General features: G+C 46.8%; 4 protein-coding genes across 14 annotated transcripts in view; all 4 read left to right on the forward strand.

Annotated features, from left to right (window-relative positions):
* The first annotated feature begins 910 nt into the window (after positions 1-910).
* Positions 911-5,433, forward strand: LOC116958756 (uncharacterized). 4 transcript variants are annotated; one of them, XM_076057452.1, is made up of 3 exons: positions 913-1,075; positions 1,437-1,499; positions 2,725-5,433. In XM_076057452.1, exon 3 carries the CDS (start codon positions 2,753-2,755, stop codon positions 3,743-3,745), a length of 993 nt encoding a protein of 330 aa, XP_075913567.1. In that variant the 5' UTR covers positions 913-1,075; positions 1,437-1,499; positions 2,725-2,752; the 3' UTR covers positions 3,746-5,433. The 4 variants fall into 4 exon arrangements, with proteins under 4 accessions (XP_075913568.1, XP_075913567.1, XP_075913565.1 ...); XM_076057450.1 differs by having other exon boundaries at positions 915-1,117; XM_076057451.1 differs by lacking the exon at positions 913-1,075 and adding an exon at positions 1,127-1,297.
* Positions 5,434-11,087: 5,654 nt separating this feature from the next.
* Positions 11,088-36,704, forward strand: LOC116958755 (uncharacterized). 3 transcript variants are annotated; one of them, XM_076057438.1, is made up of 4 exons: positions 11,088-11,233; positions 11,537-11,600; positions 15,614-16,560; positions 33,693-36,704. In XM_076057438.1, the coding sequence occupies exons 3-4, from the start codon at positions 15,642-15,644 to the stop codon at positions 34,772-34,774; spliced, it is 2,001 nt and encodes a 666-aa protein (XP_075913553.1). In that variant the 5' UTR covers positions 11,088-11,233; positions 11,537-11,600; positions 15,614-15,641; the 3' UTR covers positions 34,775-36,704. The 3 variants fall into 3 exon arrangements, with proteins under 3 accessions (XP_075913553.1, XP_075913552.1, XP_075913551.1); XM_076057436.1 differs by lacking the exons at positions 11,088-11,233; positions 33,693-36,704 and adding an exon at positions 11,260-11,366 and having other exon boundaries at positions 15,614-17,533; XM_076057437.1 differs by lacking the exons at positions 11,537-11,600; positions 33,693-36,704 and having other exon boundaries at positions 11,090-11,233; positions 15,614-17,533.
* Positions 36,705-48,310: 11,606 nt separating this feature from the next.
* On the forward strand, positions 48,311-54,285 carry LOC142907733 (uncharacterized). Of its 4 annotated transcripts, none has more exons than XM_076057408.1 (3): positions 48,311-48,416; positions 50,645-50,707; positions 51,566-54,285. In XM_076057408.1, the coding sequence occupies exon 3, from the start codon at positions 51,594-51,596 to the stop codon at positions 53,439-53,441; it is 1,848 nt and encodes a 615-aa protein (XP_075913523.1). In that variant the 5' UTR covers positions 48,311-48,416; positions 50,645-50,707; positions 51,566-51,593; the 3' UTR covers positions 53,442-54,285. The 4 variants fall into 4 exon arrangements, with proteins under 4 accessions (XP_075913523.1, XP_075913527.1, XP_075913525.1 ...); XM_076057410.1 differs by having other exon boundaries at positions 48,348-48,416; positions 50,685-50,707; XM_076057409.1 differs by lacking the exon at positions 48,311-48,416 and adding an exon at positions 48,441-48,490.
* A 3,155-nt stretch (positions 54,286-57,440) lies between these two features.
* Positions 57,441-61,537, forward strand: part of LOC142907736 (uncharacterized) — a 5,130-nt gene continuing 1,033 nt past the window's right edge. The window contains exons 1-3 of one of the 3 annotated variants that reach the window (XM_076057420.1): positions 57,441-57,571; positions 57,881-57,943; positions 58,950-61,537. The exon at positions 58,950-61,537 is cut by the window's right edge and continues 1,033 nt beyond it. In XM_076057420.1, coding sequence (XP_075913535.1) covers positions 58,978-60,498 — 1,521 coding nt within the window. In that variant the 5' untranslated portion in view covers positions 57,441-57,571; positions 57,881-57,943; positions 58,950-58,977 and the 3' untranslated portion in view covers positions 60,499-61,537. The other 2 variants (XM_076057421.1, XM_076057422.1) reach the window with 2 other exon arrangements.

The following is a 61,537-nucleotide window of genomic DNA, read 5'->3' on the forward strand; positions in this document are numbered from 1 at the left end:
GTCCGTGTGTGTCTTGGGCATCTCCTCAACTGCGGTTCTCAGTGAGTTCGCTGTGGTCATTTAATTCTAAGTTAAGCCACGGCGCCGCAGTGCCATTTGGCCTGGGCGGGGGGGGGGGGGCCTGCCAATTCCCTGACCCTGAGAAACCGTGGAGCACCCCTACGAGGGGGCCTCTCGGGTAAAAACTCAGGGCAGGTGCCCCCCCTCCCCATGAGGCCCTACTTGAGTGTGTGTGTGTTTATGTGGGGGCTTCGCTGTTGTGGCACCACACAGCGCCCGTTTAGCTCCCACAGCTACACGCCACTCAAACTTGCTCCCAACACACAAAGAATGTTGGGGCAAGTGCTGTTAATGGGCACCTAAGACAAAGATCCCCCGTATAGCCTTGACAGACTGTAGGGGCAAGTGCTGTTAGCGAGCACCTATTAAGGGTGGGACGGCACACGAGGGGGTGGGTGGCCAGCACCACGCCCGGCCGCCTTTGTCTCCATAGTGGCGATGTTTACACACCGCACCGGGTACTCGTTTGAGGCTGAGTCGACGTAGGGGAGGCTCAGGACCGGTTCAGAAAATCGTCACTGGCGGTGTTGGCCACGAGCGGGAATGGAACTCGGCTGGTCGGGTGCGGAGCGCAGCGCTCGGCACGTCACTGCCGCTCCCCTACTGTCAACAAACTTGAACTCTGACCCCGAGCTCTGACGTCACCGCCCAGCGTGACCTCATCGACGTCAAACGCCAGAGGGCGGTGGGCCTCGCTAGTGACGTCATGTCAGCCACCCCCGACCACCGCTCTCTTGAGCGTGACGTCACCTCCTTTGGGCCGCTGACGATTTCTGTTCCGGTGCCAATCCATATTTGGGCCCGGTGATTGGCGTCACATTAACATAATGTGTTCGTGAAAGCCGTCGCGAGTTTTTTGTGACAGGATCGGCACCCGCGCCCCATCCCTCCACGTATGGGCCGTGCTCATTAACATAATTTATTTAAGTTACAGAGCCGCTCATTGTGAGAGGAGAGTGTCTTTTACCCCAGAAGTTGCGTCATGTCACCGCCTGCTGCCGCATGACGTTATGAGGTATCAGGAAGTTTCCGCTCCGCGCGTGAACTGAAATCCGAGGTGAGAAATTCTCATCGCGATTGTGGTAGTGGTTGTGCTGGTGGTTGTTGTGGTGGTTGTTGTTGTTGTTTACAGAGGTAGAGCCTCGCTCTCTCTCGTAGGGATGTCAATTGAGCAGCAGCGAGCATGGAAGCGATGTCCAGGTTGAAGTTGGTTGGAACAACGTGGGGCCTATCCACGGTGGGGCCTTGCCTCCTGCCCTCGCCTGATCGCGTTTGCTTCAATTCTCTCGCTTAAGTTGAATTTGTCTTGACCCGGCTCGCCACTTTGAAACTTTGTTTTACTTTAAATATTCACACAGTTTTTATTTTTTTACCAGGCCCAGCCCGCTTGAGCTGCTATAACGCTCTTGTTTTCAGAAGCGACCTGCACACAACACAAGGTGAGGCTGGTCAACAGCGTGGTGGTGTTCACTCTAGACGCGTGGTGGTGTTCACTCTCTCCATGTGGAGTGGGGACAACCGGGGGATCCGGAGGGAAATCCACGCTACCACGGGGAGAGAGAGAGACGCAAACTCCAAATATACAGCAGGCGTCAGGGTTGGGATCGAACCCACGACTTCCTGTATGCCAGGAGAGGTTGTTAACATCTCACCACGGCGAGAGAGAGAGACACGCAGCCTCCGCGATGTTTATTGATCCTCAATGAATTACTTGCTGGAGTGACGAAGTATTAATAGTGAGCAGGTGAAGGTGGCCAGGCATGGGTCTGGACACACCACCACTTATTCTTAGTTTTTTCGGTAAAGTCACGTTGAAGAGAAACAACAAAATAACAAAAAATATATATAAAACAATAAAAAATTCTCACGACGTTTCGACCATAACTCAAACGGTCATCATCAGGTGTGTTGGTTTGCATGATGATGACCGTTTGAGTTATGGTCGAAACGTCGTGAGAATTTTTAATTGTTTTATATATATTTTGTTATTTTGTTGTTTCTCTTCAACGTGACTTTACCGAAAAAACTAAGAATATGAATTACTGCAGTCACGAAAGCTTTAAATCAAAATTTACACCACCACTTGTTTACCATGCCAGTGTGTGACAGTGTAAAATTTGTGTTTGCAGTATAGTCTATTAACTCTGTTGAACACAGAGGTTATATCAAAACAGTAGTTTACTTTTGTTTTCCTCTGGAACTCTTTGTAAGAATGGAAACAGGAAATTGACACAGCACACACATGCAGCTGAAGTCGGATCTGTTCATCCCAGCATTCAAGGACATCTGTGCCTGGCTTCACACCTCTAAGTTGCGATTGAACATTAATTTATGCATTTTTGCATAACACAAATAGTATTATTTTCAACACCTTTTGCTATGTCAGCTGAACTTAGCTTTTATAAATATTCCTTTTGTAGCCAGACAGCCGAAATTGTGTGCTCGGAGTTTTGAGTTAACATTCATTTTGAAGATACGAGGGCTTCCAGGCATGTTCATGACCATTCGCCCTCTCATTGTGTGCCATAACAGCCCGTGTGGTGAATTTGGGAATTATATGAATAAGTATAGACGTGTAAGACACGTGTGTCTGTGTATATGCATTCTTCTGTGCCTCGATACTGACGTGTAGATGGTGTGGATGTTGTTTTTTTCTGTCTGCAGCTGTCACTTCCTCTGCAGAATTTGTCTGATGGAGCAAAGGCACTCGGTGCGGCTCAGTGCAAAAAGGCAACAATGGGACCGGCGTGCATACAGCACGGATCGTCCTGGACATTTTACACGGCACCAGAGAACTCGCACAGGAGAGAAACCCAAGTGCAGTGTGTGTGGGAAGGCATTTTCACATTCATCTGCTTTTAAAAAACACCAGAGAACACACACGGGAGAGAAACCCTTCAAATGCACTCTGTGCGGGAAGGCGTTTTCAGATTCATATAATCTTGCAGCACACCAGAGAACTCACACAGGAGAGAAACCCTTCAAGTGCAGTGTGTGTGGGAAGGCATTTTCACATTCATCTACTCTTGTAACACACCAGAGAACACACACGGGAGAGAAACCCTTCAAGTGCAGTGTGTGTGGGAAGGCGTTTGCACGTTCATTTACTCTTGTAGCACACCAGAGAACACACACAGGAGAGAAACCCTACAAGTGCACTCTGTGCGGGAAGGCGTTTAAACATTCATCTTCTTTTAAAAAACACCAGAGAACACACACAGGAGAGAAACCATTCAGGTGCACTCTGTGTGGGCTGGCGTTTTCAAATTCATCAAATCTTCATGTACACCAGAGAACACAGAAGCATCAGAAGATCCACCAGGAGTGGAGTCTGAAATCAGCTCGTGAAAGTCAAAGTCCCGCAATGAGCCCATCCCTCATCAAACAAGAACCGGAAGAAAATCCCAGCTTGGACACTTTTAAATTTATCAAGGTGAAATATGAAGAGGTGAAGGTGAAATGTGAAGAAGTGATGGTGAAGAGCGAAGAAGTGAAGGTCAAACGTGAAGATGAAGATTCAACTCCAATATGGGACCTTCACATCTATGGAGGCAATGTGAAGCAGGAGGAGAAATCTCACTGTGAGGCAGAGCGAGGCAACTCCCAGCAGTTTGTAGAAGTGGAGGTGTGGGTGGACTTCGTCCGAGACAATACAAAGTCCAATGGAGACCCGGTAGATGTGTAAGCCAGAGACGATGTCGCTCCAATAGAAGCACCTTTGTCACAGGCCTTTAATGAAAAGAATGAAGTTGAACACTCAATTCCTAGGTTCAACCTGCAGGGTAAGAGCGGCCAGTCTTTGTGGACCTGTGGGTTGGGTAGATCTCGAACCAGGAGCGAGAGGCAATAATCTCCCTAGCATTCACTATGTTATAATAATTGCATTTACAGTGAGGGAAAAAGTATTTGATCCCCTGCTGATTTTGTACGTTTGCCCACTGACAAAGAAATTATCAGTCTATAATTTTAATAGAAGCTTTATTTGAACAGTGAGAGACAGAGTAACAACAAAAAAATCCAGAAAAAAGCATGTCAAAAATGTTATAAATTGATTTGCATTTTAATGAGGGAAATAAGTATTTGACCCCTCTGCAAAACATGACTTAGTACTTGGTGGCAAAACCCTTGTTGGCAATCACAGAGGCCAGACGTTTCTTGTAGTTGGCCACCAGGTTTCCACACATCTCAGGAGGGATTTTGTCCCACTCCTCTTTGCAGATCTTCTCCAAGTCATTAAGGTTTCGAGGCTGACGTTTGGCAACTCAAACCTTCAGCTCCCTCCACAGATTTTTCGATGGGATTAAGGTCTGGAGACTGGGTAGGCCACTCCAGGACCTTAATGTGCTTCTTCTTGAGCCACTGCTTTGTTGCCTTGGCCTTGGGTTTTGGGTCATTGTCATGCTGGAATACCCATCCACTACCCATTTTCAATGCCCTGGCTGAGGGAAGGAGGTTCTCACCCAAGATTTGACGGTACATGGTCCCATCCATCGTCCCTTTGATGCGGTGAAGTTGTCCTGTCCCCTTAGCATAAAAAAACACCCTCAAAGCATAATGTTTCTACCTCCATGTTTGACAGTGGGGATGGTGTTCTTGGGGTCATAGGCAGCATTCCTCCAAACACGGCGAGTTGAGTTGATGCCAAAGAGCTCCATTTTGGTCTCATCTGACCACAACACTTTCACCCAGTTCTCCTCTGAATCATTCAGATGTTCATTGGCAAACTTCATACGGGCATGTATGTGCTTTCTTGAGCAGGGGGACCTTGCGGGCGCTGCAGGATTTCAGTCCTTCACGGCGTAGTGTGTTACCAATTGTTTTCTTGGTGACTATGGTCCCAGCTGCCTTGAGTTCATTGACAAGATCTCCCGTGTAGTTCTGGGCTGATTCCTCACCGTTCTCATGATCATTGCAACTCCACGAGGTAAGATCTTGCATGGAGCCCCAGGCCGAGGGAGATTGACAGTTCTTTTGTGTTTCTTCCATTTGCGAATAATAGCCCATTCCAGCCTTGTGTAGGTCTACAATCTTGTCTCTGACATCCGTGGAGAGCTCTTTTCGTATTGGCTATGGTGGAGAGTTTGGAATCGTATTGATTGATTGCTTCTGTGGACAGGTGTCTTTTATACAGGTAACAAGCTGAGATTAGGAGCACTCCCTTTAAGAGTGTGCTCCTAATCTCAGCTCGTTACCTGTATAAAAGACACCTGGGAGCTAGAAATCTTTCTGATTGAGAGGGGGTCAAATACTTATTTCCCTCATTAAAATGCAAATCAATTTATAACATTTTTGGCATGCGTTTTTCTGGATTTTTTTGTTCTGTCTCTCACTGTTCAAATAAACCTACCATTAAAATATATGGTGCTTGCTTAATCGCCTCGGAAAATAGAGTTTTGTATCGTATCTCGTCTCGTCTCAAACACTCGAAGAGCACCCACAAGTAGCAGCTGCTCCTGTGTGGCACAAGGTGGTGGCCCTGCACCGGCCTGCATGTGGACAAGAGCCTGTCAGTAAGGGGCGATGGTTGATGTGGCATCCCAGTTGTGTAGTTTGTAGGTAATGTTTAGAATTTGCTACATTTTTATCCAGACGCCAGCATGCAATGGCCTTACTCGTTTTGAATGACAACAGTATGTTGTACATACACTGTTAAGCAGACGATTGTATTTTTAAAAATAGCTTCTTGCTAATACGATAAAACCTGATGCAGCATATTTCAGTGCAGTAATTCAATTTTGTTAAAATAACTCAATAATTTAGAATTAATACTTGTCTGATTGTGTACGTAAATGTAACATTTTGTCTATAACGGTCAAACATTTAAACAAATGTTTGGACAAAGTGTGTGTTTTGGAAGTAACCTGTACGGATAACTCGGGTGAGACCCGTTGTTCTTGTGATACAGGTCAAAGGATATTTTGTGTTTTCAGGAAGCGTCTGCCTCTGTAGCAACTCACTGTCTTGGAAATAAGGAGCACACTCGGATCATGCATCAGTTACAAGGCATACCACTTAAAAGTTATGTTTAGGAGAAACATTCTTTACAACACGAATTATAATTTTGTATTACGTGTTGACGTAGATTTTGTCTAACTAGTACTATAAATGCTCCTTGCTAATTAACGTCTGGATGTTCAAAACTATCGGTTGAAGCAAGCCCGGCTGCTCTTGAGACGCTGTACACCAGGGGTCGGGAACCTTTTTGACTAAGAGAGCCATGAAAGCAAAAAATTTGGAAATTTATTTCAGTGAGAGCCATATAATATATTTTAAAAGTGAATTCAACTAAATGTCAGTATAATAAGCCTCTGAATTTATTCTTTTAAATAATGTTGTTATAACACTCACCATTAATGCGACTTCTGGTGCTGCATGGATTTGCTGATGTCTATGTAGTCGGTTTGTTACTTGGTGAGGTTAAGCTTCATGCAAGCGTTGAGGCTTTCATCCGTTAAACGTGATCGTAGGTTGGACTTGATGTTTTTAAGATGTGAGAATGACTGCTCACATGCATACGTAGATCCAAACATGGTCAATACAGCAATACTCACACGCTGCAATGTGTGGTATGTGACAGGCAGCGCGTTCCAAGTTTTGAGAATCAGCTGGTCTTCGGGTTGGAGTTTTTTCATTTCTGTCCACATGTGCTTGCTCGCCAACTCCGCTTTCTGTCGTGTGATTCTTTCCAAATCTTCATTCAGTGACTTGAACTTATTCACCCACATGTCTGAGGCCTTCAGGTCAGCCACTTCTGCTTCAAAATCTCTGACGGAGATACCAGGGATGTAATTCAGGTCGGCTGTGTTCAGTGAACACTCGTTTGGATGGGTGATGAACTTAAAAAGACGAGTGTGCTCACGAAATTCTCCAAAGCGTGCTTTGAAGGACTGTAGGAGACTGGATGTGCAGCCAGCTAGCTGGTGGAGATCAAGGTTTTGAATGGGCTCACTTGCTGTGCATGCATCTTTAAATTGGCTCAGTTTTTCAAAATGTAGTAAACGACCTGTTTCAAGATCCGTGATGAAAAGCTCCAGCTTGTTTTCAAAAGCAAATACAGCTTGTTGAAGGGATAACACTGTATTTCCAATGCCTTGCATTTTCACGTTGAGCTGGTTCAGATGTTCAGTCAGATCTACGAGATAGTAAAACTTGAGGAGCCACTCGGTGTCGGCTAGCTCAGGATGCCCGACGCCTTTCATTTCAAGGAAAGTCCGGATTTCGTTCAGGCAAGCCGCAAAACGGCTAAGCACCTTCCCTCTTGACAACCAACGCACATTGCTGTGCAAAAGCAGACCAGGATAGTTATTTACAACTTCATCCAGCAGTGTTTTAAACTGGCGATCATTTAAGGCTCAGGCAACAATAAAGTTGATCACACGAATGACCAGCGACATCACTTCGCCAAACTGCCTGTCACACATCTGAGCACAAAGTGCCTCCTGGTGTATAATGCAATGGAAACTTAGGATGGGTCTATTTTCATGTTCACGGAGAAGCGCCACAAATCCTTTGTTTTACCCCACCATACACGGAGCACCATCAGTACACACTGAGAGAAGTTTATCCATAGGTAGACTTTTTTCTTGAGCAAACTCCATGGAAGACTTGAATAAATCCTCACCTCTTGTGGACCCTTTTAATGGCAGAACAGCAAGACTTTCTTCGCGCAGTGTGTCACCAACAGCATATCTTGCAATCACGCTGAACTGCGACAAATGGCTCACGTCTGTTGACTCATCCAAAGCCAGAGAAAAGAACGGCGCTGCATTTATGTCCTTCACTTGCGTTTCCTCCACTTTGTTTGCCATCACGATGGTACGATCATGAACAGTTCTTGCCGACAGAGGCATGTCTTGTATCCGTTTGATTATCTTGTCTTTGTTCGGAAGATCATCAAAAAGTTCATTGGCTACATCCAGCATGAACGTTTTAGCATACTCGCCATCTGTGAATGGTTTTCCGTTCCTCACTATTGCTAAAGAACCAGCAAAGCTAGCCGAATTATAGTCACCTTGCCGGGTCTATACGCGGAGTTGCTGCTGGCTAGCTTGCACCCTGCTCAGAAGCTCTTGGCACGCTTTCTTTCTGCTGTCTCCCGCAGGGTATTTTGATGCAAAGGTAGCGTGGCGCGTGTCGAAGTGCCGCTTTACATTCGACCGTTTCAACGATGTAATTTTGTCATTGCAAATTAGACACACCGCAGAACCCGCTCTCTCCACAAAGGCGAATTCTTCGGTCCATTCGTCCTGAAATGTACGATACTCGTCGTCTTTTTTTCTTTTCGCCATCTTCTTCGTCGAAGGGTTAGCTTTGAGCTAATGACCGAGCAGACGCAGTCTCAGACTGATTCAAAAGGGGGCGTTTACCTGTTTTACCCAGCAACGGCAAACGTAGGCCAGTATCATCCAATTAAAATAATGGACAATTGCTCCTGCAGCCCTGAACAGGACATGCGCAGTGAAAAATCGATGAATGAATTAAAACAAGTGAGAATATTGTTTTATCTGCGAGCCATATGCAATCATCAAAAGAGCCACATCTGGCTCGCGAGCCATAGGTTCCCGACCCCTGCTGTACACCAATAAAGGTCCACAGGTGGCTTGCACTGAATCAGTGATGCACTCCCATAAGGCTGTGCTAGTTATAGTTTGTGTAAAACATTCCTTTATTTCATGGAGAGATCGATAAATGAAAGATGTCGTGTCTGCTGATCTGCTTCATAGCAAGGAGGTAATTTTAAGAGCACATTTGAAATTCATTTTTGGTCCAGATTTGTATTCGGTTACAAGGCACAGCACATCTAGTAGATACATTCTCCACAACAACACTAATAATTTTGCATGATGTCTTATATGTTGGCGAACTCGGCCAAGAAATGGTCCTTGCCGATTAACGTCTGGATGTTCACAACCATGGGTTGAAGCAAGCCGGGACCACCTGCGGCGCCCCTCACAACCATTTTCGGCCTTTGGGCCAGGAACGACGCATCCACGCAAGCTCCCGATGCTCCGTTTTGAAGTTTGAAAATGAAACAACTTTGTATTATTTTTTGAATTACATATTTGTATTAATTAAAAGCTTATCATTTTACATCTGGAAAACTTAATTGAAAACGACATTTCGTGTGAATTTTCTCTCGTCGTTAAGTAGATGGCCTTGCCGGGGGTTCGGTTCGATGCGGACTTTCACCTGTTTGGGATCGCGGGATTGAGTTGAGGCGACACAGCTGGCCGTGCGAGAAGACCGCCGTCTGCAGATCGATTCCAAAGTGATCGAACGTCTGTCCCTGCGCCTCCGTCATTAATGCAGGGTGCGTGTAGGTTTGCAGTGCCCCCTCCATGAAAACGACGGGAAGTGCAGCGTTCGTCACAAATGAAGTTGCGCGCTTATATAAAAAGAGTATATCCAGTGGGTTCATATTCTTAGTTTTTTCGGTAAAGTCACGTTGAAGAGAAACAACAAAATAATAAAATATATATAAAACAAAAAACATTCTCGCGACGTATCGACCATAACTCAAACGGTCATCTTATTATTTTGTTGTTTCTCTTCAACGTGACTTTACCGAAAAAACTAAGAATATGAATTACTGCAGTCACGAAAGCTTTAAATCAAAAGCCAGTGGGTTTTCAAAGTACCTTCGTCTTACAGAAATAAATTTCGTGCGTGCCCACCGCATTAAAACAATGCTCAGCTGAGCGGGGCGAGCCACGGGGTGGGGGCACCTTATCTTTGTCACGTGACGTAGCTCACGTGACTTCTGCCGTGACAATGTCTGGATTTTTTTCGCCTGAGGACGGCCGCTCGTGTTGCGAGTGAAACGTCGCGATTTATTATTTTAATTTTCTGTCTACGTGACTTTACCGAAAAAAACAAAGAGTCTGAAAGACGTCTTGTCTGCTGATCTTGTTCATAGCTGTGTACATCGATATCCCACATTGCTTGCACGTACACACCACACAATGAAATATATAGAAACTCGAACGACTTCCAGGGATGGGCAAAGATTGAGGAATGTCTTTCAATGAAGCGAGTTAAGTGTGTTCGATTCAACATCTCTCTTTCCGTCTGTGTCTCTGTTCGCCTATGTGTCTCTCTCTCTGCCTGTCTCTGTGTTCCTCTTGTCTGTGGCTGTCCGCCTGTCTGTGTGTGTCCGTCTATCAGCGTTTGTCCAAACGTAGTCAACGACTCTCAGCAGCACGCGCCCGTTCAGCTCCCACGGCTACACGCCACTCAAACTTGCCCCCAACACACAAAGACAAAGATCCCCCATATAGCCTGAACAGAATGTTGGGGCAAGTGCTGTTAGCCAGCACTTAACACAAAGACAAAGATCCCTGTATAGCCTGTACATAATGTTGGGGCAAGTGCTGTTAGCGAGCACTTAACACAAAGATCCCCGTATAGCCTGTACAGAATGTTGGGGCAAGTGCTGTTAATGGGCACCTAAGACAAAGACACCCCATATAGCCTTAACACACTGTAGGGGCAAGTGCTGTTAGCGAGCACCTATTAAGGGTGGGACGGCACACGAGGGGGTGGGTGGCCAGCACCACGCCCGGCCGCCTTTGTCTCCCTAGTGGCGATGTTTACACACCGCACCGGGTACTCGTTTGAGGCTGAGTCGACGTAGGGGAGGCTCAGGACCGGTTCAGAAAATCGTCACTGGCGGTGTTGGCCACGAGCGGGAATGGAACTCGGCTGGTCGGGTGCGGAGCGCAGCGCTCAGCACGTCACTGCCGCTCCCCTCTGTCAACAAACTTGCACTCTGACCCCGCTCTCTGACGTCACCGCTCAGCGTGACCTCATCGGCGTCAAACGCAAGGGGGAAGGGTGCCACGCTAGTGACGTCATGTCACCAAGGTATTCGCCCGACCACCGCGCTCTTGAGCATGACGTCACCTCCGCTCGGCAGCTGCCGAGATCTGTTCCAGTGCCAATCCTTATTTGGAAAAATATACGCCCGGTGACTGGCGGCTCATTAACATAATGCATTCGTGAAAGCCGTCTCGAGTTTTTTGCACCCCCCGCGCCCCACCCCTCCGACGTATGGGCTGGTGACATTAGCATAATTTATTTAAGTTACAGAGCTGCGCATTGTGGAAGGGGAGTGTCTTGTACCCCAGAAGTGACGTCAGGAAGCTGCCGCTCCGCCTGTGCACTGCAATCCGAGGTGAGAAATTCTCATCGCGGTTGTGGTGGTTGTTGTGGTGGTGGTTGTTTTTGTTGTTTACCGAGGTAGAGCCTCGCTCTCTCTCTCGTAGGGATGTCAATTGAGTAGCAGCGAGCATGGAAGCGATGTCCAGGTTGGAAGTTTACAACGCGGGGCCTATTCACGCGGGGCCTTGCCTCCTGCCCTCGCCTGATTGCGTTTGCTTCAATTCTCTTGCCGTAGTTTAATTTGTCTTGGCACGGATCACCACTTTAAAACTTTTATTTTAAATATTCACCCAGTTTTTTTTTCATTTCTTACCAGGTCACGCCCGCGTTGAGCTGCTATAACGCTCTTGTTTTCAGAAGCGATCTGCCCACCACACAAGGTGAGGCTTGTCAACAGCCTGGTGGTGTTGACTCTAGACGTGTGGTGGTGTTCACTCTAGACGTGTGGTGGTGTTCACTCTAGACGCGTGGTGGTGTTTACTCTAGACGCGTGGCGGTGTTCACTCTGGACGCGTGGCGGTGTTCACTCTGGACGCGTGGCGGTGTTCACTCTAGACGCGTGGCGGTGTTCACTCTAGACGTGTGGTGTTCACTCTAGACGCGTGGTGGTGTTCACTCTAGAAGCCTGGTGGTGTTCACTCTAGACGCGTGGTGGTGTTCACTCTAGACGCGTGGCGGTGTTTACTCTAGACGCGTGGTGGTGTTCACTCTAGACGCGTGGTGGTGTTCACTCTGGACGCGTGACGGTGTTCACTCTAGACGCGTGGCGGTGTTCACTCTAGACGCGTGGCGGTGTTCACTCTAGACGCGTGGTGGTGTTCACTCTAGACGCGTGGTGGTGTTCACTCTAGACGCGTGGTGGTGTTCACTCTAGACGCGTGGCGGTGTTTACTCTAGACGCGTGGCGGTGTTCACTCTAGACGCGTGGCGGTGTTTACTCTAGGCGCCTGGTGGTGTTCATTTCTAGATGCCTGGCGGTGTCACTCTCTACATGTGGAGGGGAAACCGGGGGATCGGGAAGGAAATCCACGCGACCACGGGGGGAGAGAGTGAGAGACACGCAGCCTCGGCTGTGTTGATTGATCCTCAATTAATTACTTGGTGGAGTGAGGAAGCATTAATACTGAGCAGGTGAAGGTGGTCAGGCGTGGGTCTGGACACACCACCACCTGTGAACCATGCCAGTGTGTGACAGTGGTGGAGCCAGCGGGGGTGTGGTGGCACGTGCCCCCCCCCAACGATCCGATCGAAATCCCTAATTTGGATCGGATCATTGGGGTTTATTAGTAACTAGCTTCGCCCAGGACTTGGATTCATGTCTTGAAATAATTTCATATTCCCTTATTTCACTGAAAACCCCTGAAAAAAGTTGATGCTTGCAAGAAAGAAAACAGCCGAAACAAATCAATTTACCTAAATCGAATGTTTTCCCTCAAGGAAATTCAACCTTAACCCACTTCTTCGTAAGGTGGATTTTGGCCACTCGGGAAGGGAATGACGTGGCGAGCTGAAAATAGTCGCGTTCACTTAGAAATTCCAGACGGCATAAGCTGTGCAAATTTCATGACGCCAGAGCTCATAGTTGGAGACGTTTTGCTGCTTTACACAAACAAACATGTAATGTTCTTCTTCATAATTAAGATAGCAGCTGTACCCGTTCTTCGCATGGATATGTATTGAAACTCCGAGAAGCCAATTGCTTCATCGGCCAGGAGCGAAGCGCCACCTAAAATCTCCCGGCACGCTGTTAACAGCTCTAAGTATTGCAGAGCGCTTAACTCAGGTGTGTTGCGGGTTGACGCCACAAATCTCATGGTCATTTCCCCCACCCCCCAAAAAATACAAAAGTATATTTCTATAATAATAGGGGTTTTCCCATATCCTTAGCTCTTTCGGTAAAGTCACGTTGAAGGGAAACAATAAAATAATAAAATATATATATCACAACAAGGATTCATGTCTGCATTAACCACAATACCTGCAGTCAAAATGCAAACAAAAAAATACTATGATAAAATATGCATTGTCCTTGAAACTGATTGGTCCATACCAAGGGTCGGCTTTCTTTTGAGCCTCGACCCAATTGGTGCTCGACCAGATGACACCAAAAGGCGTCCAGCTCAAAGACAATGCACTATCAAAGTAATGAGGGCTCGGGGTGAGCATCTACATCATTAGACCTCCTTTGCCAGTACCAAAATGTAATAGGGTTTTTCCCCTTTTTTCTGGCAACAAAACTGAAACCTTTTTACGAGGATTCATGTCTGCATTAACCACAATACCTGCAGTCAGGTTTCATTACTTTGATAGTGCATTGTCTTTGAGCTGTACGCCTTTTGGCGTCATCTGGTCAAGCACCAATTGGGTCTAGGCTCAAAAGAAAGCCGACCCTTGGTGTGGACCAATCAGTTTCAAGGACAATGCATATTTTATCATAGTATTTTTTTGTTGTTTGCATTTTGACTGCAGGTATTGTGGTTAATGCAGACATGAATCCTTGTAAAAAGGTTTCAGTTTTGTTGCCAGGAAAAAGGGGAAAACCCCTATTATTACATTTTGGTACTGGCAAAGGAGGTCTAATGATATATTTTTATACTTTTTTTACATTGTACAGTAAGGAACCTACCCACATGCCAAATTTCAAGTGTGTGGCACGTTGGGAAGTATGCTAAACATTTCGAACAGACACACGTATCCACACATTTCCCTTTTATATAAATAGATAAATCGGCATTTTGCGACCCCCACTGCCACCGTGTGGCATATTATTACGTGCCAGGGACTCTATGAGAGGACAACAGTCCGAGTCCATAATTGGCAATAAGTAATGCCAAAGCAGTTACAAGCGACTCACAGAATTGTGCGCAGTTGCGTATACAGTACATGACTTCCCTGATGGCAAACACCTTCAGCGAGCGTGATGCCTATCACACGTGTCAAATAAAAAGCAAGGGACAAGTCCTTACTAACAACTCCTTACAACTTTTATCATTTTTAATTGCTGGAGGGGTTGCCCCCTCTACCTGAAAATCCTGGCTCCGCCTATGAGTGTGTGACAGGGTCAAGTTTGTATTTGCAGTTAAGTCTATTAACTCTATAGTAATAGGTTTTACCCTTTTAACTGGCACAAAAACTGACACCTTTATTCAAGGCATCATGTTTGCAATAACCACAACACAAGCAGTCAAAATGCAAACAAAAGAGACAACTCTGATAATAATATGCATTGTCCTTGAAACTGATTGGTCCACACCCGAGACAGCTTTTCTTAGAGCCTAGTCTCCACTGGTGTTGGACCAGAAGACATAATATGCATTGTCCTTGAAACTGATTGGTCCACACCCGAGACAGCTTTTCTTAGAGCCTAGTCTCCACTGGTGTTGGACCAGAAGACGCCAAAAGGCGTACAACTCCAAAACAGCGCACTATCAGAGTATTGAGGGCTCGGGTTGAGCATTTACATTATGAGACCTCCTTTGCCAGTAACAAGATATAGTAATAGGTTTTACCCTTTTAACTGGCACAAAAACTGACACCTTTATTCAAGGCATCATGCTTGCAATAACCACAACACAAGCAGTCAAAATGCAAACAAAAGAGACAACTCTGATAATATGCACTGTCCTTGAATTTGATTGGTCCACACCCGAGACAGCTTTTCTTAGAGCCTAGTCAAATTCAAGGACCGTGCATATTATCAGAGTTGTCTCTTTTGTTTGCATTTTGACTGCTTGTGTTGTGGTTATTGCAAACATGATGCCTTGAATAAAGGTGTCAGTTTTTGTGCTAGTTAAAAATGGTAAAACCTATTACTATATCTTGTTACTGGCAAAGGAGGTCTCATAATCTATTAACTCTATTGAGCACGGAGGTTATATCAGTAGTTTATTTTTGTTTTCCTCTGGAACTCTTTGTAAGAATGGAGTCAGGAAGTTATTACAGCACACACATGCAGCTGAAGTCGGCACTGTTCATCCCAGCATTCAAGGACATCTGAGCCTGGCTTCACACCTCTAAGTTGTGATTGAACATTAATTTATTCATTTCTGCATAATACAAATAGTATTATTTTCAACACCCTTTGCTATGTCAGCTGAATTTAGCTTTCATGAATATCCTTTTGAAGCCAGACAGCCGAAATTGTGTGCTCGGAGTTTTGGGTTAACATTCATTTTTAAGATACTAGGGCTTCCAGGCATGTTCATGACCATTCGCCCTCTCATTGTGTGCCTTAACAGCCCGTGTGATGAATTTGGGACAATTTTTCACTATATCATGAATAAGTATATATAAGTATAGACGTGTAAGTCACGCGTTACTGTGTGTATGCATTCCTCTATGCCTCGATACTGACGTGTAGATGGTGTGGATATATATTTTTTTCTCTCTGCAGCTGTCACTTCCTCTGCAGAATTGATCTGATGGAGCTAAGGCACTCGGCGCAGCTCGATGCAAAAAGGCAACAATGCGACCGGTGTGCATACAGCACAGATCATCCTGGAAATTTGACACGGCACCAGAGAACTCACACAGGAGAGAAACCCTTCAAGTGCAGTGTGTGTGGGAAGGCATTTTCACATTCATCTCTTAAAAAACACCAGAAAACACACACAGGAGAGAAACCCTTCAAGTGCAATGTGTGTGGGAAGGCGTTTGCACGTTCATCTGCTCTTAAAACACACCAGAGAACTCACACAGGAGAGACACCCTTCAAGTGCAGTGTGTGTGGAAAGGCGTTTGCACGTTCATTTACTCTTGTAGAGCACCAGCGAATACACACAGGAGAGAAACCCTTCAAGTGCAGTGTGTGTGGGAAGGCGTTTGCACGTTCATCTGCTCTTGTAGAACACCAGAGAACACACACAGGAGAGAAACCCTTCAAGTGCAGTGTGTGTGGGAAGGTGTTTGCACTTTCACAACATCTTCAAAGACACCAGAGAACACACACGGGAGAGAAACCCTTCAGCTGCACTCTGTGCGGGAAGGCGTTTTCACTTTCACCAAATCTTAAAAAACACTGGAGAACACACACGGGAGAGAAACCCTTCAAGTGCAGTGTTTGTGGGAAGGCGTTTGCACAGGCATCTGCTCTTATAACACACCAGAGAATACACACGGGAGAGAAACCCTTCAAGTGCAGTGTGTGTGGGAAGGCGTTTGCACAGTCATCTGCTCTTATAACACACCAGAGAAGACACACGGGAGAGAAACCCTTCAAGTGCAGTGTGTGTGGGAAGGCGTTTGCACGGTCAGCACATCTTCAAAGACACCAGAGAACACACACGGGAGAGAAACCCTTCAAGTGCAGTGTGTGCAAGAAGGTGTTTGCACGGTCAACGCATCTTCAAAGGCACCAGAGAACACACAAGCATCAGAAGATCCACAAGGAGGGGAATCTGAAATCAGCATGTGAAAGTCAAAGTGCCGCAATGAGCCCATCCCTCGTCAAACAAGAACCGGAAGAAAATCCCAGCTTGGACACTTTTAAAGGTATCGAGGTGAAATATCAAGAGGCAAAGGTGAAATGTGAAGAAGTGATGGTAAAATATGAAGATGAAGATTCAACTCCAAAATCGGACCTTCACATTGATGGAGGCAACGTGAAGCAGGAGGAGAATTCTGAATGTGAGGCAGAGCGAGGCAACTCCCAGCAGTTTGTGGAAGTGGAGGTGTGGGTGGACTTCCTCCGAGACAATACAAAGTCAAATGGAGACCCGTTAGATGTGTAAGCCAGAGACGATGTCGCTCCAATAGAAGCACCTTTGTCACCGGCCTTTCATTAAAATAACGTGAAGTTGAACACTCAATTCCTAGGTGCAACCTGCAGGGTAAGAGCGGCCAGTCTTTGTGGACCTGTGGGTTGCGTAGATTTCTAACCAGGTGTGAGAGCCAATAATCTTCCAATCATTCACTATGTTATCATAAATGCATTTATATGGTGCTTGCTTAATCGCCTCGGAAATTCGGAGTTTTGTATCGTATCTTGTCTCAAACACTGGAAGAGCATCCCCAAGTAGCAGCTGCTCCTGTGTGCACAAGGTGGTGGCCCTGCACCGGCCTGCATGTGGACAAGAGCCTGTCAGTAGGGGGCGATTGTTGACGTGGCATCTCAGTTGTGAAGTTTGTAGGTAATGCTTAGATTTTGCTAAATTTTCACCCAGACACCAGCATACAATGGCCTACTCGTTTTGAATGGCGCAATAGTACACACGCTGTTAAGCAGACGGTGATATTTGTTTTAATAGCTTCTTGTTAATACGATGTAACCTGATGCAGCATATTTCAATGCAGTAATAAAATTTTGCTAAAATGAGTCAATAATTTAGAATGAATACTTGTCTGATTGTGTACGTACATGTAATATTTTGTGTCTAAGGGTCAAACAATGAATAAGTGATGTTCAGACAAAGTGTGTGTTTTGGAAGTAACTGGTGCCACAGCAACGGAGCAACTCCGCCGACACTGCCACCCCCTCGCACCCCTCCACGTAAACACACGCACTCACGGAGGGTCTCGTGGGGGGTCACCTGGTACCATGGGTTTTTACCCGAGTGGCCCCTCGCAGGGATGTCCCATGGTTTCACAGTTGCAGGAGATTGGCCGACCCCCCCCCCCCCCCCCCCCAGGCCAAATTGCATTGCGGCCCCCGTGAATTGGCTTAAAATTGTATGGGCACGACGAAGCTCACCGAGCTAACCACAATGAGACACGGCACGGGGAAGGGGCCAAGGGGGAGTAAATATTAGGCTGACAGCGCAGACGAGGGGGTGGGAGGGAAATTCCTGGACTGACTGCAGCTGTGTATTCCGCGGGACGGCCACCCCAATCAAACCGGTTGAGTCCGGGGTGGGGAGGACGGGTGCATAGACAATGGATCGAGGCGTAATTGGAAAGCTCCAGGTAGGGGCGGGGCATCGGTTTAAAATCGAAAGGTAGGCGCCCGATTGGCCACAGGATAACACCACGTGACCCTGGATCTTTGGATTCTGAGGGCATAAATGGGGCGGAAAAACGTTAAGCAGTTCTCCAGCCATTCAGCTGCCCTGTCCGACTCCCAGCCGCTTGCAGCATCTGAGGGACGCTGGCGAGTAATGCTACAACTCGACCCCAGGCAGAGACCTCTCGTACCCTCATCTCTCCGACTCCTACCGCGTCCGTGCGACACCGTGAGTACGTCTGCGAGGTAAGAAGAAGGGTGAGGGTACACCCAGGGATTGAATAGGGATAGGCTCGGCGCTGCTCGACGACTACTTCGGGCCGTACTGGGTTTACTATAGACGCGCCATTAATAAACTTCAGTTCAGAAGATCGGTGTAGTGTGATTTCTGTGTGTGTGGGGAGAGTGTCGGCGTGGTGTGTAATTCGAGCGTGTGTGTGTGTGTGTGAGGCGCGCGGATAGTAATTAACGGCTCCCGCGTTGGTGCAGCGGTGCCGCGCTATTAATAGGGCGAGGGAGGGTTGAGTTAAAACTGATTCACCGTCACTGTTTACGCGTGCTTGCGCTCGCGTGCGTGGCTGTGGGAGGAAAAGGCCAATCCACAGGAGGGGAGAGGGGCACGTGTATACTCATACGACTATTTTTAGCGCTAGCCGTGGTGGGCGATGTGCGCATATGCGTGCACGCAGCCACCTCCGCATTAGTGGTGGTGTACGTGGGGAGTGTGTGGGATAACTCCGGGTGGTGGTGAGCCAGCCACTTAGCCACGTCCCTAAGAGAGGGCGCCGGTGCGGGGAGGCCGATCACCCGATCGGCGGGGGCCCGGCGAGACGTGGAGGAGGAGTGGGGAGAGGAGGAGGTGAGCGTCAGCCCCCACATAATGGTGTCAGAAGTGGGACAACCCCCCACACCTCCAAGGGATATAGGCGCCCCACCCCAAGCAAAGCTAAGATACGTATTCACTGGACGAGGGATACCGTCATGGAAATCGTTTGCCCGGAACCTCATGTATGCGAAAGATATTAATGGCTGGACGGACGCGCAAGCGCTGCAGCAGCTAAATATTAATTTGGATGGGCAAGTAGCCGACTGTGGAAACGCTACCCGCAAGCGTGGAAGCGCATTGGGGAGAGGTAATGCACCGCCTCAGCCAACGCTTCTGTGCGCATAGCCATGAGGAGGCAATGGCAGCATTAAATGTGCGCCGCCGCCGCCAGCCCGGCGAGGACCTCCGCAACTACGCCGAGGACGCGCGCTCACTAACGCAGAGCGCACGCCCAGGGTACACTGAGGAAATCATTGAGGACCTTGCCGCCAAGAAGGTCCAGCGATATTTGGCTGGCACCTCGTGGTGGCAGCCACATGTAAGCTGCACACGCCTTCCATTTAATGCCCTTGTTGAGCATGCATGTGAGAGACTCGCTCATGAGCGCACGCAGTTCCAAGGGTTGGGACGGGAGCGTGCCATCGCGAGCCTTCTCGCAGAGGAGGAGCTCGCCAGGATGGTGAGGGGGGGGGGGCGGTGTTCACTCTAGACGCGTGGCGGTGTTCACTCTGGACGCGTGGCGGTGTTCACTCTGGACGCGTGGCGGTGTTCACTCTGCATGTGGAGTGGGGAAAACCGGGGGATCCGGAGGGAAATCCACGCAAACTCCAAATCTACAGCAGGCGTCAGGGTCGGTATCAAACCCACGACTTCCTGTATGCCAGGAGAGGTAGTTAACATCTCACCACGGGGAGAGAGAGAGAGAGACACGCAGCCTCGGCGATGTTGATTGATCCTCAATGAATTACTTAGTGGAGTAAGGAAGCATTAATACTAAGCAGGTGAAGGTGGCCAGGCATGGATCTGGACACACCACCACCTATTAATATTCTTGGTTCTTTCGGTAAAGTCACGCAGAAGGGAAATATTAAATAATAAAAATAAAAACAATACAATTTTTATTGTTTTATATATATTTTATTTTTCGATTTAAAGCTTTCGTGACTGCAATGATTCATCTTCTTTGGTTCTTTCGGTAAAGTCACGTAGAATGAGAATAAAATAATAAATTGATAAATATTATTGTTATTTTATTTTATCAATTTATTATTTTATTCTCATTCTACGTGACTTTACAGAAAGAACCAAAGAAGATATATTTTATTATTTTATTGTTTCCCTTCAACGTGACTTTACCGAAAGAACTAAGAATATGAATACAATTCTCACCACGTTTCGATTGCAACATCATCAGGTTTTCACACCTAATGATGATTGCTTGTGTGAGAATTTAATTGTTTTATTTTTATTATTTTATTATTTCCCTTCTACGTGACTTTACTGAAAGAACACGAATATGAATCCCTGCAGTCACAAAAGCTTTAAATCGAAATTTACACCACCACCTGTTTAACCATGCCAGTGTATGACAGTGTAAAGTTTGTGTTTGCAGTAAAGTCTATTAACTCTGTTGAACACGGAGGTTATCTCAAAACAATAGTTTTTTTTCTTCTGGAACTCTTTATAAGAATGGAAACATTCTACAAACACTCTACAAATCACACTTAACATTGACAGCAACAATGTATACATCGGATTGGGAACATGTAGACAATATGACTACCTCTTCGGCTGCCAATATGTCGACCAAATGTAGGGACAATTTGATTTCCAAATTCAATCACCTCTCCAACAAAAAATCGTATCCACACACCGAAAAGATAGACGTCAACAAAGTCGTAATTAATCGCAGTAACAGTTCCATTTCTGACGGTCTGAAATCCGTTTTTGCTTAAGGTCTAAACTTTGCTGTCACACCGAGACACATACCGGTTAATGATATCATTGCCCATGTCGACGTTGCACTCAAGGGCTTGAGTCACATCTCTGCAGACGTAGCAAGATCTGAAATCGCTGCAACCCTCAAAAACGCTAAGTTGCCACCTAGCAACATCAGCAAAGATGAACGCTTTGAATTTTCTCAATTAAAAAAGAGAGATGACAAACGACCGTTTGTGTTATGGTCGAAACGTCGTGAGACTTTTTATTGTTTTATATATTTTATTATTTTATTGTTTCCCTTCAACGTGACTTTACCGAAAGAGCTAAGAATATGAATAGAGATGATATTGTCGTCCTCTCAGCCGACAAGGGCAATGCCACTGTCATCATGGACAAAACAGAATATAACAACAAAATTCAAGAACTACTCAACGATGGCAGCTATACAAAAATAAAAAGAGATCCCACCAACAGCCTGGTTACCAAAACAAACAAAATCATCTCTGATTCAACAGCATTAATTGATGAGACCAAACAGTTCTCGTTGAAACCCTCTGCTGCCAGACCACCAAGATTATATGGCCTTCCAAAGATACACAAAGAAGATACACCCCTTCGTCCCATCGTCTCTACTATCAACTCCCCCACCTATAAACTGGCACGTTTTCTTGCTGATATACTGCGACCTTTCACTGGAAAAAATACCTCTGCGGTACTAAATTCTACTCAACTGGTATCGACAATCAAAGGCATATCCCTGTCCCCAGACGACCTGCTTGTCAGTTTTGATGTGGTGTCCTTGTTCACCAAAGTCCCGGTACCTAACACCATCACTATCATTGAAGACCTGGTTCATCAAGGACTGCATACTGATGTACCCCCCTGGTGAGACATTGCTTAACCAACAAATACTTCACCTGGAATGGAAAATTCTACAAACAAACTGAGGGCACCCCAATGGGCTCCCCCCTATCTCCGGTTGTAGCCAACGTATTCATGGAAAAAATTGAAACTGACGCCATCCAGACTGCCACTCTAAGCCCGACCTTATGGAAGAGGTACGTGGATGACACTTTTGTCATCTGGCCACATGGCCAGCCTGCTCTAGACCAATTCTGTGACCACATCAATTCCATACACCCAGCCATCAGATTTACCATGGAGGTCGAAAAATATGACAAACTACCCTTTTTGGATGTCTTAATTAAAAGGAGACATAATGGTTCAATAAGCCACTCTGTCTACAGGAAAGGTACCCATACAGATGCTTACTTGAAACCGGATTCCCACCACCATCCATCCCAGAAGAACTCCCTCATCAAGACTCTGTACCATAGAGCCCAATGCATTTCTGACCAGGAACACATTACCAGTGAACTCAAGCACGTACACCAGGCTCTCAGGGCTAATGGTTACTCCGACTACACAATCCGCAAAGCCATCACTCCAGTCATCAAGAAGGATCCTCTTGTGGAGCCACTCAAAACCATCACCTTACCCTACATTGCAGGGGTCACTAAAAAGATCTCCAAAATCCTGAATAAACACAAGATCCAGGTCCGATTCAACACAGTACATAAAATCCGTGATCTGGTTCCATCTGTAAAAGATGCTGTTCCAGACATACAGTACCCGGGCGTTTACAAACTAAAGTGCCTCTGTGGTAGTAGCTACATTGGAGAAACCAAACGACATATCTCGGACCGCATCTGCGAACATAAAGCAGACTAGAAACACGGTAGAACGAACTCCTCTGCCGTGGCAGATCACTGTTATAATTCAGTGGGCTCACATGACATTGACTTCTCCAAGACGGAGGCTCTTTTCAAACCAACCGGCTACCATGTGAGATTCGTTCATGAGGCCATTCACATATACAAGCACAGAGACAATTTCAAACGAGAAGATGGATTCTGGCTTAGTAACCATTGGAAAGATGTTTTAAACCATTTCGGTTCTTAATTGTATTTTACGATGACCTTCAGACCACAGCTCTTTCGCTGGCATTGACTCTTAATACCTCTCACACCACGGTTAATGGTATGGTTTACAACATGGAGTATAACAGCGCCTCGCAGCTGTCTCTCTCTCCCTCCTCTGTTCCGACCATGGATGAACTCGTCCGTCTGAACGGGGCTCGTAGCTATCCGTGTTGCTAAAGTTGAGGGTAAGAATCCACCCATTTTTTCGCCATATAGCATTGTGATATATAACGACTTATTGTTGGTAGCTTAGCTGATTGGAGAATATATAGATTTTATTGATAACATTGAGGTAGTTTATATTTTAGTTATTTTTTTATTGGTTTACTATATGGTATACATTATATAGTGTAGTGTATACCCAGTTACTGTTAATAGCTCAGCTTATTGAAGAATATATTGAGTACACTTATTATATTGATGTAATTCAGAGTATCAAATTTTTCAATGCACCTTTAAGATCAGCACGCTAAATCAAAATACAGATAATACTTTGCAGCGTCATCCGGAGCGAAACATTTTATTTTATTTTACGCCAATGAACCGCAGTGGCAGCTAGGGGTGTACAGCTCCTCAAGCAGTTCTGAGAGAAGATCTCATTTGTAGCGATTCAAGTTTCAGTTTATTGGCAATAGCATTCCAGACCCTGGGGGCATCAATAGCAAAGGCCCTTCCTCCAGTTTTTGTACGGCAATAGGGAATGTGAAGCTGGTAAATGAGTGAAGACCTGAGGTCAAATTTGTTCTATGAAACAGAGAGGAGATCCAGCAGGTAGTCTGCGGATTTTTTTGTAAGTGCATCGTTAAAAAATAAGATCTGGTGCACAAGCCGTCGAACATTAAGAGATGTTAAGTTTGACCCAATGTAGAGATCACAGTGGTGAGTCCTATATGGGCAGTTCAATGTAAATCTTAAGGCCGAGTGATAGATGTAATCAAGCTTCTTCAGGACAGTACTTGGGGCTGATTTATACACGATGTCACAGTAGTCAAGTAGAGGCAGTATGGTAGCTTTTATCAATTCCAAACGTAACATTGGGGGGAAGCAGTGCTTGTGTCGATACAGAAAACCAATTTTTATTTTTGTCTTTTTACCAATATAATCAACGTGATCTTCAAAATTCAGTTTTGAATCCAGGATGACCCCAAGATACTTATAGATCTTGACTTGCTCTATTTGATAATTATTTAAGGAATGTAATTGGGGAAAAATAAATTCCTGCTTTAGTCCTGATGAGAAGCATACCACCTTGGTTTTGGAGGTATTCAGGACTAGTTTATTCTGGACACGGACGCTGAGGGCAGCTGGTCTCCACACGACTCCAGAAGAAGAACTCTGATCTATTTTGGCTCTCTCTCTCCTCTTATCTTCGCAAAATTCCTTAGTCCCCTGGTGACATGACGTCACGTTTTTGAGCACTCTGGGCGTTGGGGGGGGGGCAATACGTCAACCCACCTCCCCCTCTCCCCCCCTTCCATTGTCCTTGCAGCAGCGTTCCTTATAGCTGACTCACCGGTTAACCTGGATGCCCGCTAGGCCGAATACACACCCGGGGCGCCCGCGGGGATTTCCCCCCACCCGCCCCACTGTTTACGCTGTCAGCAGCGGCGACTGCCTTGGGGACCCCCCCCACCCCCCGTGTCGTGTATGCTTCATCACGGCCGGCCTGTAAAACTCTATGCCCCATTTTGGGGGGGCCGCTATAGAATCCGGCCTGGGGGGGGGTCCGGCCAATCTTCGGGTCCGTGGAAACCGTGGAACATCCCTAAGGGGTCCTCGGGTAAAAACCCATCGTACCCGGGGGCCCCCCCTCTAGACCCTACGGAGGTGCATGTGAGTGTTTAGTGGGGGCGTGCGTGCGTTCGTGGGGGGGGGGGGGGGTGCGAGAAGGTAGCGCCGGCCGAGTTGCTCCGCTGCGGTGTCACCACACAAGTTTGAGTGGCGTGTAGTCGTGGGAGTTGAATGGGCACGTGCTGCTACTGACAGTCGTTGACTACAGTTGGACAGACGCTGGTTGGACAGACGCTGATAACAACAACCGCCATTCGCCACTAAGTGGCAGTGACGTCATCACGACGCTTGTGCCAGGCCATGTGCACCTTGAGGCCACGTGAAGTGTCTAACGCACACTGGCAGGTGGTCACGGGGCAGACCCAGGTTCCACGGGTCAACTGACTGAGATTACTGGCTGATGCACCACCTGTGCCCCCTACTGTGCCAATTTGCTGTGCTTTAGCCACCCGGCGCACCGTTCATTGTTGTGAGCGCCGCTCCTCCGCCCTCCGTTGTTGTTGGAGGGCGACTGCCTCCAACTTCCTAGTAGCAGGGTCCTTCACGAGCCTCCTCCACTGAGGCCGATCTTGACACCGCTGGTACCAGTCATCGGCAAGTCCACTCAACTCCACGTCCTCCTGTACCACATCACTCCATTTCTCTAGCCCGTGCCGCGCCCCGTTTAGCCCCCTCTATCTTGCCGAACAAAAGCTGTTTAGGCATGTGGTGGCTGGGCATGCTGGCTACATGACCCAGCCAACGACGCCTTGCCTGCTCAGATCTTTGAAGGATTTGTGAGCTCCTCACACAATCCAGCCTGGTTAAACCCAGGATGGATTGTAAGCCGGCCAGCCTAAATGTTTCCAACCGGCGAAGATGCTCCATTATAGGGGTCCACGTTTCGCAAGCGTAGAGAAAGGAGGGAATGACTGTGGCCGAGAAGACCTGAAGCTTCGTGCGGAGCGACAGACCAGGCAGCTTCCACAGTGTTATGCAACCAATGAAAAGATAATGCCGCTCGACTGATTCGGAGTGAGACCTCTGCTGTTAAACTGGAGCTGGTCATGAGCACACTGCCCAAGTATGGTAAACTCTCTAATCTCCCCACAACTGCCCCATCACAGATTGGGAGTTGTGGGGGTGGAGTGTCGATGGTACAAAATACCCTGGCAGGTGCTTAGTTTTGGTGGAGCTGATGGTAAGGCCCCACCTCTTAGTGGCACGCTCCAGTTTCAGCAGCAGCACCTCCAACTCCTCCTCTGAATGAGCAGCAATTACCAAATCATTGGCATATATAATGTGGTTGACTAATAGGGAGGCATCCCTTGACCGCACCCGGGCATCGATCAGCCTCCCATTATATCTGTACCAAATGGAAATTCCCCTGGTACAGCTATTGAAGGCTTCACGAACTACGTGGTCAAAAAAAGATGTTAAATAATGTGGGAGCCAGAGGACATCCCTATCGCACCCCAAGGTGTACAGGGAATGGCTCTGACTCCCGGCCACGTAGTTTTACCCGGGCCCGCTCACCATCATGAAGGTCATTAATGATCGTGAGCACAGGGTCAGGGACTCCGAAAGCACGAAGAACAATCCAGAGGCCAGGCGTAATGATGGAATCATAGGCCTTGACCAGGTCACTGAAGCAGAGATGTAGGTCTTGTTGGAATTCCCTACACCTCTGCTGTAGCAGATGGACAGAAAATATGGCATCTGTGCAGGACCGCCCTTTCCTGAAACCGCATTGGGGCTCCGCAAGCCTCTCCTCAGCGTGCCTAGCATGGTGATGTTGAATAATCCTTGCCAGGACCTTTCCCGGCACACTGAGGAGTGATATGCCCCTGTAGTTGTTACAGTCTGTGCGGTCTCCCTTCTTAAAGAGGGGGACCAACAGGGCATCCTTCCAGTCCTGTGGAACCTGTCCAGTGGTCCAGACTGTTGTTATGATGTCATGTAGGGCTTGGGAGCTCATCTCTGCCCGGTGCCTTTCCTGGTCTCAGACTCTGGATCACCTTCAGTACTTCTTCAATGGATGGTGCCTCAGCCAGCCACTCACAGGGGGTGACTTCCTCCTCCAATATTTGAGGCACTGCAGCCTCAGCAGGGTCATCCCCACTTTGTTCCATGATGTTTTCCAGCCTGAGGGATTCCCTCTCTCCCAGTACCTCACAGAAATGCTCAGCAAATCTGGAAACCTGTTCCTGGGGGTTGGAGATTATATCACCATTCTTTCTCCTAATGATGGTAATAGGTGTGGCGCTGCAGGTTACTTTTTGATGGAGTTAAATATGGATTTGTTATCGCGGGCAATTGAGGCAGACTCCATCTCCTCAGCAACCCGTGACCACCACCCATCCTTGCAGCGCCTCACGGCTCTCCGAACCTCCAAGCAAAGGCTGCGGTAAGCCTCCTCATTCTCTGACGTGGGATCTTGTAACCGATGAGAGTGGGCCTGTCGTTATTTCTCATCCATCCTGAACACCTCTGTCAGCCAGGGTCTCTGGGGAGGTCTGGACTGCGTTTCCCAAAGCAGCCAATGCAGCTGCATGAGTCACAGTCTTAAACCTTGCCCATTTACTCTCGACATCAGGAGAAGTGGGGGACGATGCCAACCCCAGCTGCAAGCGATGATGAAATTCTTGCTTGCAACTTCCATCAACTAGCTGCGACCAGGCCACCTTCGGTGGTGGGTGTATACCCAGGACCCCATTCCAACCTGAGTGGAAGAATGGCAGGCACATCTTACAGATGACTAGTCCATGGTCAGAGAGCAGATCAGCTCCACGGCCGGCTGCGTCAACCTGCTGGTAAACAGGTCGGGGTGCAGGCCGCGGTGTGAGTCTATGGGTCTCCGTGTGAGTCTATGAGGCTCTGTGTGAGTCTGTGTCTCTGTGTGAGTCTATAGGTCTATGTGTGAGTCTATGGGTCTCCGTATGAGTCTATGGGGCTCTGTGTGAGTATATGTGTCTCTGTGTGAGTCTACTGGTCTCTGTGTGTCTACGGGTCTCTGTGTGAGTCTACTACAGCAGCAGCTACAACTATAGCTCCCACTGCAACTACTACAGCAGCAACTACAGCAGCTACAGCAACAACGGGTGCAGCTGCAGCAGCTGCAACTACAGCAGCTGCTTCAACTACAGCGACTACTACAGCAGCTGCAGCAGCTGCTGCGACTACTACAGCAGCTGCAGCATCTGCAGCAGCTGCTGCAACTACTACAGCAGCAACTACAGCAGCTACAGCAACAACGGGTGCAGCTGCAGCAACTGCTGCGACTGCTGCGGCAGCTGCAGCGGCTGCTGCGACTACTACAGCAGCAGCTACAGCAGCTGCTGCAACTACAGCAACAACGGATGCAGCTACAGCAGCAGCTGCTACAACAGCAGCTGCAACTACTACAGCAGCTGCTACAACAGCAGCTGCTACAGCAGCAGCTGCTGCTGCAGAAGAAACAGTTACAGTTGCAGCAACGGATCCAGCTACAGCAGCTGCTACAGCAACTTCTACAGCAGCAGCTACAAGTATATATATTTTTTTCTTTTCCGCTTGTGTGTTAATCTGTGTTTACCTCGGATATTTTAGAGATGGCAATTCTCTTGCTGTGTATCCTACTGCTGTCCCTCCCGGCCATATCTAGTGCCACACTCAACTCTACAAACAGCTACCCTCATTACTTTGCGTCCATACTTGTTGCTCGATTTGCCGCTACACCTACAAATGAAGCAGCTCATAGACACTTCTACACTCCATCTTTGTATCATTTTAAACCCTATCTTTGTCCCATTACTTCACCAGCACTCCTTCCAAACTTCATTCTGCTCTTAAAAATAACACCATCTCCGAGCTGCTGCTATTCGTCCAAGGTTCGCCGCTCTTCATCCTTTCACAGAAAATACTTGTGCAAACTATTAATTCTACTTTTCTTATTTCTGGGTGGTATTGAGCTTCATCCTGGTCCAAATGAAAAGAGCTCGTATAATTCTGCAGATTTTTCTGGCAGAAAAGGTGTTGGTGTTCTACATGTCAACATCAGAGGGCTTGTGACTAAATTAAGTCAATGTGTACGGAGCGCGCATATATTTAAAACAGGTCCCTGCAGGGTGGGCTGGTAGGAACATTGGAATTTTTCACTTCGTTAAAGTATTGAAAGGGGACGGACACATTAATCTATTGCAGGCTGGTACACTCAGTTTACAACTTCGTTCCTACCAATATATATGAACGTTCTCCCACGCCGCGAGCGTATTGCGAAGAGATTAATTAATTCCAAACAGTTGCGAGCGGCGATTTAAACAAGATTACGTAATCCGCGCGGTTAGGACGCCTGAGTGAGGAGGGGGGCATCAGCCCCAACACTTGCTCCCAACACATACAAAGACAAAGATCCCCCTACAGCCTTAACAGACTGTAGGGGCAAGTGCTGTTAGCGAGCACCTATTGAGGGCGGGACGGCACACGAGGGGGTGGGTGGCCAGCACCACGCCCGGCCGCCTTTGTCTCCCTAGTGGCGATGTTTACACACCGCACTGGGTACTCGTTTGAGGCTGAGTCGACGTAGGGGAGGCTCAGGACCGGTTCAGAAAATCGTCACTGGCGGTGTTGGCCACGAGCGGGAATGGAACTCGGCTGGTCGGGTGCGGAGCGCAGCGCTCACCACGTTACTGCCGCTCCCCTTCTGTGAACAAACTTGCACTCTGACCCCGCTCTCTGACGTCACCGCTCAGCGTGACCTCATCGGCGTCAAACGCAAGGGGGAGGTGTGCCTCGCTAGTGACGTCATGTCACCACGGTATTCACCCCACCCCCGAAAACCGTGCTCATGAGCGTGATGTCACCTCTGCTTGGCCGCTGCCGATACGTTCCAGTGCCAATCCTTATTTGGGCAAAACTACGCCCGGTGACTGGCGGCTCATTAACATAATGTTTTCGTGAAAGACGTCGCGAGTTTTTTGCCACAGGTTCGGCACCCACGCCCCATCACTCCACGAGTGGGCCAGATTCATTAACATAATTTATTTAAGCTACGGAGCCAATCGTTCAGTGTTATAGTACCCGAAAATGACGTCATGTCACCTCATACCGCCGCGTGACGTCGCGACATAACAGGAAGTTTCCGTTCCGACCGTGCACTGAAATCCGAGGTGAGAAATTCTCATCGCGGTTGTGGTGGTGGTTGTGGTGGTGGTTGTTGTTGTTTACCGAGGTAGAGCCTCGCTCTCTCTCGCAGGGATGTCAGTTGAGTAGCAGCGTGCATGGAAGCGATGTCCAGGTTGGAAGTTTACAACGTGGGGCCTATCCACGCGAGGCCTTGCCTCCTGCCCTCGCCTGATCGCGTTTGCTTAAGTTATCTCGCTTAAGTTTAACTTGTCTTCACACGGCTCGCCACTTTGAAACTTTGTTTTACTTAAAATATTCCCACAGTTTTTATTTTATTTTCTTACCAGGCCCAGCCCGCTTGAGCTGCTATAACGCTCTTGTTTTCAGAAGCGACCTGCCCACAACACAAGGTGAGGCTTGTGTTGTGTGAGGCTTGTGTTGTGTTATTTTATTAATTTATTATTTTATTCTCATTCTACGTGACTTTACCGAAAGAACCAAAGAAGAAGGTGAGGCTTGTCAACAGCGTGGCGGTGTTTACTCTAGACGCGTGGCGGTGTTCACTCTGGACGCGTGGCGGTGTTCACTCTAGGCCAGGGGTCGGGAACCTTTTTGACTAAGAGAGCCATGAAAGCAAAAAATTTGGAAATTTATTTCAGTGAGAGCCATATAATATATTTTAAAAGTGAATTCAACTAAATGTCAGTATAATAAGCCTCTGAATTTATTCTTTTAAATAATGTTGTTATAACACTCACCATTAATGCGACTTCTGGTGCTGCATGGATTTGCTGATGTCTTTGTAGTCGGGTTGGTACTTGGTGAGGTTAAGCTTCATGCAAGCGTTGAGGCTTTCATCCGTTAAACGTGATCGTAGGTTGGACTTGATGTTTTTAAGATGTGAGAATGACTGCTCACATGCATACGTAGATCCAAACATGGTCAATACAGCAATACTCACACGCTGCAGTGTGTGGTATGTGACAGGAAGCGCGTTCCAAGTTTTGAGAATCAGCTGGTCTTCGGGTTGGAGTTTTTTCATTTCTGTCCACATGTGCTTGCTCGCCAACTCCGCTTTCTGTCGTGTGATTCTTTCCAAATCTTCATTCAGTGACTTGAACTTATTCACCCACATGTCTGAGGCCTTCAGGTCAGCCACTTCTGCTTCAAAATCTCTGACGGAGACACCAGGGATGTAATTCAGGTCGGCTGTGTTCAGTGAACACTCGTTTGGATGGGTGATGAACTTAAAAAGACGAGTGTGCTCACGAAATTCTCCAAAGCGTGCTTTGAAGGACTGTAGGAGACTGGATGTGCAGCCAGCTAGCTGGTGGAGATCAAGGTTTTGAATGGGCTCACTTGCTGTGCATGCATCTTTAAATTGGCTCAGTTTTTCAAAATGTAGTAAACGACCTGTTTCAAGATCCGTGATGAAAAGCTCCAGCTTGTTTTCAAAAGCAAATACAGCTTGTTGAAGGAATAACACTGTATTTCCAATGCCTTGCATTTTCACGTTGAGCTGGTTCAGATGTTCAGTCAGATCTACGAGATAGTAAAACTTGAGGAGCCACTCGGTGTCGGCTAGCTCAGGATGCCCGACGTCTTTCATTTCAAGGAAAGTCCGGATTTCGTTCAGGCAAGCCGCAAAACGGCTAAGCACCTTTCCTCTTGACAACCAACGCACATTGCTGTGCAAAAGCAGACCAGGATAGTTATTTACAACTTCATCCAGCAGTGTTTTAAACTGGCGATCATTTAAGGCTCGGGCAACAATAAAGTTGATCACACGAATGACCAGCGACATCACTTCGCCAAACTGCCTGTCACACATCTGAGCACAAAGTGCCTCCTGGTGTATAATGCAATGGAAACTTAGGATGGGTCTATTTTCATGTTCACGGAGAAGCGCCACAAATCCTTTGTTTTTCCCCACCATACACGGAGCACCATCAGTACACACTGAGAGAAGTTTATCCATAGGTAGACTTTTTTCTTGAGCAAACTCCATAAAAGACTTGAATAAATCCTCACCTCTTGTGGACCCTTTTAATGGCAGAACAGCAAGACTTTCTTCGCGCAGTGTGTCACCAACAGCATATCTTGCAATCACGCTGAACTGCGACAAATGGCTCACGTCTGTTGACTCATCCAAAGCCAGAGAAAAGAACGGCGCTGCATTTATGTCCTTCACTTGCGTTTCCTCCACTTTGTTTGCCATCACGATGGTACGATCATGAACAGTTCTTGCCGACAGAGGCATGTCTTGTATCCGTTTGATTATCTTGTCTTTGTTCGGAAGATCATCAAAAAGTTCATTGGCTACATCCAGCATGAACGTTTTAGCATACTCGCCATCTGTGAATGGTTTTCCGTTCCTCACTATTGCTAAAGAACCAGCAAAGCTAGCCGAATTATAGTCACCTTGCCGGGTCCATACGCGGAGTTGCTGCTGGCTAGCTTGCACCCTGCTCAGAAGCTCTTGGCACGCTTTCTTTCTGCTGTCTCCCGCAGGGTATTTTGATGCAAAGGTAGCGTGGCGCGTGTCGAAGTGCCGCTTTACATTCGACCGTTTCAACGATGTAATTTTGTCATTGCAAATTAGACACACCGCAGAACCCGCTCTCTCCACAAAGGCGAATTCTTCGGTCCATTCGTCCTGAAATGTACGATACTCGTCTTTTTTTCTTTTCGCCATCTTCTTCGTCGAAGGGTTAGCTTTGAGCTAATGACCGAGCAGACGCAGTCTCAGACTGATTCAAAAGGGGGCGTTTACCTGTTTTACCCAGCAACGGCAAATGTAGGCCAGTATCATCCAATTAAAATAATGGACAATTGCTCCTGCAGCCCTGAACAGGACATGCGCAGTGAAAAATCGATGGATGGATTAAAACAAGTGAGAATATTTTGTTTTATCTGCGAGCCATATGCAATCATCAAAAGAGCCACATCTGGCTCGCGAGCCATAGGTTCCCGACCCCTGCGTCTAGGCGCCTGGTGGTGTTCACTCTAGACGCGTGGCGGTGTTCACTCTCTACATGTGAAGGGGAAACCGGGGGATCCGGAGGAAAATCCACGCGACCACGGAAACAGAGAGAGAGAGACGCAGCCTCGGCTGTGTTGATTGATCCTCAATGAATTACTTGGTGGAGTGAGGAAGCATTCATACTGAGCGGATGAAGGTGGCCAGGCATGGGTCTGGACACACCACCACTTGTTTACCATGCCAGTGTGTGACAGTGTAAAATTTGTGTTGCAGTAAAGTCTATTAACTCTGTTGAACACGGAGGTTATATCAAAACAGTAGTTTCTTTTTGTTTTCTTCTGGAACTCTTTGTAAGAATGGAGTCAGGAAGTTATCACAGCACACACGTGCAGCTGAAGTCGGATCTGTTCATCCCAGCATTCAAGGACATCTGTGCCTGGCTTCACACCTCTTATTTGCGATTGAATATTAATTTCTGCATAACACAAATAGTATTCTTTTCCAAACCCTTTGCTATGTCAGCTGAATTTAGCTTTCATAAATATTCCTTTCGTAGCCAGACAGCCGAAATTGTGTGCTCGGAGTTTTGGGTTAACATTCATTTTGAAGATACGAGGGCTCCCAGGCACGTTTGTGACCATTCACCCTCTCATTGTGTGCCATAACAGCCCGTGTGATGAATTTGGGAAACTTTTTCACTATATTATGAATATATAAATAAGTATAGACGTGTAAGACACGTGTTACTGTATATATGCATTCCTCTGTGCATCGATACTGACGTGTAGATGGTGTGGATGTTCTTTTTTTCTGTCTACAGCTGTCACTTCCTCTGCAGAATTGGTCTGATGGAGCAAAGGCACTCGGCGCAGCTTGGTACAAAAAGGCAACAATGCGACCGGTGTGAATACAGCACGGATCGTCCTGGACATTTGACACTGCACCAGAGAACTCACACGGGAGAGAAACCCTTCAAGTGCAGCGTGTGTGGGAAGGCGTTTGCACAGTCATCTTCTCTTGTATCACACCAGAAAACACACACGGGAGAGAAACCCTTCAAGTGCAGTGTGTGTGGGAATGCGTTTGCACATTCATCTGCTCTTATAACACACCAGAAAACACACACGGGAGAGAAACCCTTCAAGTGCAGTGTGTGTGGGAAGGCGTTTGGACTTTCATCTACTCTTGTATCACACCAGAGAACACACACGGGAGAGAAACCCTTCAAGTGCAGTGTGTGTGGGAAGGCGTTTACAGATTCATCTACGCTTGTATCACACCAGAGAACACACACGGGAGAGAAACCCTTCAAGTGCAGTGTGTGTGGGAAGGCGTTTGCTCGTTCATCTACTCTTATAACACACCAGAGAACACACACGGGAGAGAAACCCTTCAAGTGCAGTGTGTGTGGGAAGGCGTTTGGACTTTCATCTAATCTTGTAACACACCAGAAAACACACACAGGGGAGAAACCCTTCAAGTGCAGTGTGTGTGGGAAGGCGTTTGCACAGTCAACGCATGTTCAAAGACACCAGAGAATACACACGGGAGAGAAACCCTTCAAATGCAGTGTGTGTGGGAAGGCGTTTACGCGGTCAACACATCTTCAGAGACACCATAGAACACACACGCATCAGAAGATCCACAAAGAGCGGAATCTGAAATCTACTTGTGAAAGTCAAAGTGCCGCAATGAGCCCATCCCTCATGAAACAAGAACCGGAAGAAAATTCCAGCTTGGACACTTTTAAAGGTATCAAGGTGAAATATGAAGAGGTGATGGTGAAATATGAAGAGGTGATGGTGAAGAGCGAAGAAGTGAAGGTAAAATGTGAAGATGAAGATTCATCTCCAAAATGGGACCACCTCATCGATGGAGGCAACGTGAAGCCAGAGGAGAATTCTGAATGTGAGGCAGAGCGAGGCAACTCCCAGCAGTTTGTGGAAGTGGAGGTGTGGGTGGACTTCCTCCGGGACAATACAAAGTCAAATGGAGACCCGGTAGATGTGTAAGCCAGAGACGATGTCACTCCAATAGATGCACCTTTGTCACAGGCCTTTAATTAACATAATGTGAAGTTGAACACTAAATTCCTAGGTTCAACCTGCAGGGTAAGAGCGGCCAGTCTTTGTGGACCTGTGGGTTGGGTAGATCTCTAACCAGGAGCGAGAGCAAATAAGCTCCCAATCATTCACTATGTTAAAATAATTGAATTTATATGGTGCTTGCTTCATCGCCTCGGCAATTAGGAGTTTTGTATCGTAGCTCGTCTCAAACACTCAAAGAGCACCCCCAAGTAGCAGCTGCCCTTGTGTGGCACAAGGTGGTGGCTGTTGTATATTTAGGCCTTTTAAAAAAATTGATATTAAGAGTAATTCTGCTAAAATATTTTTTATTTAATAATCAATCGGGGTGTAGCATGAGGCAAAACAAATTGTAACAACCACCCTCACCCCTCACAGCAGCTGCCTTCCACAAGTCACACCAGGCAAGGAAGTAGCCTTAAAAGGTAATAAAAAACCCAGGTGCAAAAAGGGGAGGAGGGGGGTAATGAGATTCTGGAGAAATCTCTACCGGGCTTCAAAGGCCACCACACAGCACGTACAAGCAATGGGCGCCACAATTCTTCCCGGGCGGTGAGAACCGAACAGACAATTTTTTTGTTTTATTTTAGTTCAACAGTAAAAGTTTGAAACTTGGCTATAAGAATAAGTCGACATTTTAGATTGCACTCAGATTAAGAACCATGCTACAATCTACATGAGTGGGTTATTATTTCTGGTATATTATTTTAATATTAATGTTATTCACCTTGTTTTTATTATTACTGTATATACGTGACTTACCGAAAGAACCAAAGAATGAATTCTGGCGGTCACGGAAGTTTAAGTTAAACTTGGTTTTTCTCCAACCTCAGGATATCAAAATATTGCTCGAGAATAAAGCCGAAACAGGTCAATCACACACGATCAAGATAATGCGTTCCATAGAGAGAGCCTCCCAACCGCCTTTGTCTTCCAGAAGCACGTGGTAGCAATAAATTACACACAAGGAGGGCACCTTGCCTTGAGATATCGAATACCATCAAGGAATTCCAAACCATGATGGAAGAGAAAATGTAACATCCCACCCGTGAGGGAAGAGCGGGGGGTGGGGGGGGGAGAATGCAACCAGGCAAAAGGAACCTCTCCCCCCATATTAATTATTTAAATCAGAAAATACACACATGTACACTGGACAAACAACGCCCCACCTCGACGTGTGCTTAACGCAAACGGTTGAGCAAGGAGACAATCCACCCACACAGACATTACGCACGTCGGACTAATAAGAGTACTCCAAAAGTTATCCTTGTGTTTCGCCCTTTGAGTTACGCAAATACGGTTGTTTAGAAATATTTTAGTCATTCTTTTTGTTAATTGCATAACTGTACCAATGAATTAATTGATGAAACTAAACATTTAGAAACATCTATGTTACGAATCTACACATTCACAGGGAGACTTGTGTTGAAATCTTTCTTTTGATCACATAATCTTGCCCGCGAATGTATTGAAGCCTTAGCCAATTGATTAGCATTTGTTGAAGCAGGGACACTGCCACACACCATTCTTCCAATACATTTCGTTAATTGCATAATCTTACCAATGAATTCATTGAGGTCTACTTTTGCTTTCGGGACATGTTTATTTATTGCTGTTTGCATGAACATTGTCACATTAATTTTTAAGGACTTTTTCCCAATGCCGTGAATGCTCGCTTTCCTCTGAGGAATTAACCGATTGTTCTGTTACCCAGTTTAACAAACGTAATCATTGAGGGTTAAATGTACGGATCAATGAGGAGAACATCTCCAGGAGTACTGTGTTGACATTCCTAGCATAAGAGTTTGCATATTAGAGTGTTATGTTTTTGTTAAGAGATTAAAGTTGCTTAACACGAGTGTCTGAGTGGTGCCTTCCTAAGTTCATGCATAGTCATCTTAATTATAAGAACTGTATCCTGCGGTGAGATCTAAATTTTAAGACCTGACATAAACACACTAAGACATAATCAGTAAAAGTTAAAGCGAGGATCATTGTATTATCCCGATTGATAATACAACCCTAGACAACGAGGCAGAGCCTAATAATTATAATTGCATATATTAGCATAATCACATGTACTTGCATAGCGTAATGCAATTACACCTCCCCAATTAGCATAACATAATCTGAATGGTTACATTAAATTAGCATAATTTCGGACACTTTAAATGTTAATTGAATTTTTAATTAACTTTTTAATAAATTTGCAAGACCCGATATATACAACATGGCCCTGCACTGGCCTGCATGTGGACAAGAGCCTGTCAGTAGGGGGCGATGGTTGATGTGGCATCTCAGTTGTGTTTGTAGGTAATGTTTAGAATTAGCTCTATTTTGACTGAGTCACCAGCATGCAATGGCCTACTCGTTTTGAATGGCGCAATAGTATGTTGTACATACACTGTTAAACAGATGATGCGAATTTTTTTAAAAAATAGCTTCTTGTTAATGCGATATAACCTGGTGCAGTATATTGCAGTGCAGTAACTAGTTACAGTTTGTGTAAAACATTCCTTTGTTTCGTGGAGAGATCGATAACGGAAAGATGTCGTGTCTGCTGATCTGCTTCATAGCAAGGAGGTAATTTTAAGAGCACATTTGAAATTCATTTTTGGTCCAGATTTGTATTCGGTTATAAGGCAGAGCACATCTAGTAGATACATTCTCCACAACAACACTAATGATTTTCCATGACGTCTTATATGTTGGCGAACTCGGACAATAAATGGTCCTTGCCGATTAACGTCTGAATGTTCACAACCATGGGTTGAAGCAAGCCTGACCGCCTGCGGCGCCCCCGAACAACCATTTACGGCCTTCGGCCAGGAAAGTTATGAAAAAAGTTGCACACGAACGACGCATCCACGCAAGCACCCGATGCTCCGATTTGATGTTTTAAAATGAAACAACTTTGAATTGTATTATTTTTTTAATTAGATAATTTTATTTCTTCATTTAAAGCTTATATAATTTTACATCTGGAAGACGTAATTGAAAACGACACTTTGTGTGAATTTTCTCTCGTCGTTAAGTAGATGGCCTTGCCGGGGATTCGATTCGATGCGGACTTTCACACAGAGCTGGCCGTGCGAGAAGACCGCCGTCTGCAGATCGATTCCAAAGTGATCGAGCGTCTGTCCCTGCGCCTCCGTTGTTAATGCAGGGGGCGCGTAGGTTTGTAGCGCCCCTGCATGAAAACGACAGAAAGTGCAGCGTTCGTCACAGATGAAGTTGTGCGCTTCAAAGTACCTTCGTCTTACAGAAATCAATTTTGCGTGAGCCCACCGCATTAAGACAATGCTCAGCTGAGTGGGGCGAGCCACGGTGGGGGACACCTTATCATTGTCACGTGCCGTAGCTCACGTGACTTCTGCAACGACAATGTCTGGATTTTTTCGCTTGAGGACGACCGCTCGTGTTGCGAGTGAAACGTCGCAATTTATTATTTTATTTTTTCTGCCTATGTGACTTTACTGAAAGAACCAAAGAGTCTGAAAGACGTCTTGTCAGCTGATCTTGTTCATATCTGTGTACATCGATATCCTACATTGCTTACACGTACACACCACACACAATGAAATGCATAGAAAATAGAACGACTTCCCGGAATCGGCAAAGATCGAGGAATCTATTTCAATGGAGCCAGTTAAGTGTGTTCAATTCAACATCTCTCTGTCCATCGTGGACAGTGCTGTGGGGGGAGGGCCAATTCCGATTGGCCTCTCCCCTCATGGCGTCTGTGACCACCACAGTGGCCAAATGGGGGCTCTGGACGGGTGCGAGGGGCTGCTAACCCCTCCACCTTCAATAAATTACCACTAAACCACGACTAAAATATCTAACTAATAAGCTTATGCCGGAGGCGCCGGGGAGACAGGCGTCTATGACGTCTCCTGGCCAAACCCCATCTGGCGGAGCCAGGAGATTGAATCTTTACCCTCGGGGCTCCAGAAACAACAACAAGCCACTACGGATGGCCACGTGGAATATTCGAATGCTCACTGCGGAGGAGAAGCTGCCACTCCTCTGTCGGGAAGTAGACCGGTACCGCCCGGATCTGTGGCATTCAGGAGGTCCGGTGGACTGGCTCTGGCTCCTGCCACCATGAGGGGTGGACAGTCCTCTACTCGGGGCAGGAGACTGCCAAACAACAGGGTGTGGCTCTTCTTCTGAACAAAAGAATGAAGGAGACATGGGAGCGTGGTGGTGAGGTGTGGGAAGCTGTAAGCCCCAGGCTACTTTGGGTTTGCCTTCCCATCTATCAGAGGCGAGAAGTGGTGGTCGTGGTTACTCATGCTCCCACCGAAGACGAACATCCGTGGAGGGATGCAGGGAAGGCCGATGAGTCAGATGCCTTCTATGACCTCCTGTCACAGGTGCTGGCTAAAGTGACCCCTCAGGATAGAGTCATCTTGTTGGGTGACTTCAATGCCTGAGTTGGTCATGATGCTGGCACCTGGTCTGGAGTGATTGGAATGCATGGGCCAGATCAGCTCAATAACAATGGTAGGAGGCTGCTAGATTTTTGTGCAGCTCATGGGCTTGTAATTACCAACACGCTGTTCCAGCATCGGTGCATCCACACAACATCATGGATGCATGCCGGGCCCAAGCAAAAACATCTGCTGGACTACATACTGACGGATCAGCGGATGCGAGCCCATGTCCTTGACACCAGTTTAGTTTCATAGTTTCATTGATTTGGTATAGCCCTGTGAGCCATTCGGCTCTTGAATCGGGTGCAACCGCAACAAACAAAAAACCAAAAACATGAACAAGAAAACATCTTAAAGTAACTTTGTGCATGTGCAAACAGAAAATCCAGGAAAAAACATCAAAATATTCCTGAAATAGCACCGTACACCAACGCTGTGTGCAAAAATCCCAGTGGGATGCAAGTCAAACACCAACAACAAGAAAACTTAGATTAAGGCCATCAGTCTAACTCCGTACTACAATAAACAAAAACATGGCCAAACCAAAAAACTTTTAGAAATCACCAAAATAAAGCCATAAATGCAATGTGACAGTGATCATAGGAACTGTGACCGAATTTTTTACAATAAACTACATAAATAACATGTAACACCAAACCCTAGAGCCACAGCTGGCTGCATGAGTCAATCCACAAACAACAGGAGCATCAGTCGGAGTATCACATTTTTCAATGCACCTTTAAGATCAGCACACTAAATCAAAATACAGATAATACTTTGCAGTGGTCATCCGGAGCTAAACATTTTATTTATTTTAGTCTACTGAATAGCAGTGGCAGCTAGGGGTGTACAACTCCTCTAGAGCAGTTTTGAGTGAAGATCTCATAGGTAGTGATTACTTGAAACCGGATTCCCACCACCATCCATCCCAGAAGAACTCCCTCATCAAGACTCTATACCATAGAGCCCAATGCATTTCTGACCAGGAACACATTACCAGTGAACTCAAGCACGTACACCAGGCTCTCAGGGCTAATGGTTACTCCGACTACACAATCCGCAAAGCCATCACTCCAGTCATCAAGAAGGATCCTCTTGTGGAGCCACTCAAAACCATCACCTTACCCTACATTGCAGGGGTCACTAAAAAGATCTCCAAAATCCTGAATAAACACAAGATCCAGGTCCGATTCAACACAGTACATAAAATCCGTGATCTGGTTCCATCTGTAAAAGATGCTGTTCCAGACATACAGTACCCGGGCGTTTACAAACTAAAGTGCCTCTGTGGTAGTAGCTACATTGGAGAAACCAAACGACAAATCTCGGACCGCATCTGCGAACATAAAGCAGACTAGAAACACGGTACAACGAACTCCTCTGCCGTGGCAGATCACTGTTATAATTCAGTGGGCTCACATGACATTGACTTCTCCAAGACGGAGGCTCTTTTCAAACCAACCGGCTACCATGTGAGATTCGTTCATGAGGCCATTCACATATACAAGCACAGAGACAATTTCAAACGAGAAGATGGATTCTGGCTTAGTAACCATTGGAAAGATGTTTTAAACCATTTCGGTTCTTAATTGTATTTTACGATGACCTTCAGACCACAGCTCTTTCGCTGGCATTGACTCTTAATACCTCTCACACCACGGTTAATGGTATGGTTTACAACATGGAGTATAACAGCGCCTCGCAGCTGTCTCTCTCTCCCTCCTCTGTTCCGACCATGGATGAACTCGTCCGTCTGAACGGGGCTCGTAGCTATCCGTGTTGCTAAAGTTGAGGGTAAGAATCCACCCATTTTTTCGCCATATAGCATTGTGATATATAACGACTTATTGTTGGTAGCTTAGCTGATTGGAGAATATATAGATTTTATTGATAACATTGAGGTAGTTTATATTTTAGTTCTTTTTTTTATTGGTTTACTATATGGTATTCATTATATAGTGTAGTGTATACCCAGTTACTGTTAATAGCTCAGCTTATTGAAGAATATATTGAGTACACTTATTATATTGATGTAATTCAGAGAACCAAATTTTTCAATGCACCTTTAAGATCAGCACGCTAAATCAAAATACAGATAATACTTTGCAGCGTCATCCGGAGCGAAACATTTTATTTTATTTTACGCCAATGAACCGCAGTGGCAGCTAGGGGTGTACAATTCCTCTAGAGCAGTTTTGAGAGAAGATCTCATTTGTAGCGATTCAAGTTTCAGTTTATTGGCAATAGCATTCCAGACCCTGGGGGCATCAAATGCAAAGGCCCTTCCTCCAGTTTTTGTACGGTAATAGGGAATGTTAAGCTGGTAAATGAGTGAAGACCTGAGGTCAAATTTGTTCTATGAAACAGAGAGGAGATCCAGCAGTTAGTCTGCGGATTTTTTTGTAAGTGCATCGTTAATAAATATGATCTGGTGCACAAGCCGTCGAACATTAAGAGATGTTAAGTTTGACCCAATGTAGAGATCACAGTGGTGAGTCCTATATGGGCAGTTCAATGTAAATCTTAAGGCCTAGTGATAGATGTAATCAAGCTTCTTCAGGACAGTACTTGGGGCTGATTTATACACGATGTCACAGTAGTCAAGTAGAGGCAGTATGGTAGCTTTTATCAATTCCAAACGTAACATTGGGGGGAAGCAGTGCTTGTGTCGATACAGAAAACCAATTTTAATTTTTGTCTTTTTACCAATATAATCAACGTGATCTTCAAAATTCAGTTTTGAATCCAGGATGACCCCAAGATACTTATAGATCTTGACTTGCTCTATTTGATAATTATTTAAGGAATGTAATTGGGGAAAAATAAATTCCTGCTTTAGTCCTGATGAGAAGCATAGCACTTTGGTTTTGGAGGTATTCAGGACTAGTTTATTCTGGACACGGACGCTGAGGGCAGCTGGTCTCCACACGACTCCAGAAGAAGGACTCTGATCTATTTTGGCTCTCTCTCTCCTCTTATCTTCGCAAAATTCCTTAGTCCCCTGGTGACATGACGTCACGTTTTTGAGCACTCTGGGTGTTAGGGGGGGGGGGCACTACGTCACCCCACCTCCCCCTCTCCCCCCCTTCCATTGTCCTTGCAGCAGCGTTCCTTATAGCTGACTCACCGGTTAACCTGGATGCCCGCTAGGCCGAATACACACCCGGGGCGCCCGCGGAGATTTCCCCCCACCCGCCCCACTGTTTACGCTGTCAGCAGGGGCGACTGCCTTGGGGACCCCCCCCCCCACCCCCGTGTCGTGTATGCTTCATCACGGCCGGCCTGTAAAACTCTATGCCCCATTTTGGGGGGGCCGCTATGGAATCCGGCCTGGGGGGGTCCGGCCAATCTTCGGGTCCATGGAAACCATGGAACATCCCTAAGGGGTCCTCGGGTAAAAACCCATCGTACCCGGGGGCCCCCCTCGAGACCCTACGGAGGTGCATGTGAGTGTTTAGTGGGGGCGTGCGTTCGTGGGGGGGGGGGGGGTGCGAGGAGAAGGTAGCGCCGGACGAGTTGCTCCGCTGCGGTGTCACCACACAAGTTTGAGTGGCGTGTAGTCGTGGGAGTTGCATGGGCACGTGCTGCTACTGACAGTCGTTGACTACGGTTGGACAGACGCTGGTTGGACAGACGCTGATAACAACAACCGCCATTCGCCACTAAGTGGCGGTGACGTCACCACGACGCTTGTGCCAGGCCATGTGCACCTTGAGGCCACGTGAAGTGTCTAACGCACACTGGCAGGTGGTCACGGGGCAGACCCAGGTTCCACGGGTCAACTGACTGAGATTACTGGCTGATGCACCACCTGTGCCCCCTACTGTGCCAATTTGCTGTGCTTTAGCCACCCGGCGCACCGTTCATTGTTGTGAGCGCCGCTCCTCCGCCCTCCGTTGTTGTTGGAGGGCGACTGCCTCCAACTTCCTAGTAGCAGGGTCCTTCACGAGCCTCCTCCACTGAGGCCGATCTTGACACCGCTGGTACCAGTCATCGGCAAGTCCACTCAACTCCACGTCCTCCTGTACCACATCACTCCATTTCTCTAGCCCGTGCCGCGCCCCGTTTAGCCCCCTCTATCTTGCCGAACAAAAGCTGTTTAGGCATGTGGTGGCTGGGCATGCTGGCTACATGACCCAGCCAACGACGCCTTGCCTGCCCAGATCTTTGAAGGATTTGTGAGCTCCTCACACAATCCAGCCTGGTTAAACCCAGGATGGATTGTAAGCCGGCCAGCCTAAATGTTTCCAACCGGCGAAGATGCTCCATTATAGGGGTCCACGTTTCGCAAGCGTAGAGAAAGGAGGGAATGACCGTGGCCGAGAAGACCTGAAGCTTCGTGCGGAGCGACAGACCAGGCAGCTTCCACAGTGTTATGCAACCAATGAAAAGATAATGCCGCTCGACTGATTCGGAGTGAGACCTCTGCTGTTAAACTGGAGCTGGTCATGAGCACACTGCCCAAGTATGGTAAACTCTCCACTCTCCCCACAACTGCCCCATCACAGATTGGGAGTTGTGGGGGTGGAGTGTCGATGGTACAAAATACCCTGGCAGGTGCTTAGTTTTGGTGGAGCTGATGGTAAGGCCCCACCTCTTAGTGGCACGCTCCAGTTTCAGCAGCAGCACCTCCAACTCCTCCTCTGAATGAGCAGCAATTACCAAATCATTGGCATATATAATGTGGTTGACTAATAGGGAGGCATCCTTTGACCGCACCCGGGCATCGATCAGCCTCCCATTATATCTGTACCAAATGGAAATTCCCCTGGTACAGCTATTGAAGGCTTCACGAACTACGTGGTCAAAAAAAGATGTTAAATAATGTGGGAGCCAGAGGACATCCCTATCGCACCCCAAGGTGTACAGGGAATGGCTCTGACTCCCGGCCACGTAGTTTTACCCGGGCCCGCTCACCATCATGAAGGTCCTTAATGATCGTGAGCACAGGGTCAGGGACTCCGAAAGCACGAAGAACAATCCAGAGGCCAGGCGTAATGATGGAATCATAGGCCTTGACCAGGTCACTGAAGCAGAGATGTAGGTCTTGTTGGAATTCCCTACACCTCTGCTGTAGCAGATGGACAGAAAATATGGCATCTGTGCAGGACCGCCCTTTCCTGAAACCGCATTGGGGCTCCGCAAGCCTCTCCTCAGCGTGCCTAGCATGGTGATGTTGAATAATCCTTGCCAGGACCTTTCCCGGCACACTGAGGAGTGATATGCCCCTGTAGTTGTTACAGTCTGTGCGGTCTCCCTTCTTATAGAGGGGGACCAACAGGGCATCCTTCCAGTCCTGTGGAACCTGTCCAGTGGTCCAGACTGTTGTTATGATGTCATGTAGGGCTTGGGAGCTCATCTCTGCCCGGTGCCTTTCCTGGTCTCAGACTCTGGATCACCTTCAGTACTTCTTCAATGGATGGTGCCTCAGCCAGCCACTCACAGGGGGTGACTTCCTCCTCCAATATTTGAGGCACTGCAGCCTCAGCAGGGTCATCCCCACTTTGTTCCATAATGTTTTCCAGGCTGAGGGATTCCCTCTCTCCCAGTACCTCACAGAAATGCTCAGCAAATCTGGAAACCTGTTCCTGGGGGTTGGAGATTATATCACCATTCTTTCTCCTAATGATGGTAATAGGTGTGGCGCTGCAGGTTACTTTTTGATGGAGTTAAATATGGATTTGTTATCGCGGGCAATTGAGGCAGACTCCATCTCCTCAGCAACCCGTGACCACCACCCATCCTTGCAGCGCCTCACGGCTCTCCGAACCTCCAAGCGAAGGCTGCGGTAAGCCTCCTCATTCTCTGACGTGGGATCTTGTAACCGATGAGAGTGGGCCTGTCGTTATTTCTCATCCATCCTGAACACCTCTGTCAGCCAGGGTCTCTGGGGAGGTCTGGACTGCGTTTCCCAAAGCAGCCAATGCAGCTGCATGAGTCACAGTCTTAAACCTTGCCCATTTACTCTCGACATCAGGAGAAGTGGGGGACGATGCCAACCCCAGCTGCAAGCGATGATGAAATTCTTGCTTGCAACTTCCATCAACTAGTTGCGACCAGGCCACCTTCGATGGTGGGTGTATACCCAGGACCCCATTCCAACCTGAGTGGAAGAATGGCAGGCACATCTTACAGATGACTAGTCCATGGTCAGAGAGCAGATCAGCTCCACGGCCGGCTGCGTCAACCTGCTGGTAAACAGGTCGGGGTGCAGGCCGCGGTGTGAGTCTATGGGTCTCCGTGTGAGTCTATGAGGCTCTGTGTGAGTCTGTGTCTCTGTGTGAGTCTATAGGTCTCTGTGTGAGTCTATGGGTCTCCGTGTGAGTCTATGGGGCTCTGTGTGAGTCTATGTGTCTCTGTGTGAGTCTACTGGTCTCTGTGTGTCTACGGGTCTCTGTGTGAGTCTACTACAGCAGCAGCTACAACTATAGCTCCCACTGCAACTACTACAGAAGCAACTACAGCAGTTGCAGCAACAACGGGTGCAGCTGCAGCAGTTGCTGCAACTACAGCAGCTTCTTCAACTACAGCGACTACTACAGCAGCTGCAGCAGCTGCTGCGACTACTACAGCAGCTGCAGCATCTGCAGCAGCTGCTGCAACTACTACAGCAGCAACTACAGCAGCTACAGCAACAACGGGTGCAGCTGCAGAAACTGCTGCGACTGCTGCGGCAGCTGCAGCGGCTGCTGCGACTACTACAGCAGCAGCTACAGCAGCTGCTGCAACTACAGCAACAACGGATGCAGCTACAGCAGCAGCTGCTACAACAGCAGCTGCAACTACTACAGCAGCAACTACAGCAGCTGCTACAACAGCAGCTGCTACAGCAGCAGCTGCTGCTGCAGAAGAAACAGTTACAGTTGCAGCAACGGATCCAGCTACAGCAGCTGCTACAGCAACTTCTACAGCAGCAGCTACAAGTATATATATATTTTTTTATTTTCTGCTTGTGTGTTAATCTGTGTTTACCTCGGATATTTTAGAGATGGCAATTCTCTTGCTGTGTATCCTACTGCTGTCCCTCCTAGCCATATCTAGTGCCACACTCAACTCTACAAACAGCTACCCTCATTACTTTGCGTCCATACTTGTTGCTCGATTTGCCACTACACCTACAAATGAAACAGCTCATAGACACTTCTACACTCCATCTTTGTATCATTTTAAACCCTATCTTTGTCCCATTACTTCACCAGCACTCCTTCCAAACTTCATTCTGCTCTTAAAAATAACACCATCTGCGAGCTGCTGCTATTCGTCCAAGGTTCGCCGCTCTTCATCCTTTCACAGAAAATACTTGTGCAAACTATTAATTCTACTTTTCTTATTTCTGGGTGGTATTGAGCTTCATCCTGGCCCAAATGTAAAGAACTCGTATAATTCTGCAGATTTTTCTGGCAGAAAAGGTGTTGGTGTTCTACATGTCAACATCAGAGGGCTTGTGACTAAATTAAGTCAACTAAAACTAGAAGTGGCAAATCTTGACCCGGACATTTTTTGCCTAACAGAAACATTTCTCACTCCTGCCGTCAATGACTTGCAGATTACGATTGATAACTTCAACCTTTTTCGGCTTGACCGAGTATCTAAAGGAGGTGGAATTGCCATCTATGTTCGTAATACTATTGCATGTTCACCAGCTCACTCCTTTTAAATTTTGATTTAAAGCTTTCGTGACTGCAGTAATTCATATTCTTAGTTTTTTCGGTAAAGTCACGTTGAAGAGAAACAACAAAATAACAAAATATATATAAAACAATAAAAAATTCTCACGACGTTTCGACCATAACTCAAACGGTCATCATTATGGTCGAAACGTCGTGAGAATTTTTTATTGTTTTATATATATTTTGTTATTTTGTTGTTTCTCTTCAACGTGACTTTACCGAAAAAACTAAGAATATGAATACAGCTCACTCCTTGTTTAAAAAATGTTGCTTTGAGGGTTTAGCTCTCAGAATAGCTGGGGGGGGGGACCACAAACAAGGGTTCGCTATTCGCGCCGGAAATAAAAACCTCGGTGCCAGATTGTTGGTTGACGCGTGGTGTGAAGAGTGGCAAGAGCGGTGGGACAGCGGTTAGCGCACTGCAGTGTGTGTGTGACTCCAATCAGTGTGTGGACGGAGCGCGCATATATACAAATAGATGAACGTTCTCCCACGCCGCGAGCGTATTGCGCAGAGATTAATTAATTGATTCCGAGCGCAGCCGGCCGGCTTGTTGACACAACGGCTTAGTAGATTAATTAATTCCAAACAGCTGCGAGCCGGCGATTTAAACAAGATTACGTAATCCGCGCGGTTAGGACGCGTGAGTGGGGAGGGGGCCATCAGCCCCCACACTTGCTCCCAACACACAAATACAAAGATCCCCCGTACAGCCTTAACAGATTGTAGGGGCAAGTGCTGTTAGCGAGCTCCTATTAAGGGTGGGACGGCACACGAGGGGGTGGGTGGCCAGCACAACGCCCGGCCGCCTTTGTCTCCCTAGTGGCGATGTTTACACACCGCACCGGGTACTCGTTTGAGGCTGAGTCGACGTAGGGGAGGCTCAGGACCGGTTCAGAAAATCGTCACTGGCGGTGTTGGCCACGAGCGGGAACGGAACTCGGCTGGTCCGGTGCGGAGCGCAGCGCTCACCACGTCACTGCCGCTCTCCTTCTGTCAACAAACTTGCACTCTGACCCCGCTCTCTGACGTCACCGATCACCGTGACCTCATCGGTGTCAAACGCAAGGGGGAGGTGTGCCTCGCTAGTGACGTCATGTCACTAAGGTATTCACCCCACCCCTGACCACCGAGCTCGTGGGCGTGACGTCACCTCCGCTTGGCCGCTGCCGATACGTTCCCGTGCCAATCCTTATTTGTGCAAACCTACGACCGGTGACTGGCGGCTCATTAACATAATGTATTCGTGAAAGCCGTCGCGAAGTTTTTTTGTGACAGGTTCGGCACCCACGCCCCATCCCTCCATGAATGGGCCAGGTTCATTAACATAATTTATTTAAGCTCCGGAGCCAATCGTTGAGTGTTATAGTACCCGGTAGTGACGTCATGTCACCTCCTGCTGCCGCGTGACGTCGCGACGTAACAGGAAGTTGCCGCTCCGACCGCGCACTGAAATCCGAGGTGAGAAATTCTCATTGCGGTTGTGGTGGTGTTCGTGGTGGTGGTCGTGGTGGTTGTTTTTGTCGTTTACCGAGGTAGAGCCTCGCTCTCTCTCTCGTAGGGATGAAAATTGAGTAGCAGCGTGCATGGAAGCGATGTCCAGGCTGGAATTTTACGTCGTGGGGCCTATCCACGCGGGGCCTTGCCTCCTGCCCTCGCCTGATCGCATTTGCTTCAATTATCCCGCTTAATCTTCTTTGGTTCTGTCGGTAAAGTCACCGCCGCGTAGAATGAGAATAAAATAATAAATTGATAAAATAACATAATAATATTCTCACGACGTTTCTGCCACAACACAAGCGGCCTTCATCAGGTGAAGGGACGAGACTGGAGGACAGCGCTGGAGTGAAAAAGCCACGCTCAGATCGCGACCTTTAAGCTGTGTGAGAAGAAACAAAGCCCCTTGACAAAGGAATTAGCATTGAATTTAGCATTGAAATGGCTGAGTGAATAGCTTGTGACTGGTCACAGAAATGGCTATGTTAAAGTTAAAGCATACACATCCGCAGAGGCACCCCTTGACAAAGGAATTAGCATAGAATTTAGCGTTGAAATAGCTAAGTTAAAGCATACACATCCACAGAGGCACCCCTTGACAAAGGAATTAGCATAGAATTTAGCATTGAAATAGCTGAGTGATTAGCTTGTAACTGGTCACAGAAATAGCTATGTTAAAGTCAGAGCAAACACATTCACAGAGGCACCTAGTACAAATCAAACAGGAGAATTTAGCATTGAAATAACTAGGCATCCGCGAACATAAAGCAGACTTGAAACAAGGTAGAACGAACTCCTCTGCCGTGGCAGATCACTGTTATAATTCAGTGGGCTCACATGACATTGACTTCTCCAAGACGGAGGTTCTTTGCAAACCAACCGGCTACCATGAGAGATTCGTTCATGAGGCCATTCACATATACAAACACAGAGACAATTTCAACCGAGAAGATGGATTCTGGCTTAGTAACCATTGGACAGATGTTTTAAACCATTTCCGCTCTTAATTAATTGTATTTTACGATGACCTTCAGACCACAGCTCTTTCGCTGGCATTGACTCTTAATACCTCTCACACCACGGTTAATGGTATGGTTTACAACATGGAGTATAACAGCGCCTCGCAGCTGTCTCTCTCCCCCTCCTCTGTTCCGACAATGGATGAACTCGTCCGTCTGAACGGGGCCCGTAGCTATCCGTGTTGCTAAAGTTGAGGGTAAGAACCCACCCATTTTTTCGCCATATAGCATTGTGATATATAACGACTTATTGTTGGTAGCTTAGCTGATTTGAGAATATATAGAGTTTATTGATAACATTGAGGTAATTTATATTTTAGGTTTTTTTATTGTTTTTTATTGGTTCACTATGTAGTATTCATTATATATTGTAGTGTATACCCAGTTACTGTGAATAGCTCAGATGTGTAGGCCTTGACTTCAACATAGCCATTTCTGTGACCAGTCACAAGCTAATCACTCAGTTATTTCAATGCTAAATTCGCCTAGTTATTTCAGTGCTAGATTCTCCTGTTTGATTTGTACTAGGTGCTTCTGAATGTGTTTGCTCTGACTTTAACATAGCTATTTCTGTGACCAGTTACAAGCTAATCACTCAGCTATTACAATACTAAATTCTATGCTAATTCCTTTGTCAAGAGGTGCCTCTGTGGATGTGTATGCTTTAACTTAGCTATTTCCATGCTAAATTCTATGCTAATTCCTTTGTCAAGGGGTGCCTCTGCGGATGTGTATGCTTTAACTTTAACATAGCCATTTCTGTGACCAGTCACAAGCTAATCACTCAGCCATTTCAATGCTAAATTCAATGCTAATTCCTTTGTCAAGGCGCTTTGTTTCTTCTCACACAGCTTAAAGGTCGTGACCTGAGCGTGGCTTTTTCACTCCAGCGCTGTCCTCCAGACAGTCTCGTCCCTTCACCTGATGAAGGCTGCTTGTGTTGTGGCCGAAACGTCGTGAGAATATTATTGTGTTATTTTATTTTATCAATTTATTATTTTATTCTCATTCTACGTGACTTTACCGAAAGAACCAAGAAGATGAATCCTTGCAGTCACGAAAGCTTTAAATCGAAATTTATCTCGCTTAAGTTTAATTTGTCTTAACACGGCTCGCCACTTTGTAACTTTGTTTTACTTAAAATATTCACACAGTTTTTATTTTATTTACCAGGCCCAGCCCGCTTGAGCTGCTATACCGCTCTTGTTTTCAGAAGCGACCTGCCAACAACACAAGGTGAGGCTTGTCAACAGCGTGGCGGTGTTCACTCTGGACGCGTGGCGGTGTTCACTCTGGACGCCTGGTGGTGTTCACTCTCTACATGTGGAGGGGAAAACGGGGGATCCGGAGGAAAATCCACGCGACCACGGGAAAAGAGAGAGACACATCCTCGGCTGTGTTGATTGATCCTCAATGAATTACTTGGTGGAGTGAGGAAGCATTAATACTGAGCGGATGATGGTGGACAGGCATGGGTCTGGACACACCACCACCTGTTTACCATGCCAGTGTGTGACAGTGTAAAATTTGTGTTTTAAGTAAAGTCTATTAACTCTGTTGAACACGGAGGTTATATCAAAACAGTAGTTTCTTTTTATTTTCCTCTGGAACTCTTCGTAAGAATGGAGTCAGGAAGTTATCACAGCACACACATGCAGCTGAAGTCGGATCTGTTCATCCCAGCATTCAAGGACATCTGTGCCTGGCTTCACACCTCTAAGTTGCGATTGAACATTAATTTATGCATTTCTGCATAACACAAATAGTATCATTTTCAACACCCTTTGCTATGTCAGCTGAATTTAGCTTTCATAAATATTCCTTTTGTAGCCAGACAGCCGAAATTGTGTGCTCAGAGTTTTGGGTTAACATTCATTTTGAAGCAACGAAGGCTTCCAGGCATGTTTGTGACCATTCACCCTCTCATTGTGTGCCATAACAGCCAGTGTGATGAATTGGGGAAACTTTTTCACTATATTATGAATATATGAATAAGTATATACGTGTAAGTCACGTGTTACTGTATATATGCATTCCTCTGTGCATCGATACTGACGTATAGATGGTGTGGATGTTCTTTTTTTCTGTCTGCAGCTGTCACTTCCTCTGCAGAATTGGTCTGATGGAGCTAAGGCACTCGGCGCGGCTTGGTACAAAAAGGCAACAATGGGACCGGCGTGCATACAGCACGGATCGTCCTGGACATTTGACACAGCACCAGAGAACTCACACGGGAGAGAAACCCTTCAAGTGCAGTGTGTGTGGGAAGGCGTTTGCACGTTCATATACTCTTGTAACACACCAGAGAAGACATACGGGAGAGAAACCCTTCAAGTGCAGTGTGTGTGGGAAGGCGTTTGCAGCGTCATCTTCTCTTGTATCACACCAGAAAACACACACTGGAGAGAAACCCTTCAAGTGCAGTGTGTGTGGGAAGGCGTTTGCACATTCATCCTCTCTTGTAACACACCAGAGAATACACACGGGAGAGAAACCCTTCAAGTGCAGTGTGTGTGGGAACGCCTTTGCACAGTCATCTTCTCTTGGAGCACACCAGAAAACACACACGGGAGAGAAACCCTTCAAGTGCAGTGTGTGTGGGAAGGCGTTTGCAGAGTCATCTTCTCTTGTATCACACCAGAAAACACACACTGGAGAGAAACCCTTCAAGTGCAGTGTGTGTGGGAAGGCGTTTGCACATTCATCTGCTCTTATAACACATAAGAGAACACACACGGGAGAGAAACCCTTTAAGTGCAGTGTGTGTGGGAAGGCGTTTATAAATTCATCTCCTCTTGTAAAACACCAGAGAACACACACGGGAGAGAAACCCTTCAAGTGCAGTGTGTGTGGGAAGGCGTTTGCACGTTCATATACTCTTGTAACACACCAGAGAAGACACACGGGAGAGAAACCCTTCAAGTGCAGTGTGTGTGGGAAGGCGTTTGTAGAGTCATCTTCTCTTGTATCACACCAGAAAACACACACTGGAGAGAAACCCTTCAAGTGCAGTGTGTGTGGGAAGGCGTTTGCACATTCATCCTCTCTTGTAACACACCAGAGAAGACACACGGGAGAGAAACCCTTCAAGTGCAGTGTGTGTGGGAACGCGTTTGCGCAGTCATCTTCTCTTGTAGCACACCAGAAAACACACACGGGAGAGAAACCCTTCAAGTGCAGTGTGTGTGGGAAGGCGTTTACACGTTCATCTACTCTTGTAACACACCAAAGAAGACACACGGGAGAGAAACCCTTCAAGTGTAGTGTGTGTGGGAAGGCGTTTGCACTTTCATCTACTCTTGTAAAACACCAGAGAAGACACACGGGAGAGAAACCCTTCAAGTGCAGTGTGTGTGGGAAGGCGTTTGCACATTCATCTGCTCTTATAACACACCAGAGAGGACACACTGGAGATAAACCCTTCAAGTGCAGTGTGTGTGGGAAGGCGTTTGGACTTTCATCTATTCTTGTAACACACCAGAGAAGACACATGGGAGAGAAACCCTTCAAGTGCAGTGTGTGCGGGAAGGTGTTTGCACGGTCATCGCATCTTCAAAGTCACCAGAGAACACACAAGCATCGGAAGATCCCCAAAGAGCAGAATCTGAAATCAGCATGTGAAAGTCAAATTGCCGCAATGAGCCCATCCATCATGAAACAAGAACCGGAAGAAAATCCCAGCTTGGACGCTTTTAAAGGTATCAAGGTGAAATATGAAGTGATGAAGGTGAAATGTGAAGAGGTGAAATGTGAAGAAGTGATGGCGAAGAGCGAGGAAGTGAAGGTAAAATGTGAAGATGATGCAACTCCAAAATCGGACCTTCACATCGATGGAGGCAACGTGAAGCAGGAGGAGAATTCTGACTGTGAAGCAGAGCAAGGCAACTCCCAGCAGTTTGTGGAAGTGGAGGTGTGGGTAGACTTCCTCCGAGACAATACAAAGTCAAATGGAGACCCGGTAGATGTGTGAGCCTGAGACGATGTCGCTCCAATAGATGCACCTTTGTCACAGGCCTTTAATGACAAGATTGTGAAGTTAAACACTCAATTCCTAGGTTCAACCTGCAGGGTAAGCGCGGCCAGTCTTTGTGGACCTGTGGGTTGGGTAGATCTCTAACCAGGAGCGAGAGCCAATACGCTCCCAAGCATTCACTTGTCATAATTGAATTTATATGGTGCTTGCTTCATTGTCTCGGCAATTTGGAGTTTTGAATCGTGTCTCGTCTCAAACACTCGAAGAGCACAGCAAGAAAATTTGAAAAAAGTCGTGACAATTTTATTTTATATTTTTATTATTTTATTGTTTCCCTTCTACGTGACTTTACCAAAAGAACCAATAATATTTAGAAACATCTATGTTACGAATCTACACATTCACAGGGAGGCTTGTGTTGAAATCTTTCTTTTGATCACAATCTTGCCTGCGAATGTATTGAAGCCTTAGCCAATTGATAAGCATTTGCTGAAGCAGGCACACTGCCACACACCATTGTTCCAAGACATTTCGTTAATTGCATAACCTTACCAATGAATCCATTGAGGTCTACTTTTGCTTTCGGGACATTGCTATTTGCATGAATATTGTCACATTAATTTTTAAGGACTTTTTCCCATCGCCATGAATGCTCGCTGTCCTCTGAGGAATTAACCGATTGTTCTGTTACCCAGTTTAAGTAACGTAATCATTGAGGGTTAAATGTACGGATCAATGAGGAGAACATCTCCAGGAGTACTGTGTTGACATTCCTAGCATAAGAGTTTGTATATTAGAGTGCTATGTTTTTGTTAAGAGATTAAAGTTGCTTAACACAGAAGTGTCTGAGTGGTGCCTTCCTAAGTTCATGCGTAATCTTAATTATAAGAACTGTATCCTGCGGTAAGATCTGAATCTTGAGACTTGACATAAACACACTTAAGACATAATCAGTCAAAGTTAAAGTGAGGATCATTGTGTAAAGGAGTTCCCGATGACTCACTCGGAGGCTAAGATAAGGTAGGGGCTTCCGCCAAGGTTTTATTACAAATCTTTAACAATACACAGGGGTGAACAACTCCCCAGGGGTTAGGGGTCCCGGGCTAGGTCCCAACACAGCCGGCTGCCCTGTGCTGTCTCCTCTGCCCCGGCCGTGGGATCAACCAACACGGCCGAGCGAGGAGCACAGCCACGTCTAGCCTGGCACTGTGCTCTCCCCTATCCCTACCCTCTTGCCCCTGGCTCCCCGTTTCACCCTTCTCAGACCCTACTCTCCAGCTACGACACCGCTTTCGTCACGGGGTCCCCTTTTTATCCTTCAGGAGCCGTGACGTCACTCTGCTGCCCCGAGCGCATGACGTCACGTCATCGCCCTGGACAGCACAAGTGATGCCACTTCCCCATTCTACTCCTCTACAATTGTATTATCCCGATTAATAATACAACCCTAGACAACGAGGCAGAGCCTAATTATCATCATTGCATATATTAGCATAATCACATGCACTTGCAAAACAATGCAATTACACCCCCCAAGCCCCCCCCCCCACCCCCAATTAGCAAAACATAACATGAATGATTACATAAATGAGCATAATTTCGGATACTTAAAAATTGTATTTAAATTTTGATTAAATTTTTTTATAAATTTGCAAGACCCGATATATACAACATTGCCCTGCACTGGCCTGCATGTGGACAAGAGCGTGTCAGTAGGGGGCGATGGTTGATGTGGCATCTCAGTTGTGTTGTTTGTAGGTAATGTTTAGAATTAGCTCAATTTTGACTGAGACGCCAGCATGCAATGGCCTACTCGTTTTGAATGGCGCAATAGTATGTTGTACATACACTGTTAAACAGATGGTGCGTTTTTTTTAAAAATAGCTTCTTGTTAATGTGATGTAACCTGGTGCAGTATATTGCAGTGCAGTAACTAGTTGTAGTTTGTGTAAAACATTCCTTTGTTTCGTGGAGAGATCGATAAATGAAAGATGTCGTGTCTGCTGATCTGCTTCATAGCAAAGAGGTAATTTTAAGAGCACATTTGAAATTCATTTTTGGTCCAGATTTGTATTCGGTTACAAGGCAAAGCACATCTAGTAGATACATTCTCCACAACAACACTAATGATTTTGCATGACGTCTTATATGTTGGCGAACTCGGACAAGAAATGGTCCTTGACGATTTACGTCTGAATGTTCACAACCATGGGTTGAAGCAAGCCTGACCGCCTGCGGCGCCCCTCACAACCATTTTTGGCCTTGGGCCAGGAAAGTCACGAAAAAAGTTTCACGAACGACGCATCCACGCAAGCACCCGATGCTCCGTTTTTAAGTTTTAAAATGAAACAACTTTGAATTGTATTATTCTTTTTGATTTGATGATTTCATTTCTTCATTAAAAGCTTATATCATTTTACTTCTGGAAGATGTAATTGAAAACGACACTTTGTGTGAATTTTCTCTCATCAAGTAGATGGCCTTGCCGGGGGTTTCGGTTCGATGCGGACTTTCACCTGTTTGAGATCGCGGGATCAAGATGAGGCGACACAGAGCTGGCCTTGCGAGAAGACCGGCGTCTGCAGATCGATTCCAAAGTGATCGAGCGTCTGTCCCTGGGCCTCCGTTGTTAATGCAGGGGGCGCGTAGGTTTGTAGCGCCCCCTGCATGAAAATGATGGAAAGTGCAGTGTTTGTCACAGATGAAGTTGTACGCTTCAAACTACCTTCGTCTTACAGAAATCAATTTCGTGTGAGCCCACCGCATTAAAACAATGCTCAGCTGAGCGGGGCGAGCCACGGGAGGGGGGGGGGGGTAAAAGTCTTCGAGGCGAGCATCCTCCTCAACCCCCATCGTGCAGCTGTGAGGTGAGCGTATGGGGGGCTGATTCAGCCCAGTTCGCCGTCAGCCCTAGCGTGGGGTCATCGCACTTTGCGAGGGTGAGGTGATAAGAGGTTAGGCGCTGTCTGGAGGGGCTGGCTGGGGGGGGGACCACAAACAAGGGTTCGCTATTCGCGCCGGAAATAAAAACCTCGGTGCCAGATTGTTGGTTGACGCGTGGTGTGAAGAGTGGCAAGAGCGGTGGGACAGCGGTTAGCGCACTGCTGTGTGTGGGTGACTCCAATCAGTGTGTGTACGGAGCGCGCATATATACAAATAGATGAACGTTCTCCCACGCCGCGAGCGTATTGCTCAGAGATTAATTAATTGATTCCGTGCGCAGCCGGCCGGCTTGTTGACACGACGGCTTAGTAGATTAATTAATTCCAAACAGCTGCGAGCGGCGATTTAAACAAGATTACGTAATCCGCGCGGTTAGGACGCGTGAGTGGGGAGGGGGGGGCATGAGCCCCCACACTTGCTCCCAACACATACAAAGATCCCCCGTACAGCCTTAACAGAGTGTAGGGGCAAGTGCTGTTAGCGAGCACCTATTAAGGGTGGGACGGCACACGAGGGGGTGGGTGGGTGGCCAGCACCACGCCCGGCCGCCTTTGTCTCCCTAGTGGCGATGTTTACACACCACACCGGGTACTCGTTTGAGGCTGAGTCGACGTAGGGGAGGCTCAGGACCGGTTTAGAAAATCGTCACTGGCGGTGTTGGCCACGAGCGGGAATGGAACTCGGCTGGTCCGGTGCGGAGCGCAGCGCTCAGCACGTCACTGCCGCTCTCCTTCTGTCAACAAACTTGCACTCTGACCCCGATCTCTGACGTCACCGCTCAGCGTGACCTCATCGGAGGTGTGCCTCGCTAGTGACGTCATGTCACCACGGTATTCACCCCACCCCCGACCACCGTGCTTATGAGCGTGATGTCACCTCCGCTTGGCCGCAGCCGATTTCTGTTCCAGTGCCAATCCTTATTTGGGCAAAGCTACGCCCGGTGAGTGTCGGCTCATTAACATAATGTATTCGTGAAAGCCGTCGCGCGTTTTTTGCGACAGGTTCGGCATCCACGACCCATCCCTCCACGAGTGGGCCAGATTCATTAACATAATTTATTTAAGTTACGGAGCCAATCGTTGGATGTTATAGTACCCGAAAGTGACGTCTTGTCACCTCTTGCTGCCGCGTGACGTCGCGACGTAACAGGAAGTTGCCGCTTCGACCGTGCACTGAAATCCGAGGTGAGAAATTCTCATCGCGGTTGTGGTTGTTGTGATGGTGGTTGTGGTGGTGGTTGTTTTAGTTTACAGAGGTAGAGCCTCGCTCTCTCTCGTAGGGAAGCAAATTGAGTAGCAGCGAGCATGGAAGCGATGTCCAGGTTGGAAGTTTACGTGGGGCCTATCCACGCGGGGCCTTGCCTCCTGCCCTCGCCTGATCGCGTTTGCTTCAGTTATCTCGCTTAAGTTTAATTTGTCTTCACACGGCTCGCCACTTTGAAACTTTGTTTTACATTAAATATTCACGCAGTTTTTGTTTTATTTTTTTACCAGGCCCAGCCCGCTTGAGCTGCTATAACGCTCTTGTTTTCAGAAGCGACCTGCACACAACACAAGGTGAGGCTTGTGTTGTGTGAGGCTTGTGTTGTGTTATTTTATTAATTTATTATTTTATTCTCATTCTACGTGACTTTACCGAAAGAACCAAAGAGGAAGGTCAGGCTGGTCAACAGCGTGGTGGTGTTCACTCTGGACGCGTGGCGGCGTTCACTCTAGACACGTGGCGGCGTTCACTCTGGACGTGTGGCGGCGTTCACTCTAGACGCGTGGTGGTGTTCACTCTCTACATGTGGAAGGGTTACCGGGGTATCCGGAGGAAAATCCACGCGACCACGGGAAGAGAGAGAGAGAGACACGCAGCCTCGGCTGTGTTGATTGATCCTCAATGAATTACTTGGTGGAGTGAGGAAGCATTAATACTGAGCGTATGAAGGTGGCCAGGCATGGGTCTGGACACACCGCCACTTGTTTACCATGCCAGTGTGTGACAGTGTAAAATTTGTGTTTGCAGTAAAGTCTCTTAACTCTGTTGAACATGGAGGTTATATCAAAACAGTAGTTTATTTTTTGCTTTCCTCTGGAACTCTTTGTAAGAATGAAAACGGTCAGGAAGTTAACACAGCACACACATGCAGCTGAAGTCGGATCTGTTCATCCCAGCATTGAAGGACATCTGAGCCTGGCTTCACACCTCTAAGTTGCGATTGAACATTAATTTATGCATAACACAAATAGCATTATTTTCAACACCCTTTGCTATGTCAGCTGAATTTAGCTTTCATAAATATTTCTTTTGTAGCCAGACAGCCGAAATTGTGTGCTCGGAGCTTTGGGTTAACATTCATTTTGAAGCAACGAGGGCTTCCAGGCACGTTTGTGACCATTCGCCCTCTCATCGTGTACCATAACAGCCCGTGTGATGAATTTGGGAAACTTTTCCACTATATTATGAATATATGAATAAGTATAGACGTGTAAATCACGTGTTACTGTATATATGCATTCATCTGTGCATCGATACTGACGTGTAGATTGTATGGATGTTCTTTTTTTCTGTCTGCAGCTGTCACTTCCTCTGCAGAATTGGTCTGATGGAGCAAAGGCTCTCGGCGCAGCTCGGTACAAAAAGGCAACAATGCGACCGGCGTGAATACAGCACAGATCGTCCTGGACATTTGACACAGCACCAGAGAACTCACACGGGAGAGAAACCCTTCAAGTGCAGTGTGTGTGAGAAGGCGTTTGCACGTTCATCTGCTCTTGTAATACACCAGAGAACACACACGGGAGAGAAACCCTTCAAGTGCAGTGTGTGTGGGAAGGCGTTTTCGCAGTCATCTGCTCTTGTAATACACCAGAGAACACACACGGGAGAGAAACCCTTCAAGTGCAGTGTGTGTGGGAAGGCGTTTGCACGTTCATCTAATCTTGTAACACACCAGATAACACACACAGGGGAGAAACCCTGCAAGTGCAGTGTGTGTGGGAAGGCATTTGCACAATCATCTACTCTTGTATCACACCAGAAAACACACACGGGAGAGAAACCCTTCAAGTGCAGTGTGTGTGGGAAGGCGTTTACACGTTCATCTACTCTTGTAGCACACCAGATAACACACACGTTAGAGAAACCCTTCAAGTGCAGTGTGTGTGGGAAGGCGTTTGCAAAGTTATCTGCTCTTGTATCACACCAGAAAACACACACGGGAGATAAACCCTTCAAGTGCAGTGTTTGTGGGAAGGCGTTTGCACAGTTATCTACTCTTATAAGACACCAGAGAACACACACGGGAGAGAAACCCTTCAAGTGCAGTGTGTGTGGGAAGGCGTTTGCACAGTCATCTGCTCTTATCATACACCAGAGAAGACACACGGGAGAGAAACCCTTCAAGTGCAGTGTGTGTGGGAAGGCGTTTGCACAGTCATCTGCTCTTATAACACACCAGAGAAGACACACGGGAGAGAAACCCTTCAAGTGCAGTTTGTGTGGGAATGCATTTGCACGTTCATCTGCTCTTATAAAACACCAGAGAACACACACGGGAGAGAAACCCTTCAAGTGCAGTGTGTGCGGGAAGGCGTTTGCACGTTCATCTACTCTTATAACACACCAGAGGACACACACGGGAGAGAAACCCTTCAAGTGCAGTGTGTGTGGGAAGGCATTTGCACAGTCAACACATCTTCAAGGACACCAGAGAACACACAAGCATCAGAAGATCCACAAAGAGCGGATTCTGAAATCAGCATGTGAAAGTCAAAGTGCCGCAGTGAGCCCATCCCTCATGAAACAAGAACCGGAAGAAAATCCCAGCTTGGACACTTTTAAAGGTATCAAGGTTAAATATGAAGAGTTGACGGTGAAATATGAAGAGGTGATGGTGAAATATGAAGATGTGATGGTGAAGAGCGAAGAAGTGAAGGTAAAATGTGAAGATGAAGATTCATCTCCAAAATGGGACCTTCGCATCGATGGAGGCAATGTGAAGCAGGAGGAGAATTCTGACTGTGAGGCAGAGCGAGGCAACTCCCAGCAGTTTGTGGAAGTGGAGGTGTGGGTGGACTTCCTCCGAGACAATACAAAGTCAAATGGAGACCCGGTAGATGTGTAAGCCTGAGACGATGTCGCTCCAATAGATGCACCTTTGTCACAGGCCTTTAATTAAAATAATGTGAAGTTGAGCACTCAATTCCTAGGTTCAACCTGCATGGTAAGAGTGGCCAGTCTTTGTGGACCTGTGGGTTGGGGAGATCTCTAACCAGGAGCGAGAGCCAATAATCTCCCAAGCATTCACTATGTTCTAATAATTGAATTTATATGGTGCTTCATCGCCTTGGCAATTCGGAGTTTCATATCGTATCTCGTCTCAAACACTCAAAGAGCACCCCTAAGTAGCAGCTGCCCCTGTGTAGCACAAGGTGGTGGCTGTTGTATATTTAGGCCTTTTTCCAAAATTGATATGAAGAATCTGCTAAAATATTTAGTTTAATCAATTGGGGTGTAGCATGAGGCAAAAAAATTGCAACAACCACGCTCACCCCTCACAGCAGCTGCCTTCCACAAGTCACACCACGCAAGGAAGTAGCCTTAAAAGGTAAAAAACAAACCCAGGTGCATTTTGACTGCAGGTATTGTGGTAAATGCAGACATGAATCCTAGTAAAAAAGGTTTCAGTTTTGTTGCCAGAAAAAAGGGGAAAACCCTATAATCTGAATGATTACATAAATTAGCATAATTTCGGATACTTTACATTTACATTTAATTTTTAGTTAACTTTTTATTAAATTTGCAAGACCCGATATATACAACATGGCCCTGCACTGGCCTTAATGTGGACAAGAGCCTGTCAGTAGGGGGCGATGGTTGATTTGGCATCTCAGTTGTGTTGTTTGTAGGTAATGTTTAGAATTAGCTCAATTTTGACTGAGACGCCAGCATGCAATGGCCTCGTTTTGAATGGCGCAATAGTATGTTGTACAAACACTGTTAAACAGATGGTGCGGTTTTTAAATAGCTTCTTATTAATGTGATGTAACCTGGTGCAGTATATTGCAGTGCAGTAACTAGTTGTAGTTTGTGTAAAACATTCCTTTGTTTTGTGGAGAGATCGATAAATGAAAGATGTCGTGTCTGCTGATCTGCTTCATAGC

The sequence above is a fragment of the Petromyzon marinus genome, chromosome 82 (genome assembly GCF_048934315.1).
Source record: "Petromyzon marinus isolate PM22_M1 ecotype Great Lakes invasive population chromosome 82, UKy_Petmar_22M1.pri1.0, whole genome shotgun sequence".
NCBI classification, from domain to species: Eukaryota; Metazoa; Chordata; class Hyperoartia; order Petromyzontiformes; family Petromyzontidae; genus Petromyzon; species Petromyzon marinus.

Bases quoted from the DNA above. Each gene is read 5' to 3' on its own strand.
- LOC116958756 (XM_076057453.1), top strand. From the start codon at position 2,753: ATGGAGCAAAGGCACTCGGTGCGGCTCAGTGCAAAAAGGCAACAATGG.
- LOC116958755 (XM_076057438.1), top strand. From the start codon at position 15,642: ATGGAGCTAAGGCACTCGGCGCAGCTCGATGCAAAAAGGCAACAATGC. The intron at 16,561-33,692 runs ATCTTCAAAGGC...ATCGTCCTGGAC, and splicing joins GGTGTTTGCACGGTCAACGC to ATTTGACACTGCACCAGAGA.
- LOC142907733 (XM_076057408.1), top strand. From the start codon at position 51,594: ATGGAGCTAAGGCACTCGGCGCGGCTTGGTACAAAAAGGCAACAATGG.